The sequence below is a fragment of the Camellia sinensis genome, chromosome 6 (genome assembly GCF_055761805.1).
Source record: "Camellia sinensis isolate YWXY chromosome 6, ASM5576180v1, whole genome shotgun sequence".
Taxonomy (NCBI): Eukaryota; Viridiplantae; Streptophyta; class Magnoliopsida; order Ericales; family Theaceae; genus Camellia; species Camellia sinensis.
In genome coordinates, this window is record NC_138966.1 from 97,040,457 (window position 1) to 97,112,545 (window position 72,089).

Sequence of the window (72,089 nt, forward strand, 5' to 3'; positions counted from 1 at the left end):
AAAGTCAACCTCGAGAGGGTGAAAAATGGCCGGAAAAGCTGGAGTGTGGAAAAGGCACAGAGATCGAGGAAAACTCGAGGGAAACAAACCCCGAGTGTCGGAAATCGAGAAAAAGACACCGAAACAAAGATTTGTTCGGTTCAAAATGTTCGAAACGATGAGGGTTTCGCGAATCGAATGTTGAAACGGGCCCAAAAACCAAGGAAAGACGAGGATAGAAGATTGGGAAATAACCCAGAGAGAGAGGGAAGGATTTTTCGAACAAGAGGAAGTGAGAAATATAGGGCTAGAAGCCCTATATTTAAAGACCCATGCCGAATTGACCAAACTGCCCCGATTCAGGCATATTTGGCCGATGGCCTTGTTTTGTGGCCGGTGTATGGCCGGTGACCTCCCCCGATGGTCGGTGAACCTCCTACACCTTTGTTTGGGTCTTTGATGTGGTTTGGGGCCTCCATTACTCAACACGGTGCAAGAAAATGAATTTTCGAAGCTTAACCGGTCTCTGTGCCGTGTCTTCTGTGCGTAGCACTAGAATACGTGCGAGGTGTATCCTTTTCGTATCCTTTGATATCTTACGAGATTCAATAACTGCTTTGAATGCGTCGCATTACAATGTTTTACCTTGTTAACGATTAGCATACATAGGTTGCATCGTTATGCATGCATACACGCGTTGTAACGTGCACGACTTGCATTGTTATGATTTTAATTTTGGTCTAGGAGACCTTAAATCCTCTGCAGGTGCAAGTCCTTTGGTGTTTGTCGTGCCCGAACGACTTTTGGTAGGTTTTATCTTAAGCCGTATCGTCATGCGCACCTTACATGCATTGTCATGCATGGTCCTTGTCACGCATCATCATGCGTACCTCACATGCATTTGTCATGCATTTCAAAGAGAACATCCGTTGTCACGCATTTGAGTCCCCTTGCATCATCATGCACATTCCGGTTGCATTGTCATGCATTTTCTCTATCATGCATTGTCATGCTTATCTTACTTGCATTGTTATGCATTTTAATATCGGTCTAGGAGACCTTAAATCCTCTGAAGGTGCAAGTCCTTTGGTGTTTGTCGTGCCCAAACGACTCTTGGCGGGTTTTATCTTAGGTTGCATTGTCATGCATCCCGCACTCGCATTATTATGCACACACCTTGTGCATTGTAGCGCACGCCATACTTGCATTGTTATGCATTTTAACATCGGTCTAGGAGACCTTAAATCCTCTAAAGGTGCAAGTCCTTTGGTGTTTGTCGTGCCCGAACGACTCTTGGCGAGTTTTATCCTAGGTTACATTGTCATGCATCCCTCACTCGCATTGTTATGTGCTACCCATGTGCATTGTCATGTATTTCAAAAGACATGCGTTGTCGCGCGGTCAATTTCATCTGCATTATAATGCATTTTCAAAAAAAATCAACAAAACAAAAAAACAAACATGCATATGTCATGCATTACACTGTAAATAGTGCATGTGTCATGCATACATTGTAAATAGTGCATATGTCATGCATTACACTGTATATAGTGCATATGTCATGCATCTCACTGTAAATATTACATTTACATACATTCCATTGCATATTGTACATATTGCATTGTAGCTTGCATGCATTCATTGCATCACATCCATCTACGGCTTGCGCCTTTCCATGTTGAGCTTGGTCTGGTATGTGCCCGTACTTTTCGCGTTAAAGCACGGTTATGATATTATGTATACGCACCTAGTGTTGTGGGTGACGGCACCGTTTCCGTGTTAAACGTGGTCTGTATGTGTCCATGCCTTTCCTAGGCAAGATACGGTTCGGCCGCAGGCCTTATCCATTGTAAATATTACATTCAATTGCATATTGTATATATTGCATTGTAGCTTGCATACATTTATTGCATCACATCCATCTACGGCTTGCGCCTTTCCATGTTGAGCTTGGTCTGATATGTGCCCATATTTTTCGCGTTGAAGCACGATTATGATATATGTGTATGCACCTAGTGTTATGGGTGACGGCACCGTTTCCGTGTTAAACGTGGTCTGTATGTGTCCGTGCCTTTCCTAGGCAAGATACGGTTCGGTCGCAGGCCTTATCCATTGTAAATATTACATTCCATTGCATATTGTATATATTGCATGGTAGCTTGCATGCATTTATTGCATCACCTCCATTTACGGCTTGCGCCTTTCCATGTTGAGCTTGGTCTGGTATGTGCCCGTACTCTTCGCGTTGAAGCACGGTTATGATATTATGTGTACGCACATAATGTTGTGGGTGACAACACCATCTCCGTGTTAAACGTGGTTTGTATGTGTCCATGCCTTTCCTAGGCAAGATACAGTTTGGCCGCATGCCTTATCCACTGCATCCATTGCATTTTAGCTAGTAAATATTGCATTGTACATAGCTTGCATTGTCATGCATCTTTCCTTACATGCATTGTAGTGCATTCTTCCTTACTTTGCATTGTCATGCATTTCCCTACTGCATCATTTAGTATGTAGGTTTCATTATAAATAGTGCATTGTCATGCATTCATTGTATTGCATTGTAGTTGCATGCATTTATTGCAGCACCTCCATTTACGACTTGCGCCTTTCCATGTTGAGCTTGGTCTGGTATGTGCCCATACTTTTCGCGTTGAAGCATAGTTATGATATTATGTGTACGCACCTAGTGTTGAGGGTGACGGCATAGTTTATGTGTTAAACGTGGTTTGTTTGTGTCCATGCCTTTCCTAGGCAAGATATGTTTTGGCAGCACGCCTTATCCATTGTATATATTACATTGTAGTGTAATTCGTTGCGTCCAGCATTTAGGATCATGGTCTTCCTGAGCGGGTCATTCCCCACTTATATCATTCCACCCAATTACTTGTATTTTGTGTTCTGTCTACACACTCATAGTTTTGCATGTGTACACGCCTATTCCACTGCCGGTATTGTGGTTTGAGGGTGTCGGCACCTTTTCTATGATAAACGGACTTTGTATCTCCATCATCTTTATGATATTTGTGTGGTTTTGAACTGCTTATGGTTTGATCATGTTTCAATTGCATTGCATATCATTTGCATTGTTTATACATAGTTTTGTATATATTGCATTATCATTTTGCATCCATTCCGCATTGTTATGCGTTGTCACACATAAGTTGCATTGTCATGCACTCCTTCACTTGCGTTGTTACGCAGCTTAGATTGCATTGTTATGCATGTTGCTAACGATATCGTACCTGTTAAGTTTTCTTTCTCTTTCAGGCATGACATTGTATGTACGGTTCATTTGAAACTGGTGCAACCAGACGAGCCGCACAGGTATTGTATTCTCCGTATGAGACGTATCGAGAATTGAATAATTCTCTTACATCCTTTCTGCATTGTAATGTAGCTTGGTTCTTGCTTAAAACTGTTGCATGTTATGTTTCGTTACAGCTTTCTTTGCATGATCATGAGATATGTTCGGCTTCTTGCATTGTCAGTTGCATTTTGCCCCCGCCTTCAGGCGCATATCTTTATTGTCTTGTATGTTTGTCTAAGTCTTCGGCCTTGTCAAAAATGGGTCATCTCTGGGCTTTGACACTCACTCCCGTCATTGTTATGACTTTCGAGTTCTATCAAAAGAGGGGCAACTGTAGACACCCCATTTTTAACCGTCCTCAAGACTTGGACGTCACCGTTTGAACACTCGATGATCATCCATGTTCGTGTCCATCTTGAGTTCTCGGAGGTCTCGGCCACGTACCTTGCCTCAAGACCTCTTGACTTGCCTGTTTTGTGTTAGGTTTTGCACCAAACACTTGTGTCTTGCTTTTGAGGAGCAGGGAATGGCTTGTTGGTCATCCCCACATCTCACTGGCCATGGCTTGAGGCCACCGGCCATTGTTTTATTGCCATCAGCCAAATGTTTGGTCGGTCGGCACTTTGTTTGGTCGGTCGACCATTTATTTGGTTAATTTGGCATTTTTGGCTGGCTGACCACTGTGCATCTGCTTTTGGCAAATATTTTGTGTCAATTGTGCTAGCTGGCACCCACTTTGCCCCCCCTCCATACACGTATGGAGGGATTTCACTCTTGCTTAGCTTGTTTTGTAAGCTTTGCAAGAGTGATCCTCTATAAAGGGAGGCCTTCTCCTCCCTCCTTAAGGGTTAGAGGGTTGAGTTCTAGAGCTCTGGATTAGGGTTAGCATAGTTGTATCTATTCTATCTCTATATCTCACTCTCTTCCATATTGTGTGTGTATTAAGGTGTTTTGTTCATAGTTTTGCACACAAACACCTAGAGTTACACTTTCCTTTAGCTATTGAGGTACTAAGGAGTGATTTTCAGAGTTCTTGAGTTGATCTAAGCTTGGAGAAGGGGATGGAGTGGTCCTTGTGAAAGGGGTTTTCAAGGGTAAGAACTTTGCTCTTTATTCCCCATTTTTGCATAGGGTTTTAGCCATCCTTGCATCTATTTTTAAGCTTAACTTATAACATATAAAAGTTCTGATTTTAAGTGCTGAAATTAGTTGTTTAAGGTTGTTTTGGTGTTTGGGGTTGTTTGACCCCTCTTAGGCCTTGTTTGGACCCCATTTTGTACTCTTTTGGTGAACCCCGAGACCATCTTGTTTGGGCCTCCTCACCACTGAAATCCAGAGGGATTTCAGTGGTGGGGATAGTGCTTTAAGGTCCTAAGAAGGAATGGGCCATTCCCTCTCTTTGTTGCCTTCAAAAGTTATCATTTTAGCCTCATGTGTGAGCACCATTGTTGAGTTCATGTTGGCCATGTCTTAGCTAGTATTTGTACTTATTTTGCCATGATATAGCACTGTTTTAAGTTGGTTTAGACACACCATGCTTGCTTTGCATACTTGTCTTGTAATGCCATGAATTGCCCTAACATGCTTTGTGCTTTGAGGCTTGTTTATAGCATGTTTTTGGCCTAGCTTTGTGAAGCTTTTATGCATGTCTTAGTATGCTTAAGGTCTGTTTGGAGTTTTTTTGGCCATCCATGACATGCTTTGGATAGCCACCTTGCATTTTGGCTTGTTAGCCTTGGGTATGTGAGTGTTGAGCATGCATTACTTGGCTTGTTTCAGTGGTTTGGCACCACTTATAACATCATTTCAATCCTTGTGGTATGCTTCTATGCTTGCATTTGATGCTCCTTTAATGCTTTAAAAGGTTGGTGTTTCATGCTCCATGTTTGGACCCTTTTGCATACCTTTAGACTTAGGCCATTTAGATGCCATCTAGGTGTGCCTTTGACCTTGTTTTGGTCTGCCTTGGGGTGGTTTTGAGTCCCCATGGCCCTTTGGGACTTGCTTCATATAGCCATGGTTTAAGCCCCTTGGCTTGCCTTGAGCTTTGGACATAGTTGCATGCCTTGTTTGTCTTGTTTAGTTGGTTTGGCACCATCCTTAACATGATTTTCAGAGCTTAGTATGCTTGCCATATGCCCATGTTTGTCCCTTTTAAGTGTACTTAAAAGTTGTTTCTTTATGCTTAAGTCTTGAACCATGTATCTATGCATGCTTGTATGTACATTCGCCTTCATGTGCTTAGCATATTAGCCACTGTTTTGGGCTTAAAAGTTACTCCCTCATGCTGAAGTTTTGGACCATTGTGTGCATGAATGCTTGTGTGTATATTTGCCTTGCATATTGTCGCATACTTGGCCCATAGGCATGTTGTCACATACTTGGCCCATGGCATGTTGCATGCTTAAAGTTGTGTTGCATTTGGCATGCATTCTCCTTGTAGTTACTTAACATGTTGTCACATGTTCGCTTGATATGTTGTCACATATCATTTGCATGCTTGTTAGCTTGCATACTTGTTACATGCTTGCACCTTCATATTACTTACCCTCATGCTCATATTGCATACTTAGCTCACATGCTTAGGTTGCATTTGGCATGCATGCCTTGCCTCTTGAATCACCATGATTGAGGTTAGTTTCCTTATGTGTTTGTGTGCATTACATTTGACTTTAAAATGCATAACTTGGCCTCTTTGGCCATCACGCATTAAAATGCGCGATTGGTGGCCCGAGGGTCGATGACCATTCTCCTTTGAGTCATGAACATGATAAGGAGGGTGTCTGTGCAAACATTTGCTTGAAATGCATTGCCATGCCATGTTTGCCCTCTGCTGTTGTCAAAACAGGATTCTGCAGGCATACATGGTCGGCTGACCATGTCTATTGCCGACTGACCAAACATTTGAGGCTGAAAGCTGAATATTTGGTCGATGACCCTTCTACAATGGTCGGTGATGTTTCCCCTTGGTCGGTGATGCTCTACAGTGTTCAGAGAGTGTTCCTTGGGACTTGTGCAATTTTCAAAAGAGCAGAGCAGGGTAAACAGAGGCAGCTTGTGCATGGTGACGGATTTCCAAGCAAACCCGAGCACGCATGCATTGGACCCTCTTCCCGAGGCTGTTTAATTGCTTTCTTAGCTTAGTTAATTTTCTTAACTACTTAAGTGGTCTGTAATAATTAATTAGCTTGTAGGTTAATTAATTTGTATTATTCTTTTGGTCCCTCCGAGCGAGAGCGAAAGTGTAATAAGTGTGGGTGTGTGTGTGCATGTCTTCCAACCCCCATTTCTTTCTCCGTTTTACTTACCTGCTTTTGATGGTTAGTACTAGGGCATTTTTAATTTAGCATACCTTATGCTATGCATGCGTGCATTCATTCATCAGTATTGCATGCACTGGGCTCGGCGCATCATGCTAACTGCATAGTATTTCAAATCTAACTTGAATACATGTTACTTGTTGCATTTCACATACCATCATAGGATTAGCCGAGCCTATTCTAGATTGCATTTTGCCTGTGATGCATTAGCCATTTAACATAGACTTGGATCATACGTTTGATTACTGACATGTTCTTTGTTTTGGCTCGGAGTACGCTATAAGTATTTATGCTTTAGCATCTCGCATGAGTGTGAATGTTAACATGACAGCATGCCTACCATGTGGCTATGTGCTTATGTGATATTACTGCCTGAATGCCTGTGGGTGAAGGTTAGATTGCTTGAGTTGGAACAACTCGTTGAAATCCGTATTTTAGCCTACTTGCGAGTAGAAAATTTCAAACCATTTTCTAAACAAACGGATATGCAATGCTTTGTTCCAAATTAGGCGATCTAGTATATACTTTTGTGTTGTGCGTATCACATAGTAAGATTAGCTAATTAATCGGAATAAGAACACATAACGTTCTCAAAAGTAGATATCATGGTTAGTAGAGGCCGATCTTCGGATCGAGCGAGCGGGGGTGCTCATAGCTGACCTTCCCCAATCGTACCCAAGTTCTCGAGCCGAGACAACTTTGGTGATGACAGACACGTGGCCTTAGGCAAACGAGTCAGGGTTTCCTAAATTCCCCTATAAAAAATATTTAGGTGGCGACTCTGTATCTGGAAAAGCAGTCCATGTTTGGCACTTCTTTACAAAAAAATCTGTTTTCAAAAACGATTTGTCGGATTTGGACTTTTTGGTTCAGATTTAGAACCGTGACAATTTGAGTCCTGAACTGTAGTGAGCCCAAATGAACGATACGAGATTTCCCTCCTGGGACGTTCGGGGGAGTCTACAATTGGTTTTAATTTTTTAGGAACTGTAGATAACGGATTGGTCCTGGTTTTCTCCCAATCCTAACCAATCCGGACCATGCTCACCCCTACTCAGAACAAAAGAAGTGCCAGCAAAGAGCAGTTGGCTAAAGTTCACATTGAGCTGAAAGCCAGGGAAAGATCCAGCTTAGTAGGTCTTGAAAAGGCCTTGATGGAAAACGACAGTGAGACAGAAGGAGAAGTTGAACTAGGCCAAAGGAAACAAATGGCTGAAGATGAGATGTTTAAAGCCTTCATGGCTAAACATATATTTTTGGATGAAAAACCAACAGGAGCAGACCATTCGAAAGAAGTCACTCGTATTGAAGTACCAGAGTGCATCATGGAAGATGCTTCTGAAATAACTGAATAAGTTAGCCTGGAAAAGAAACAAGTGCAGCCAGCAATTCAGTTTGGCTCGTTTCCTCCAGTGTCAGTGAATATGGTGTATAAATTGCCACAGGAGTTCCAGGCTAAAGATGGAAACCAAGAAGGTCAGGAAATTGACCCTATTCTGGTTTCTAGTAAAGATTCACAGGTTAACATGGTTCAAGATAAGTCTGAAGTGGCCACACCAATGGAAACTGAAGATGAGAGTGAGGAAGTCAGTATTAATCTCTCATATCCCTTTGAATATCCTATAACATCCATGACACAGCACGTTAAACCCTTGTATATCAAGGCTTTTTTCGATGGGATACAAATGAATAGGGTATTGGTGGATAATGGGGCAGCAGTGAACCTGCTTCCAAAGTTCTCTTTGAAGAAACTAGGAAAAAAAAACCCTAGATTAATCCCAACTTGCACAACCATTGTTGGCTTTGCTGAGGATATGCAGATGGCTCAGGGCATCTTGCCCATCAACCTGAGTGTGGAAACTAGAGATTGCATGACAGCATTCTTTGTTATAAATAGTAATGCCAAGTATAATGCTTTACTTGGCAGGGATTGGATCCACACCAACAAATGTGTGCCTTCCTCTCTACATCAAAAGATAATGATGGCCTTATGCAATGGAGATACAGAGGAGATCAATGTAGACCCTCAACCCTTTATCATTTGTGCTGACTTTGCAGAGGCCAAGTTGTATACTAAAGGAGTGACACCACTCAGTATATTGAGAAAACCTGATGGTTCAGCCGAAGTAACAGCTAATGAAGAAGTAGCACACCTAAAGCACTTAGTGCAGGAGAGTGTTGATGAAGAATTTGTCATCAGTGATGATAATGACGCCTAGTTATAGGCAAGAAGGTGAAACCCAAGAAGCCAGACCCTTGGCTTTAGTTAAGTTTTCAATATTTGACATAAAATCGATAGTCCAGAAGTTTAAAGAACAAGATAAAGAAGCAATGGTAGTTGGCTGTAAGTATGAGCAACAATAGGTTAGGTCTTTGACCTTAGATAAATACTGTGCATTAGACATCGAAACAAAAGTCTAGGAAATACAGGAAGAAGAATCCATATGGACAGACTTTGTCTACGAGGAAGAAGGCAAAGATGTTGAACCAGAGAAAGTGGGAGCAGAACATAGCAAAGAAGTTGCTTTGAGGGCAGAAGAAATCAAAAGAGAAGTATTAGTGAGTGCTCAAGTACAAGACCCCTTGGAGGAAGTCAATTTAGGGGAAGGTTCTGCACAACAACCCATTTACATCAGTGCTTCGTTAGGTCCTTGTGATAGAAGCCAGTTATTGGTTGTCTTAAAACAATATAAGGATTGTTTTGCTTGGTCTTATAATGAACTTCTTAGATTGGACATATCATTAGTAGAACATAACCTCCCTATGAAGCCTAATTTCAAGCCATACAAGCAAAAACCAAAAAGGATGAGTCCTGAGATGGTTTAGAAGGTCAAGGAGGAAATTATTAGGGTCCTTAAGACAGGCTTTATTAGAACAGCCAGATATGTTGAATGGCTGTCCAATATTGTGCCTGTGGTTAAAAAGAATGGTAAAATGAGGGTATGCGTCGATTTTAGAAACCTGAACTTAGCAACTCCAAAAGATGAGTACCCTATGCCCATAGTAGACTTATTGGTGGATAGTTCAGTAGGGCACAAGATTTTGTCTATGATAGATGGACATTCTGGCTACAACCAAATCTGCATTGCAGATGAGGATGTCCATAAGACAGCATTCAGATGTCTTGGGAACATTGGCACCTTCGAATGGGTTAAAATGCCATTTGGTCTGAAGAATGCTAGGACTACATATCAAAGGGCAATGAACACTAGCTTTCATGATCTCATTGGAGAATATTTAGAGTGTTACGTTGATGACACTGTAGTAAAATCCCAGTCCACGGAAGAACACTTGGTTCACTTGGAAGCAGCTTTCGAAAGAATAAGAAAGCTCAAGTTGAAGGTTAATCCTCTCAAATGTTATCAGCTAAAAACTTCTTGGGCTATGTAGTATACAAGAAGGGATATAGATTGATCAGAATAAATCCAAAGCCATCATTGAGGCCAAGCCTCTATCAAGTAAGAAAGAAGTACAAAAGTTCCTTGGTCAGGTTAATTTTCTTCGAAGATTTATTTCTAACACTGTAGAGAAAACTAAAGTATTTTTTTCTTTATTAAAGTTGAAAGATAAAGAAGAGTTTGTGTGGACAATAGAACATCAAACCGCTTTCGAATGAATTAAAGCCTACTTGGCCAAACCTCCAGTGTTGATGCCACCAAAGAGCGACAAGCCTTCGAAGTTATACATTGCTGCAGCAGATAATTTATTGGGAGCTTTCCTAGCCTAGGACAATAAAGAAGGCAAGGAGCAAGTAGTTTTTTACCTTAGTAGGTTTTTAAATTCTTGTGAATGTAAAGACTCAGCTGTAGAAAAGTTGTGCCTTGCATTGTACTTTGCAGTAATGAAATTAAGATATTATATTTTGCCTAATATTGTTTCAGTAATTGTAACCACAGACTTGGTTAAGTATATGTTATCTAGACCAATATTGAGAGGAATAATTGGCAAATGGATATTAGCCTCGTCAGAGTTTCATCTAGAATATGTCTCCTAAAAGGCAGTAAAATGACAAGTTTTGGCTAACTTTTTGGTAGATCATCCATGCCAAATGGAAAGCCAGTAAATATTTGATCTTGGTATGATCAATGTTGAGCCATGGCAGCTGTGGTTCGACGGGTCAAAGGCCAATGGTTTGATTGGAATTGGTATTGTAATTAAGTCACCACAGCGGGTAGAAACCACACATGGTTTCAAAGTGGATGAAACTACTTGTTCCAATAATCAAGCTGAATGTGAAGCTTTAATAATGGGACTGGAAATGCTTATTGGATTACAAGCTCATGCAGTTGATATATTTGGAGATTCTCAATTGGTGGTCAACCAAGTGAAAAGAATTTTCAAATGTTAAAGTGCAAGCATGGTACCATACTATGTTGTTGCATTACATTTGCTTTCTCAATTTCAGATAGCAAATGTGACTTATATCCCAAGGTTCATGAATAACAAAGCCAATGATGTAGCTCAGAAGGCTTCGAATTTCAGAAGAAATGATGACACTTAATTGAACATAAGTCAAGCAACATATCAAAAATTAATACCACCCTTAGCTAAAAAGAATGTGGTGTTAGAAATCAATCATAATGACTTATAGGATCAAAATTGGAGGCATCCAATAATGCAATACCTAACTGGCCCATCTTCGAATGCCAGTAAAAAGATCAAATTACAATCTATGCAATACATAGTGTATAAGGCTCTTTACAAAAGAGGTGCAGATGGATTGTTATTGGAATGTCGAGGGCCGAAGGAAGCATTGACAGCCATGGCTGAAGTTCATGAAGGCATTTGTGGTGCCCATCAGCCTGGTGTGAAAATGAGATAATTGCTTCGAAGGCATTCCTACTATTGGCCAACCATCCTTAAAGATTGTATAGAGTATGCTAGAGGTTGCCAGGCATGCCAAAAGCATGGCATGATAAGACATGTACCAATAACTGATTTACATGCAGTGATGAAGCCTTGGCCATTAGAGGTTAGGCTATGGATATTATAGGGAAAATGCATCCACCCTCTTTGAAACACCATTGTTTCATCCTAGTGGCCACAGATTACTTCACTAAGTGGGTTGAAGCTAAACCATATAAAGTTGTGGATCAAACTAAGGTTATTGGATTTATTAAAGATTTGATCCACAAATTTGGCATCCCACAGACCATAACTGTAGATAATGGGACTATATTTGATGGAAAGATGATAAAGTCTTTCACAGCAGAATTTGGAATTAGTCTTGTTAATTCCACCCCTTACTGTGCACAAGCAAATGGTTAAGCAGAATCATCCAACAAGTCTTTAAAAAAAAGAATACAAAGAATTGTGAAAGAAAATCCTAGGGATTGGCATAATTTGTTGTTGGATGTATTATGGGCTTATAAGACTTCTCCAAGATCAAATACAGGAGTTACTCTTTATGCTTTAGTATATGGGCATGATGCAGTGTTGCCTGTGAAGATTAATATTAGGTCCTTGAGGGTGAAATGCCAGGACCAGTTAGCTTTTGAGCAGTACCATCAGAGCATGTTCTTGGAGTTAGAAAATGTGGATGAAGCTAGAATTTTGGCATTAAATAGTATTCTTTTCCAAAAGAAGAAGGGGGCCAAAAACTATAATAAGAAGGTCAGTCACATTAGCTTTGATGAAGGTGAATTGGTATGGAAGACAATACTTCTAATAGGAATTAAAAGCCATAAGTTTTGCAAATGGTCACCCAAGTGGGAAGGACTATATGAAATTCATAGAGTCTTGCCTGGGGGAGCATACCATTTGAGAAATTTGAATGGATATGTGCATCCTAAGAAAATTAACGGCAGGTACTTGAAACCTTATTATCCAACCGTGTAGGAAACACAAGGAGTGTGAGAAGTGCTAAATCAAAATAAACACAAGAAGCATCAAACACTTAAACAATAAATAAGGATTTCATTTCATATAGAGTTAAGTACATACAGCCATAACTTGGCCCAAAAATCAGTACAATGTTTTAGTTGTTCCCTTACAATTAATTCTCTACTCCTAAGGGATGGGAACAGTTGAATGGTTGTAGCCATGTCTTACCTTCGATCAGCCAGCCCTTGATTGGTGATTTGCAGCTTTGTAGCAGTTCGATCCAAGGCTAGATTAACTGCTGATAACTCTTCTTCTAATTAAGCCTTCTTCTCCAAGAGTTGGGTTTGAAACTGAGAAGTAGAAGAATGTTGTCCTTTCAATTCAGACACCTCAACATCTATATGGGAAACAAATTCCTTATCTTTTAATAGCTTCTCCTCTATAGCTTTAACAATATGGCAAATGTTAACATAAAAATCTATGGTAGCTGCTGCTTGGGACAAGTGACTTGAAATAGCCAAGATTGCTCAATGACCTTACAACATTGGAGGAAACCGTTCTTGATGATAGGTCTTTGTAAGGCTTCGAATGAAATCCTTGAGAATAATGTCAACAATTCCAAACAGGTGCCCAAGTCCAGTGGAGGTAAAGAAACCCTACTGATGGTTAAAGAGCTCTCAAAAATTTCCAAGAGAGAGTCAGCCAGAACCAATGGCTCAGCTTCATTACTAGTTGATGGAATGGTAGAAGGTATGTCAAAAAGGCTAGCCAGCCTAACTTCAAAAATGTCCATCTCCCCCATTGACATTGGAGGTGCAAAAAGGTCTCTAGTGGAAGGAAGAGATGGTTGCATAAGGATAGGAGAGGAAGATGAAGTGTCCCTAGCAGTGTCTATAGTCCTGGCCACTAGTAAGTCAAGAGAAGAAGGACTGGAGCTGGATAGTGATGGTAGACAAAGGATTGGTGAGCTACCAATGTCTTCTCTGGGGGTATCAGCTATCACTGAAGATGAAGTGATAACTAGGACCTCCTCAGGTGGGGAAGGAGCATCCAGGACTATAGGGAGAGTGAATTAGGTTGAGATGAAGGTTTGATGAGTTAGATATGGAGTTAAGCCCGGGCATAAAGAAATAGGAATGTTTGGCCTCAAAGAAGATATGGAAAGTATAGAGCTAGGAAGAGGAAATACTATTTGGATAGGCTCTACACTCATAGGCACTTTTGTGGGGCTCTTCTTTCTTCTTGGCCTTTTATCTATCAAAGGAGAGGGAGGTGGAATAACTTTTGCTGCAAATCAGAAAATAAGAAGCAATGGTAAGTTTTGTTGCTAGAACTTTGAGAAAGGAAATCATCGAAGAAACTTAAAGGAATTACCAGTCTCAGAGGTAGTGGTGCCAATGATTGGAGAACTACGAAGAGCATAGTGTTTAACAGTTTGTTGCCTCCTTGCAATTTCCTTTTGAAGGGCATCAGCAGTAGCTGCCTCATTCCTTAATGCCAGTTGCTGTTTTCTTTTCTCAGACCTTTGAAAAACTACCAATTCTTTGGACTGCTCCTTCTTTACTGCCTTGGCAGTTGCTTGATGAGCAGGGTCACCAATAAAATCAGAGGGAGTGACTGTTACTTTCTCTATCCTCTTTAGTGGGGTTTCTTGTTCCTTTTCTATAGGGATATCAAGTGCTTCCTCTTCTTCAGGATTAAGCACAAGCTTTCTTTTCTTTTGTTGTCGTTACTTGTCTTTAAGAATACTTAATGCTTAAGCCCTCTGAGGAGAGTCTACTGGTGAAGTCCCTGCATCAAATAAAAGCTATAAATAAAAGAGCTAAGCATTATAAAAAGAAGGGAAAAGAAAGATAAGGGGTGCATACCTTCTTCGAAGTAGCCCTAGTAACTCTAAGAGGAGGAGGAGAGACAGAATGAGCATTCTCTATGGTAGCAGAAGCAAGAGCTGTAGTAGCAGGAGCAGTAGAATGAGTGATGAGCCCAGTCCCCTTAGGCTGAGCTTGAGAAAGCAAGGCTAGACCCACCAATAGATCTTGAGGGGGAATGGCTAAGTGTACCTTCATATTTGCTGACCACCAGTTCTGGTACCTCTTTAGTACAGTGCTTTGTGGGATGAAGGGAATGATCTGAAATTTAATTAAGTCTTGAATTAATTTGGAGGTTACCTCCTCTAACCTTGATCTTTGCACCTTCAGCTTTCTAGTGACAAGATTAGGGTTAGTTTGACTAAAAAGAGAAACAGGGATCGCTTGGGTAAGCCTAAATTGCCTGACAAATTGAGCAAGGCAGTAGGATTCTACTATGCATTTGTAGGCTCTAGGGTTTAAAGTGCCAATGAAAAGCCCTCTTGGAGTTAAAATACAAGCCCACATATCCCTCTGCTGGGGCTGGGAATAGTTTCTATCAGCCAAGAAAGTCCTCAACCAGGCTGGGCCAATATTGGTTTCGAAGGGACAAAAAAAGGTGTGAGAAGGAGGAGAAGCTAGAAGTTGATGGAAAAAAGTAAAATAATGGACAAAAGTGGAGAGATAAAGTGAAACTTTGACATATTTTATTCCATAAGAAGTATGGTTTGATAGTAAAAATCTCAAACACCTAGAATGCAAAGCAGTGAAATAAGCAAAAAGCCAAAGCTATAATATCCAGAGTGGCCCCCCTTGATTGGCACTAAAGATTTTTCACAAAATTGGGAATAGGCTCTATACACATGGCCCAGAGTATATGGAGCTAAAGCTATTTTCTTCCCCAAAGCGAGAGCTTTAGCAAGGGGAGTGAACTCAGGCATAATCCTCTAAGAAGAAGTACAAAACAAGAATTTACAAAGCCAATACAAAAGAAATGAGAAGAACTCTCTGTCTGACACAAGGCCTTCCCTTGGGTTTTTAGAGTGTGCAAAATCACTAAAGGAGGAGTTCAAAGGAGGGATAGAAAGAGGCACCTTAAAATCGGGATAGTCAGGACCAAAAGGAGTGCCATCATACCGCATGAGAAAAGGCACCCTAAGAGATGGCATATATCCAAAATGGTAGGGGCCATCATACCGCATCAAAATTGGAAAAAATTAAAAGAAGAATTCCAAAAACATAATGCAGCAGGTATGAGGAAAGGGTCTTCAGGAATAGAAAACCTAGCCAATCGAAGGGCATCAAGGAGGCCGAGTTCCTAAAGGTCAAGTGTCCTAGCGGGGACAACTAGATCATACCATTCTTTCCATTCAGGTTTCATTGTGGGCCAACAAGGGTGGGGACAGTTCAACCTCCAGCTGCCCTAGTCAAGGTCCCCTTCGTAGAGTAAGCAATGATCCTCTAAACAAGGGTATAAGGCAAGGAGCTAAATAGGGGCCTCTTTGCAAATGGGTCCAAGTACCTACTCTCCTTAAGCATGATGGCGAGGAATAAGAATGCGTCCATCAATAGCACACCGTTCACCAGTTTTGTATTTTTCACATTCTTCATTGATAAGTCTTCTTAAAGCTACAGAGGGACTCACATGCTCAACGGCTTGCACTTTCAGAGAAGCCATTACTGAAGAGATGAAAAATGAAGGTGGATGAGAGGTGAAAAGTTGTAGACAAGATCAAAAAGGAGAGAAAAGAAATTTTGGACAAGTAGATAGGTGGAATACGAAGGAAAGGGGTTTTTAAACCTTTTTGTCCAAAAGTTACTCGAACAAGCTGTGTGGGTCAAGTGGATCCAAAATTATTATTTCATAGTTTGGGGCCATGTGAAATTAAAACCCTTATTTTAAAATATGGAGGGTTCCAAATTTAAAATGAAGAGAGTTTCTGGAGGGAAACATATGTTGAATATCTAGTTTGGCAACGTGTAGTTGGCTTGGAAGCCTCTATAGATCTCTAAAATAAGAGGTTGGCTTCAAAGCCTGATTGTCAAACGGTCAGCTAAGACTTCAGGAGCAAGCAATTGACCTCGAAACAAGTATCACGTCCCAAATTCAAGAGTAATTGGGATTAATTTGGTTCGAAAGACTTAAAAGCATGCTTTTAGGTTTTCAATGAAGGATGAAGTCCTTCGAAGGAGCCTTTTTGTAAAAACATGGTTCATGCTTGATATTTTGAACTTCGAAGTAAACAAACATTACAAAACCAGTAGTTGATCAAGTAGTGAAGAAACTCAAAAGAAATTCACTGAGTAAGCAGGGTAAGGAAAATTCTATACTTCGAACCATGTAGATTGTGTTTCAAAGCAAAGTTGGTTAATTCAGAGCTGTTAGTTAAACAAGAACAGATTATGTTAACCATATAATTGGAATGTAAAGCAAAGGTTGCCCTTCTTTAGAGAAAATTTCACACGTTGGAAGTATTTGAGTTAAGCTGCAGAGTAAAATTGGTTAATTCAAAGCTTCATTGAACATAATAAGGAGTTGAGTCACATCAACCATGCAATTAAGCATACGATTATAATATAAAATTAGAAAAGCCCAGTTTTATTGATAAGTAATATTTACATTGGAAAGACTCATTTGGCTATATTCTCAATTTCGTAAAAAAATGGGATGGACAAAGTTACAAAATCATGAAAATTAGTCCAACAAAACTCAATAAATGTATACTCTTTTATTAATCTATCTTTTATCCTATCCAAACTGGGTTTATCTAATTGATGAGCCCTTAATTGGAAGAAGAGTTGTTAGGCTTTCATTTCAAATTCTATTTGCTTAAGAGCCTTCTCTATCTCATCCATCTCCTCTTCCTTATGTGCTTCGCCTATAATGGCATCTTCTCCGTACTATAAGTCTTGGTTTTTGAAGTTCTCATATTCTTCGAGGAGATTCTCTGCCTCGTAATGAATTTGGATTTGAGCAGCAACGGTTTCATTCAGTACTTTATTGGTAATAGAAGCATTGATGTGCCAATTGAGTAGGAGGGGAAGTTGATCCAGGAAAGCATAGAGCTCTGCATGGGCTACAGGGTTGAGGAAATGGCTGCTAGAAATAATGTCACAAGCCCATAACAGCTTCTTGTAAGGGATATCATCTCGCAGGACTTCGAAGGATAAATGGGAGAAAGCGGCAAGCAGGGTTTGAGCCCTATATTGTTGGTAAGCAGTTAAAGGAACTGGAGCTTGATAAGGAGTGAAGTGTTGACTCTCGAAGAGGGTAAGCCTCAATTCATCAATCCAATTTGGATTGGAGGGCAGGAGAGGAGAAGTGGGAGCCTCCTTGAATGGGGATGGGAATTCAGGTTTGTTCACACACTCAAGCCAATCAGAGTAGTAAAGTTTTTCTTTTTTGGCTAGGAGTGCAAGACTGATTCCTAAGGCTTCATCAGGGAGTGGGGTCCTTCACACCGTTCAAGATGACAAAGTAGAAGTGTACCATACTGAAAGCAAGTTGTCCTCAAGGCTGCGTAGACGGTTGAGGGGAATGTATGGGTACACTACAGAGCTGCATATGGAAGGGTGGACTGCAAGAAGGTCATCGAATTCAGGAAATCGATGATGAATGCACTCCCTCGTCTGAGGTTGAGTAGGAGTAAGCCAAGCTCCCCAGCCAAAAGCTTTAGAATAAGAAGAAAAAGCAGCAGTCTCATCCCATGCAGAAGGTTTTGTGGCAGAAGAAGAGCTTCCAATATCCATTGTTGCAAATCTTGGTCTAAAGAATTATGAACATTAAGTTCTTGGTCCAAAAGTCGATAATTTGCAAAAACTTCCATGACTTGAATAAATAGAGGTGGATAGATGTGGCTAATAAATGCATGTAAGTTCTTTCGAGGACAAACATCATTATCTAACAACTCTTTGTATGCTTGATCTATGTAAGAAAAGGTTTGTTTGGCCATGAGAACTGTATCAGCATTTTCGAATGCTCAGATAGTGGGAGATGTTCAAGACATAGAAGAGAATTTAATGCAGTACAAATACTGCAATGATGGACAACGGTTGCATGTCTAAGAAGATGCAAAGTCCATGCATGTCCTAGAACGCGGGTAAAGTGTCTTGATCCACTAATATCACTAAGTATTGGGTATATTAATGCGGGAGGTAATGTTAGTTGTATAATTTGTAAAAGCCAATCATAATTCAACATGTGGCACGAAGAGGGAAATTTCGGAGTTGATACAAGTTGCCAATCAAAGTCAGACACGTATCAGTTCGCATTGGTAATAATGGATCTACGTAGCACTGGAATAATCGAGGAATACAAGGTGATGTGGCCTAACGGTTACTCACAAAGTTTAAATTCAAAAATCAAGAGGGAAGCCTAACTGCAAGAGTAGCGTAGTGGGACTGACTGTGAGAGAGCATGTTCAATAATCATGGAAGGACATTTCGACGGTTAGAAGCCCACTTCGACGGTTTTCATTGAAAAGTATAAATAGCAGAGAAGGCCCTAGAATGAAGGACCCAAACTCAGATAAAAAAACCATTTTATTTACTTCATATTTCTTCCCATTTTTTCCAGTTCTTTACATTTCTACATTTCAATTATTGTACTGCACTTCGTTTCCTAGGAGTAGTTTCAAATAGCTTGTTGCTGTAAAGCTTTACAAGGCAGAGTCATATTATTGTAAGTTTTTATTTTACTTAATGAAATTCAGATTTTGAAATTGTTCTTCATTTGTTATTTGTCAAATTCTCCTAAACAAGGTACCAGTAAAAATCATCTTTATTGAGGCTAAGAGAACTATAAAACAATCGTCTGATAATTGATTAGCAATTAATATTCTGTAAGGATTAATTGATCCTTACTGGCACGCTTAAAATTATATTATTAACCTTCGAAAGTTAAAAAAACCAACAGAAGTAAATTTGATTAAGCAATTGAAGATGTTCTAACATGTCTAGGTTTAGAAATCATATGCTTTGAAATCGCTGTCTCACAAGCTCTAAGTTTTAAGATTGTGTAAAAGTCTTGAGACTTGTCAAGACAATAGAGGGACATGAAAGGAAAAGATAATCTCATGAACATTTTCATGAGCCTGTCACAGCAGTTGCAGTTTTGCTCTGTTTTTGGTCTGTTGTTGCACTGATACCTTAAAAAATGGTGAACAACTTAAATCCACCGATCAAATTCATTTGTACATGACCAACAAAAATTTAACTTTATCTTCAAAATATTTTTCTGAACACTTTTTCTTGGTCTGTAATTCTTCCAAGAAAAAAAAAAAGTTCCTCTTCACTTCATTCTGTGGCTTTCTGGGTAGTGAAAGGTGATAGTAGTTGCGAGTCTTGCGGCACAATTCACTTGCTTCTATGCTGTGACAATCACTCACATTATGAATTAGATCATCAAACCCAAAATGTTAGTTGGATTTCCCATGTCAGATTCAGAATTTTCTCAATAATTTAACCCAATCTAGCAATTCACAATCCACAAGTCAAAGGCAAAACAATTGACAGTAGGCAATGTATGAATAAATAACTTGTTCTTCTATATTGAATGTCAGAAAGAACAAATGAATGAATGAATGAATGAATCTATTACAGTATTTATATCATCAGTATTTGTATATTCAATTATGACCTAGTACTATCTCTATTCTTTTAAACCAGAGTCGAACAAGACGATGTAGCAGGATCGTACAAAGCAGGAAGCAAGTACTTCCTCCCATTATCACCATGAGCGTTGTAGCTAGCACCAGTTGTGGGGTCAACCAACAAGTCCCCAGCATAGCCTGGGTATGCCCCATTCCCATAAACTCCTGGACATGCCGATGCAGCCTCTAGAGGTGCACTCGCTGGTCCCTGGTAATAGCCATTTCCAAATGGGTTTGTGGCAGTCCCAGCCAAGAGGCTAGCCAAATTGGTGACCATACCGTCCAGACCCACGTCGTTGTTGGGTGCGATCAGGGGTGGGCTCTGTGGTCCGTAGATGGGTTGATGGAATGGCCAGGCGCATTGACCCGGGCACTGAGTCTCCGAGTTACCAACCCAAATGTAGGCAAACTTGTAATTCTTGCCCTTAATTTGAGTAGCCTTGGAAGAACCGTGAGTCCCGCACCTGCTGGAGCAAAACCCATCAACGGTGACATCAGAGGCTGTCAAGACAACATTGACGGCATTCATTTGATCACCCTTTGATGCCAATTCTACGATCTGATTCTGTGTGAGCGACTTTCCAAGCGAGTAGTTGTCGTCGAGAATTTGCTTACCGGCAGAGAGTGAGAGGAAAGGTGCTTTATTTTTGGAGTTGGGAATCTGGTAATATTTTTCGGTGGTCTTCCACCAGGTGGCAACACAGGGTTGGTTGCCAGATGGGTTAGATGACAGTGATGTAATGAAATCTGAAACTATGGCACGTTGGGCGGGGTTGAAATTTCCATACCAGATGAGATTGATTGAGATTTGGCCGGTGAGGAGAGGGCCATTGTGGTATTCAAAGGGAATGGGTTGCTGGGTTTGTGATGAGGACTCGGTGAGTAGCCTCGCTTCGGAAGAGAAATGAAGGGTTGAGACAAATAGTAGGAAGATTTGTAGAAGCAAACTGATGGAAATAGAATTAGTTGCCATTGAATTGATTGATTCAGAACAATATCTATAGAGGATGGGAATTCTTTGAGGTTGTTTTGTGAGGTTGTGTAATTGATGAGGGAAAGATGTGAAGCTGCTCTATATATACACAAGTAGAGGGAAAAAGTGAGAAGGTCCCTGGAAAGTGCAAAAGAAGTGAGACGTTGACTAATGCGTAATTAGTGCAACGCCAGCTTGATATCGCGTTGCTTATTTTAATGACTTTTATTGGTGAGTTGTCCCCATTTATATCAATCCAACTGTCCAGTAATATTTTGATTGAAAAAAAGAAAAAAAAGCCAACTGTCTGCGCAGGCAATTTGGTTCGAAGGAGACGGGGGCTTCCGATTCTGTGTCTCGGGTTATTTCCCCCTAGTTGAGCCTGCCCCGTTAATTATGCATTTTATTTTGTTATTATGTGTCAGTTGTTTCAATTTTATTTATTTGTTTTGAATTATCCGATTATAATTATCGTGTTGAATATCACTCAAATTATTACGTTTGTGTCGAGTATATCTTATGTTATTTTATTGTCAAATTATAAAATTTAACTATGTTAGTTTGTGTTAAATATATTTGTATATGGAATATAATTGAGACCCCTTCAAACTTCTACTCCCACCACTCCACACACACGTGGGGGTTGGTGATTGGAAAAGAAAAAAAAAATAAAAAATAAATTTGACCAATCAAAAACAAAGGGGGTCGTGGGGTGACCCCCAAAAGGGGGTCCGAATCTTTTTCTCAATATCTGTTATATAATATTTTTTTGTATATATTTATTTTCTCTCCTATATAAAGGAGTGTGTACTTATTTATTAATCTTCAAATTGAATACAAGAGTTTTTCTTTTCTCTTCTCTTTCTATTCTCATAACATGATATCAAAGCTTAGTATAATACGACTAATTTTAGACAACAATTCACTTTTCCAGCCAACTAATTTAGATTGGACTTTTCCTTTCTCTTGCTCTATCCTACATTCTCTTCACTTTTATCTATCTAATCTAAACATGATGGTAAGAACTCATAATTATTTCATTTATTTTCTCACTTAAGTGAGAAACCACAATCATTCTTTTCTCACCTCTCACAATCCAAATGGAATGTAAATCCCAAACTATCCTCTCAACTTGACCAGCTAATGTTAGAGAATCCAAACACTATCAAAAATCTTGAGACGTTAATGAACTTAAGAAAGAGAATCCCATGAACAAGTTGGAGGTTTTGGAGATCCTATCACACTTATTCCAGTGTTGCTCTGTTTTTGGTATCTAGTTGCTCTAATACACTAATAAAATGGTGAAACACTTAAATGCACAGATTAAATTCAATTGTACGTGACCCACAAAATTGAAACCTTTATTTCTAAAACATTCTTCTCAACACATTTTTTTGGGGTCTGTTATCTTTCCAGCAAAGAAGACAAGTTCCTTTTTAACTTTGATTTGCTGCTTTCTAGGTAGTGGAAGGTGATAGTAATTGCGAGTCTTGTGACAGTTCGCTTGCTTGTGCTGTGAAGCGAAAACATTAACATTCTGAATTAGACAAAACCAAGATGTTTGTTTGATTTCTCATATCAGAATCACCATTTTCTCAATAATTTAACCCAATCTGGCTATTCACAATACACAAGTCAAAGGCGAAACAATTGGCAGAAAGCAATATATAAATTAAAAAATTGTTCTTCTATTGTTGAATGTCAAAAAGAATCAAAAGAATGAATGAATCTATTACAGTATTTGTATCTTCAATATTCATATATTTAATTATAACCTATTACTATCTCTATTCTTTTAATCCAGTGTCGAACAAGACGATGTAGCAGGATCATACAAAGAAGGAAGCAAGTACTTTCTCCCATTATCACCATGCGCATTATAGCTAGCACCGGTCGTAGGGTCCACCAACAAGTCCCCAGCATAGCCTGGGTAGGCCCCATTCCCATAAACCCCAGGGCAAGCCGATGCAGCTTCCAGGGGTGCACTCGCCGGTCCCTGGTAGTAGCCATTTCCAAATGGGTTCGTAGCAGTCCCAGCAAGGAGGCTAGCCAGGTTGGTGACCATTCCGTCCAGACCCACATCGTTGTTGGGTGCAACCAGGGGTGGGCTCTGTGGTCCGTAGATGGGTTGGTGGAATGGCCAGGCGCATTGACCCGGGCATTGAGTCTCCGAGTTGCCAACCCAAATATAGGCAAACTTGTAATTCTTGCCCTTAACTTGGGTAGCTTTGGAAGATCCGTGTGTGCCGCACCTGCTGGAGCAAAACCCATCAACGATGACATCAGACGCGGTCAAGACAACATTGACAGCATTCATTTGATCACCCTTCGATGCCAATTCTACAATCTGTTTTTGTGTGAGCGATTTTCCTAGCGAGTAATTCTCGTCAAGAATTTGCTTACCCGCAGAGATTGAGAGGAAGGGTGCTTTATTCTTGGAGTTGGGAATCTGGTAATATTTATCGGTGGTCTTCCACCAGGTGGCAACGGAGGGTTGGTTGTTGGATGGGTTAGACGAGAGTGAGGTAACGAAATCAGAGACTATGGCACGTTGGGAGGGCTTGAAATTGCCGTACCAAATGAGATTGATTGAGATTTTGCCAGTGAGGAGAGGACCATTGTGGTATTCGAAGAGAATGGGTTGCTGGGTTTGTGTTGACTCAGTGAGTCGCCTCGCTTCGGATGGGAAATGAAGGGTTGAAACTAATAGCAGGAAGATCTGTAGAAACAAATTGATGGAAATACAATTAATTGCCATTGAATTGGAAGATTCAATTCAAGACCACAGCTATGGAGGATTGGAATGAGTTGCGACTGTTTTTTGTAAGGGTGAGAGAATGATGAGTGAGACAGAAGTGAAGTGAAGGTGCAATATATATACATATTGTGGAGGTAGTAAGTGAGGAGAGAAAAGGGGCGTGGAAAGTGCGAGAGGAGTGAGATGTTGACTAATGGGCAATTAGTGCAACGCCAGCTTCATAACGCGTTGCCTATTTTAATGATTTTTAATACTACTAAGTTGTCCCCATGTATATCATTCCAACCGTCCCGTAGTATTATCTCGACCGAAAATACAAGCTGTTCCACACACAATTGGGTTCGAAAGAGACAAGAAGGGCCATGAGACGGAACCCTTTGCCTAACTGCAATGCAATGGTGTTTTCATTCGTGAGATGTCGGTTCAAAATAAAGGATTTTTTTTTCGTCCAAATTTTGATACATTTTGTGGTTATTCTTGCGGAAAAGTCTACAATGTGCACCTTCTAAAAGGGCATATGATATGCACTTATTGTGTGGTTCATATTGTGCCACGTCATAAAAAGTAACTTGCTAAACAGGTCATTTAACAGGTTACATGAAAGAATCATAACGTTTTTCAAATATCATAACAATACTACAATGAATCATAACAATGTCATAATATTCACCAAAGTATCATAACAAAGACACTATAAATCATAACAATATAATGACGACTCATAACAAATATAGTTATTTCTAATTAATTATCATAACATTTGAATCGTAACATTTTTTATTATGATTCATCATGACAAATCATAACTTTTGGTGGTACAAATCATAACTTTTACTGATGAATCATAACCATAACAAATTGAGTATAACTTTTTTTACCACAATCATAACGACATTAACAAACTATCATAACTTTTATCAATTAATCATAACATAGTATGTTGATTGTAATTTTGTCCCAAAAATCATAACAACATTAAGAAAACATCATAACTTTTAAAATTTCAAACACAATTAATTGTGTAATCAATTGGTATAGCATATTGGAGTGAATGGAAAATCATAATTGATTACAAAATCGATTGGATTGAAAGACTACAATTGATTATACAATCGATTAGTGGCCAGAGTTTTGAACTATCACAATTGATTGTACAATCCAGTAGGATATAAGGGAGATTCAAATATCACAATTGATTATACAATTGATTGGTTGGTCGGGCACCATTTATATGTAATTTTGTTGTTGTGTTTTCATTACCTCAAACATTATCACTAACAAAAACGCATGACACTTCAACTACGTTTCTCATTTTACAATTCTCTCTCTCTCTCTCTCTCTCTCTCTCTCAGAGTCATTATCGTCAATGTTAATGTTATCTGAAATGTTGTTGCTATGACTATCTCATCGACTCTCACTCTTTATTTCCTTGTCATTATTAGTGAATTAGACAACAATGTTATTGTTACCAACTTCAATTAATCATGCCCTTTGATCCACTAAAACACAACCATCATCATCGACTTAGGCCATTATAATAGCATTGTTGCCACTATTAGTGTCATGTTGTCATTATGTCCAAATGATGACGTTGGGTATAAATGACTTTGACACACTACAAGAATTTTCACTTTTGGCGAATAAATTTTTAGTCGCCAAAAGTAAATTTTTGTATACAAAAAATAAATAACTTTAGCTGTCAAAGTACATACAAACCAACTATTGTCCAAACTAAAATAATAATTCCATACAAAATATAGAATCATACAAAAAGCAAAGCCCTCCATATACAAATATTACATTTACTATCATGTGAAATGACCATTTGGCATGGTACAAATTACCATCGTAATCTGTACCACGACAAAAGGTGATGTATGTACCAAGACAAAAGTACATCTATGTACCATGACAAAAATCATATATATGTACGGCGACAAAAGGTGATCTATGTACCATGCCAGTAATTATCTGTTGGCTGCCAAAAGTTTTCTGTATCAGTAATAGTGAACTGCACAAAAGCCGGGGATGACAAAAGTATTACATTAGTTCTATACAAAAGTGAAATTTCTTCTCTATATACCAAAATATTACTTAGTCCACGCAACAAAGTCATCTATAAAAAACAAAAAACAAAAAAACGGACCCAAAAATGCCCAACTTCATGAATGCATTTGGGAACAAGTGACAAATAACATATCAAAGAAGAAACCTTCCATGATGAATCAACTATCAGTCTTTCTAAAGTCTTTTGTTATAAGGAACATTGTTAAATGCAGAACAATCATTACTAAATCTGTCATTACTAACATAAAGCTAATGTAACAATCTTCTATTTATATGCAATATGTATCCAAATTTTGTGGCTAAACCAATATCAAAACCCAATGTGAATAGAAACTATTCTTTTTAATAACTTCCTCATTAATTGTTTGCAAAAGGCACTTGAATCATTAGATTGGATATAAAACTATCCCTGCTTATTAATGTCTATCAGTGCCATTTCATTCAGGATATTACAACATGTGAGAAAAATAATAACCAAAATAAAGTTCAATTACAAAAGGAAATATGTAGAAATGTATGTTCAATCACAAAAGCAACCTTCTATGATGAATCAATTATCAATTCTGGGCATATTCGGCTCTAACTCCCAACCAACGGGTTTGAATTACATTCTTTCAGTTGTCACAAGTCCTATTTGTCATAGGAAAGCTGCCTGTGAGAGTCACATGGCGGTTCGGGGTTTGTTTTGAATTTTCGCCCCCGAAACGTCTTTTTTTGAGTAAGTTTTGGGCGTATTCGGCTCTAACTCCCAACCGACGGGTCTGAATTACATTCCATCAATTGTTACAAGTCCTATATGTCATGGGGAAGCTGCTCGTGAGAGCCACACGGCAGTTCGGGGGCTGTTTTGAATTTTCGCCCCCGAATCGCCCTTTTTCGAGTAAGTTTTGAGCGTATTCGGCTCTAACTCCCAACCTACGGGTCCGGATTACATTCTTTCAGTTGTCACACTATTTGTCATGGAAAAGCTGCCCGTGAGAGTCACACAATGGTTTGGGGGCTGTTTTGAATTTTCGCCTCCGAAATGCCCTTTTTCGAGTAAGTTTTGGGCGTATTCAGCTCTAACTCCCAACCTACGGGCCCGAATAACATTTGGTCAATTGTCACAAGTCCTATTTATCATGAGGAAGCTGTCTGTGACAGTCACACGGAGGTTCGGGGGCTGTTTTGAATTTTCGCCCCCGAAACGCCTTTTTTCGAGTAAGTTTTGGGCATATTCGGCTCTAACTCCCAACCTACGGGTCCGAATTACATTTTGTCAGTTGTCATAAGTCCTATTTGTCATGGAGAAGCTTCCAGTGAGAGCCACACAGTGGTTGTGGGGTTGTTTTGAATCTTTGCCCCGAAACGCCCTTTTTCGAGTAAGTTTTGGCCTTATTCGGCTCTAACTCCCAACCTACAGGTCCGAATTACATTCCATCAGTTGTCACAAGTCTTATTTTTCATGAGGAAGCTTCTCGTGAGAGCCACATGACAGTTCGGGGGCTGTTTTGAATTTTTACCCCCGAAACGCCCTTTTTCGACTAAGTTTTGGGCGCATTTTGGCTTTAACTCTCAACCTACGGGTCTGAATTACATTTCGTCAATTTTCACAAGTCCTATTTGTCATGAGGAAGCTGCCTGTGAGAGCCACATGGCGGTTCAGGGGCTGTTTTGAATTTTTGCCCCCCGAAACGCCCTTTTTCAAGTAAGTTTTGGGCGTATTCGGCTATAAATCCCAACCTACGCGTCCGAATTACATTCCATCAATTTTCACAAGTCCTATTTTTCATGGGGAAGCTGCCCGTTAGAGTCACACGGTCGTTCAAGGGCTGTTTTGAATTTTTGCCCCTAAAATGCCCCTTTTCGAGTAAGTTTTGGGCGTATTTGGCTCTAATTCCCAACCTATGGGTCCGAATTGCATTCCATCAGTTGTCACAAGTTCTATTTGGTATAGGGAAGCTTCCCATGAGAGCCACATGGCGGTTCAGGGGCAGTTTTGAATTTTTGCCCCCGAAACACCCTTTTTTGAGTAAGTTTTGGGCGTATTTGGCTCTAACTCCCAACCTACGGGTCCGGATTACATTCCTTCAGTTGTCACAAGTCCTATTTGTCATAGGGAAGCTGCCCGTGAGAGCCACACAGTGGTTTGGGGGCTGTTTCAAATTTTTGCCCTCGAAACGCCTTTTTTCGACTGAGTTTAAGGCGTTTTCAGAAAAAAATGATATTTTGTAAAAGTCAAATTTCAATAAAAAAAATTGTAAAAAAAAAAGTCTGTGGAAAATAGAAAATAAAAAAAAAATATTAATAAATTTGCATAATTATTTGACCTCACCAAATTTAAAAAGGTGGATTAACTCGACCCCCCATAATTTGGATTTGAGGGCACTGTTTGGGCCTGTGAGGCCCATCACATGTTCTATTTCGAATCCAAACCATACATGTTTAAAGGGGTTGTTGAATTGCTGAGAACTGTGTTTTTGTGACATCAAACAAATCAATTCTAACCTAACCCAACCCAACCCATATTCGATTAATTTTTGTAACTAAACAATTGAGCCATCATTCTGATTAGTACTATTATTACTAGCTAGCTAATACTACAGAAAAACCAGAAACAAGCCCTAGCAAAATTTTCTCAAATGCATTTCTTGAGAATCAAAATGACATTCCCATCAAAAGTCAAATGCATAATAAATCAGTGACATGGCTTAATACTCAAAATCGTAAGCATATATAAGTTACATCAGAGGAACATAGTTTGATTGGTAAATTCAAGCACTATAAGACTTGCAGAATCTATGATTGCTACTTCTCACTGAATGTAATACACTAAGTGACACGAATAAGAAGTACGACCATGATGAATATACATGTCATTACAAATATCAGAAGCCATGTAAAACACGTAGTCTTGAAACTCTTCGAGTATATATCCATAGCACACACATTGGCGTGACCTGTGCTTGCCAAGCTCTGTTCAACCGCCTGCTCTGTTGAATCAAGTATCTGCACTCAAATTACAATTGCACTATCAGGTTCGTTGACCATGTGTTAGAGTACATCTAATATGCTAGTTATTAGACATCCTAGTTATAAGAAATCTCTATAATACAAGTATTGTCAACTGTCCAAGCTACTAGGATACATTGCACTGTATACCTCAAGACAACAATCAGAATCAAAGTAAATTAAAACTGTGACATTTTGGGAACTTACTTTTTTAGTGTTTTGTAGGGATTGACTCATCATGAGACTGCTCTCTTTAAGTTGCTGTGCCAACCCAACCATTTCATCTGTCAAATCATCTTGAAGTTTTCTGATAGAGGAAGGAATAAGAATTAGCAATAATGAAGTATCTGCGGTAATAATTACAAATGATATCTAGGTCAAGTAGAATGCAATCCTAAAAAAGAATGATGAAATTTCATTTCCCCTAAAAGGAATTAAATTGTGGATAGTCTACATAAAACAAGGATATGGTAAAGGTAGGTTAGGTTACCGACTGTTCAACTGCAATGACGCAATACATATGTAATGTACATAAAATTATATACATCAATAAATAGAAAGAGACATGTCTACATCAATCATGAAACAAATAGGTATTTTCTTGCTTTCACTCTCTTATTATGCTCTAGTACTTCAACTTAGTTCAACAATGAGTTAAGACGTGGAAAATACCTATGCTTGTCAATATGAGTCTGTGCTGCAGCATCCAATTTGACAGGCGCTGAATAATCAGTCACAACACTCTCATGAGGTCTATCTTCAATGTTTGATGGAGCGCTGTTTAATCAAAAAATGAAACAAAGTAAGACCAAACACATATCACCAAAAAAGCCATAGTATAGAAACCATAGCTCCTTACACAAATCTCCTCCTCAATCCTGGAGAAGTGGGAATAGAACTTTCTCTTACTGCTTTGGAAGGGCTTTCTTTGACAGAAGTAACAAAAATAGACTGTAGAGTTTATGGAAAAACTGACTCTAACTGGAAGTTTTCAAAGAGAAAAGTTAGATGGAAATGAAATACCCATATAAGATGCATGAATATGTAATTCAAAATCAGAGAAATGGAACAGTTTCATAATGCTGGGGATCTGAACTAAAACCCATGTTCATTCAAGTGTACTTTACTAAAACTTAGAAAAACCTTAATATTATTTGTCCAACATGCAAAATTGCCAATACAGAACAAAACTGAAGTATACATGCACCACAAGGGCAGCCAATTTGGCAGTAAGGGCTTCAATCTTCTCTGAATAATCATTCACCTGAGCTTTTGAAACTCTATATAAACAGTCACAGAAAAAAAAAAAGAAAAAAAGAAAGAAAAAGAGATTCACAATGTTAATAAATTAAGTAACTTAGAACAATTCCTCCACATGAACATCACTAGCAGATCATGTATAGAAAAATATGAAATTATGCACATTATGAGTCTAATATCTATTTATCAAGAAAAATATATTTATACATCAACACTTCGTGAAGTTTAAAAAAAAATGACGACTTAGAATATTCAGGTACCAATATCAATTTTGTTATATCTATCAAGATATCTACAATCTTTGAAGACTAAGATATCCATTTTTTACAAATATTTTACCCCTTGATCGGACCTGCCTACATTAGTATTATTATTATTTTTTTTTGTCATTGCATTGATGTCTTTATATTGAATTTTTTTAGATTTCTTCTATGGCTTTAGTTTCTTGAAATGGTTCTAGCTTTCAGTTCTTCAAATGAATTACATGTATGATGCTATAAAAGGCCAGCACAATAATCTGAAGGAGCTATATCTACCTAAGAAGGCCTCAAATGAAGAAATCAATACACAATAATTCCTCCTAAAATGGCTTTAGACGACCTTCACCTATTATCTCCAGTGCTTATAATGCATTATTTATAATTTCCCTTCAATCTTAGGCTCTATTTGGTTCATTGAAATGAAAGGGAATGGAATGGAAATGTGATTCATTAAATTTTCCTATGGAATGATAATTCCCTTAAAATGGTGTAACATGAATCCATTTATAATGCATTTATTATTATTATTTTAGTCTAACCAACTATGAGAATGAATATTTTGATGGAATGATCATTCTATTCCACTCTATTGCAGTGAACCAAACACTACCATAATACTACACAATTCATGATTGAAATTGCAACATCAAAGATCATCATTTTGAAAAAGATACACAAAGAAAAACTTTTTGAATTTACCAAGAGAGTGAAACATCGGGTCCCACTAGAAGGATATGTAAAAAGCAATTCAAAATGTTCACAACAATTATATGACGGACATGACAGTGTGCACTATGCAGCGCCTCTCTAATAATCCAATAGTACAAAGAAAAAATAAATAAAACTTCGAAAGAAAAGAGTACTGACCTTGGTAATCCATCTGAGGTTCTCTCTTTAGCTAGTTGTTCTAATTGTTCTCTTAGTGTAGCAACATACTGGAACGATGCAAAGATATAACAAGTATGGCATGAATTCATAAACAAAAAAACAACAAACCAAATTCTTTTTCCAGATCAATAACAAAATATCTATATATATATATAACAACCAATGCACAATGCCAATCAATTAAGGCATTTTAACATGCTCTAAAACCATTTAAAAAATAATAATAACAGAAACATCCCCCAAGAAGGGAGCGTTGTAACTGAGTAAAAATCTATATATACATAAACATGCGCGCACATATATAGAGAAGATAGAGCACACAAACCATTCCCAAATCAATAGTTTGAGTTGAAAGATCCGTAGACGTACATGTATAAGCTTTGCTTGATTTTGTTGATGAGATGCAGCAGCAAGCAACCTCCTCAAGTTTATTTCTATTTTAATGATCCCCATTTTCAAAATCCTAAAACATTGGATTAAAGCTCATATCACTATTGACAACCAAATGGCACCCAAGTAGTTGATCTCTATCATATATGTTTAAAGGGGTTGTTTTTCTTAATGGTTGTTTAATTGTAGATGCACATAAAACACAGTGTTCAAAGCGTTGTTCTTGGAAAAGATACGTTTGTGGTGACTGTGTATCCAAACGTGGACTACGCCTTCATAGTTGCTCTTGTGGTTGTTCTTGAAGAGATCAATGAGGACAGAGAAGATTGAAATCACCTCCAGTGAAGTAACTCCTGTTTACGTTACTAGAATCATTCCTGTTTACATTACTAGAATCACTAAATGTGGTTTACTAATGTGCCACTCATTATAATGATTCCTAGAATTTCTGGAGTGCTTACATAAATAAAAGTGACAATTTTGTGTGTGAACATGTTTTGATCCGTACATACTCATTGCTCAAATGCAGTTTAGTTTGAGATTATTTTGAAATGATTTTGTCTTGTATTGTTGGGTACAATTAAAATTTCAAAATTATTCACTTTTGCAGAGATTGATGATTTAATTTTGAGATTTGGGTGCAATAGTTGAAACAGGGAAGTTTGAGTTCAGTTTCTGATGAGGGAGGGTAGTTCTGAGTTCACCAGCTTGGCCAAGATGAAGGGGCATTGTGGGCTTGTTCATGACATTGGTGTTTTGAGTCCTGACAACCTTTTCCCCCTCTCTACCATGTTCAAAAAGAACAAGAACAATATGGAAGAAAGTTTCCTTCAACTCTTAGTGCTTACGGATGATTTTTTGAGTGTTGGAGATTCTTAGTACTAAAAAGATGATTTGAATGTTAATAAGAACCTACTCAATCTGATAGAATTCCAAACAAATATAAAATTACTATTAAAAGAATAGGTGCTTAGATAATGCACCAACAACATCCAATCATGAGAAAAATTGTATATCAATCAATAAAAATCCTGAAATGTATAGGTAAAATATGCAACTACTAATCCATAAGGGGAATATTACATTCAATGATAACCCAAAAGCACCATTACCAGAAGTATAACATAAGAAGAAACGAAGAATTAGAAACATAAACAGATTTCAATAAATAAATAATTGCAATCTCGTATCAGTTACATGAGTACAAAATTCAATTGCCCACACATCAGATTTCACAAACTCAACCAAAATTTCAAGATATATATCTATATATATGAAGTCAAAACAACTACCAAATCAAACAAACATTACAAACAGAAGCTATTCATATAATCTTTTCCTAAATTTAGAATCCAACCACTCCAAGTGAGTTCACAAACGTGAAAGGGGTATTTTGAACAATGGGAAACAAGAATCGATACAGGGATTTCGAAGAATGGAATCAAAGCAACTACCAAAGCAAACAAACATAAAAAATCTAAACCTAATATTTTCCTAATTTTATCAACCAACCCAGTGAGTTCACAAACGTGAAAGGGGCAGTTTCAAAGAAGGGGATTCCGGTCTAGGGTTGCATAGAATGGAGATGGAGAAAGGGGGAGAGAAAAAAGTTGCAGAGAGAGAGAGAGAGACATACCTTGAGGCGAAGTTGAGGGTAGGTTGTGTTCGGGGAGATGGTCTTGGAGGGATGGTCTTTGAGGGCGAAGAAGAGTGTTAGAGTGGTGTCTCAAAAACAGAGGGGGCTTTGGGAAAACAACGTGAAGATCTCAGCTGGAAAGAGAACAATCGGTGAAAAAATTTGTAAAAATGGTAACTGGTTGAAGAGGTAGTCAAGATTTCTAATCAAATTATTAAGTGGTTGAGATTAATTTACAAAAATTTAATGGCTTAAAATAAATGTGTATATGATGTGCACATATTATTGAGGTGCACATCTTAACAACTCCCTATTCTTGCTATTACTTAACAATTAACATCTAATTCCATACAAATGTAGACTGTGTGACCAAAAAAAAAATATACACTCTATCATTAATTCTTGTCATTTTGGTCTTTGCCCGGTTTTTATTATGGATTGTTTTGAGAAATTGGTTAAAATTTGATTTTTTAATTTTTTTGAGTAATTGGTTAAATTTTGATTTTTTTTAAATAAGGAGGTAATGTGACTCAAAATATGTTTAAAGTCAAAATTTGATTTTTAATCAAGTTCCCAAATTAAGCTTATATTATCGGGTGTTATTATTGTATTCCTACTCACTTTGTATAATGATTAATTTTAACTTGTGTAAAATAAATTGATGTATATTATTGATTGATGTTGTACAAGATTGTTGTGTTGATATATTGTATTACAAATCAGAGTGGCATTATATAGGAGAGGGTTTGGGTAGTAGGTGTAGTGTAGTGGAGGTGGTAGGTGAAGTGGGTGCTAGTGGAGATGGTAGGTGGAGGAGTAAATTGGTAAATTCTAACAGCCCCCCGCAAACTCAAGGAGGATAGAAACTAACCAACTTGAGTTTGAAGAGAGGAACAAAACAAGAAAATACATAAAAATAAACAAGAAAATACATAAAAATAAGAATAAAAAAAAAAGATAGGAGACACTGTATGGTCGTGTCAAACCGTTGGTGAAGACTCTGAAAGGTGGGGCCATAACGTGGTAGAGGACACTGGATGGGTGTGCCATAACGGTGTAGAGGACACTGGATGGTGGTGTCATAACGATGTAGAGGACACGGGATGGGGGTGTCATAACGTTGTAGAGGACACTGTAAGGGGGTGTCATAACGTTGTAGAGGACACTGTATGGTGGTGTCATAACGTTGTAGAGGACACTGTATGCTAACCGGAATCAATGTCGGGACAGTTTATGGGGTCATGTCGGACCGTTGAAAAAGGCTAACCGGAATCAAATGTCGGGACAGTTTATGGGGTCATGTCGGACCGTTGAAAAAAGGCTAACCGGAATCAAATGTCGGGACAGTTTATGGGGTCATGTCGGACCGTTGGAGATGCTAACCGGAATCAAATGTCGGGACAGTTTATAGGGTCATGTCGGACCGTTGAAAAAAGGCTAACGGGAATCAAATGTCGGGACAGTTTATAGGGTCATGTCGGACCGTTGAAAAAAGTTGCACCCTCAAAAGGTGTGCCCAATTTTTCAAAAGGCGTGCCATCAAAAGGCGTGCCCACTTTATCAAAAGATGTGCCATGAAAAGGCGTGCCAGTTTGTCGAGCGGCAAGAGGCGCGCGATGCGCGTGGCTGGCCCTGGCTATTTAAAACAAGGTTGAGGCGAAGGCTGTGCATACGAGTCTGAAACCTCTGAACGCTCGGAGAGCTTGTCTCTGCAAATCTTGAAACACCCGGAAACCAACCCTTCTCTGAAACACTTAGCAACTCAAAAACATGGCCTCTTCTTCCCGTCCAGTTACCCAGAACCTGCTCACGCTCTTTCCAGAACTGAACGAGCCCACAAGAGAAATAACTGGTGCGGTGGCCAGTGAACCGCAACCAAACACCTCTGGTTTTGCTCCATTGAACTTTCCGATGCGGTCGGTGGAGCAAAAAATGGCGATGCAAACTGATATTGAGGCTAATCAGTATACTCTGAAGTCATGCGTGGAAACCATGACGGCGGTCACAAATTTGTCGAACCGGCTGCAGAGTAGGACAAATGAGGTGCAGCATTTAAACTCCCAGCTGGCTCTGCTCCAACGCATGTATAAGGATGCGCGAGCAGAGATAAGCGTGCTAAGGGCAGAAAACAAGGAGCTGAAGCGGAAGGCCACCGTGATGTTCCGATTTGGAGGGCCGCCATATGCTGCAGTGGAGGAGCAGGGACTAAATGTGCTCGGTGGCGTGGGAAGCACGGAGGCAACACCGTCAAGGGTCGGCTAAGACGGAGGCAAGAAGAAGAGACCTGCTGCAGAATAGAGAAGGGATGTGGTTGTTGTTTGTGTGTTTTTTTTTTTTTTTTTTTTTTTTTTTTTTTTTTTTTTTGTAAAATGGTGATCGGGGTGAGCCCCGATATGAATAAAATGATTTTGGTGTGCAAGCTTCTGCGTCTTTGGTTTTTTTTTTTTTGTTTTTTTTTTTTTATGAACAGAAAATATAAAAGAGAATAAAATAAAAAAAATAAAAAATAAAAAAAGAGAGAAGGCATGACAACTGTCTCTCGGGCAAGTATGTGATAAAATAAAATAAAAAAGGTGGGGGTGGTGGAAAAGTATGTTGGTTTTCAGGAAAAGAAAATGTAAAAGATAATAAAATAAAAAGAAAGTAAAAAGAGAGAAGGCAGCTTTAAAAAAGAAAACAAGAAAGCACAGGTCACTCACTCACTCTCTTTTCCAGACTCTTGCGCGTGCTCTCTCCCCTCTTGTTTTCCAAATTAAAACAGAGGACTGTGCTCTGCGCTCTACAGTACTGACCCATGAAATCTCTCGTCTTGCTCTTCCGACGAGGTGATCAGTAAGAGAGACCCAAAGCCAAAATCAAGATCGCCTACGATCACAAACTGTGTCAACTTCTCGAGGAGTACTCTCAGATCTTGATCGTGGCGGCCGATAATGTCGGATCAAACCAGTTGCAGAACATGTGGCGATTCGGTGGTTTTGATGGGTAAGAACACTATGATGAAGAGGTCTATCAGGATTCATACTGAGAAGACTGGCAACACAGCTTTCCTCAGTTGAAGACGAGAGTGCCTTCGACGGAGAGGTCGAAGCTGGGAGAGTGGGACTATGTAGCAGTTCTTCTTGCCGGAGGAGATTGGGAAGAACCGAAGGGTCTTCTCTTGGATGCTTCTGAACCGGAGTGGTTCGGAGACTAGACCGGAGGAGCCGGAGGTGAAGAAGCGGTCAGATAGCCAGGTGGTGTTGAAAAGATAGGAGAGGATGAAGATGGTGTTGGAGCTGACAACGGTAGGACAGAATTTGTGTTGTTGGAATGATGAACAAATATTTGGTGTGATGATATATATATATATATATATAAGATTGGATGGTGATGAATCAAAGAAGAAGAAGGAAGGGTTTAGTAGCAGCGGAGTCAAGGTATGTGTAGAGGTCCGGCGGGCGGCCAAGGCGAGGCTGCCGCCCGCCGGTGAAACAGAATTATTAGCTTCTCAACCTTGCTCTGATACCATGTAAAATAAATTGATGTATATTATTGATTGATGTTGTACAAGATTGTTGTGTTGATATATTGTATTACAAATCAGAGTGGCATTATATAGGAGAGGGTTTGGGTAGTAGGTGTAGTGTAGTGGAGGTGGTAGGTGAAGTGGGTGCTAGTGGAGATGGTAGGTGGAGGAGTAAATTGGTAAATTCTAACAACTTGTTAATTTTGTTTACAATTCAAATCGTATTATTGTGTTGTGTGAGAGTTTCTTACAAGTGTTTTCAACTATGGCGAATTATACTAATAGTTCCTATAGTTTGAGACTTGTATCACTTTGGTCTTTGACTTTTCAATTGTGATACATTTGATCCCGAATTTTGAATATTGTGATACATTTGATCCTAAATTTTGAATCTTGTTTCAAATGAAGACAATTGAAAATATTGTTGCTCCGTTTGAAAGGTAAAATTGTCATATAACTTATTTTGTATTAGTTAACTTATATATTGTTTGAAATATAATGTATTTTTTTAATGAATAATGTTGAAACTTTTTTTATTATGAAGTTCTGTTTGGTTTGGTTTTCGAAATATATTTTCAGAAAATTTTTCTAAGAAACTAAAAATTAAATTAGTGAAAAAATTAAAAACACATCATTTTTATATAATTTTATCTTTTGGGAGGGTAGAAATAATTTTTTTTGATATTTATTTTCATTAAATTAGTTTTTATTTTTTTTAAAATTCAAATATGGCGATAATTTTGATATCATTATTAAACAAATCCATTAAATCAAAAAAATCCACAACTAAAAACATTACATATATTAAACATATCAATTATACATCAAAACCCTAATAACCATTCATTACATGATAACCATTTAAAAATATCTGTTAACAACAAATACAGTCATCTACTACATGATAACCATAAAAAAATATTAACAAAACCAACCACTCATTACATGATTATCATCCAAATACATACAAAAATTAATTTGGTAAAAAATAAAAAAATAAAAATTATAATTTTTATATAATTTTATCTTTGGTGCGTAAAATAATTTTTTCACATTTATTTTTGTCAAACTAATTTATATTTTATCAAATTAACAACTTTACTCTTGAAATAGAGCAACAATTTATTCAATTGTTCTTATTTGGAACGATATTCAAAATTTAAGGTCAAATATATTATAATTGAAAAATCATAGATCAAAGTGACACAAATCCGAAACTAGAAGAACTGTTAATGTAATTCACCATTTCAACTATCTATCCCACCTTTTTAGAATTGTACTGTCATAAAACTTAAAGGTTAATGCTGCAAGCCTCGAGAGCTTCTGGCACGAATAACGCGAATTTGTAGTCACCGTTCGACAGACCGGACAACCACTCGATCGACCGGGTGAAACACCTGTCTATCGCGGTTGTTATCTTGTTGACCAAGGCTGTCAGTCTCTCTGCTGGATGACCGGCCAGACGACCGGCCGCACGACCGGTTAAACAAATTCGAGGTAAATTCGCGCCTCAATATTCGAGGCCTATAGCACGACTCAAATTTAAATTGAAATACAATTTTTGAAAGCTTTTTCAATGGAAGATTAATTACATGAACAATTGCTCTGATTTACGAAATTACAAGGACTTAGCTCACTTTAATTAGCAATATATATTGACTTGTTCTTCATTAAACTTGTCAATAGAATATTAAAAATTCTAATATCAACAATTTTTAAAATTTAATGCTAAATTGTACCTTATAACCAAACACCTTCCAAAGCTAAACAACTCGATCCATTCTAATTACCCAATTATGTTTGTTTGGATGAACATGTGCCTGAGATTGGACTAATAGTCTAATAAAATTATTAATCCGATATTTGGTTAAAAAATTGAAGTACAGACTAAAAATCCATCCGAATATAATATCTCACATATGATGGACTATTCAATCTCATATAGGATGTGGGATATAAATTGGGAAATTAAGTTAAAGTCTGGACTAACTTATCAAATGACCATAATAGAGGTATTATAGTTAATATATTAGATGTCCCATATCCTATCCATTCCAATCCCCCTTAAACAAACATTGGATTGAATAATATTTTTTTAATCACTCTTTATAATCTTAACTCAATCTAAACGTAAAATAGAATACACAATTCAAAAGATTCGTAGTCCTAAGATTATTAATCACGAAAATGCTAATATAACTTAATCTAGTCCGCCCAAACAAATATAGGCAAAAATTCCATCCATTCTTTTACAATCCTCACAACCAAGCACGATCCTCCCTTTTTGTAGCCTCCATATAAAATTGGGAAAAATATCATTCAACTGCAATGTAGAAAAAATAATAACATATTAATGAAAAACTTTGAAACGTTAAAAAAATAATTTTATAAATTTTTCTATGAAGTTGTTTTTATTTTTGAAAGAAAGCACTGACATGTTATTTCCCCTATAAGATTTACCACCACACCCATCATCCATGGTCACTGATCACCATCGCAACAATCAGTATCGTCGCAAACTAAATCACCATCACGGCAGTACCACAACGATCTATCAACGAATTTTGCGGCCCCACTATTATGCCGATCATAAGCCATCACAATTAATTTGGCATTTAGTAAACCATTAATAATTTTCAAAACTTGATAAGATATGTAAATTTACTCTATTTGAAATTGCGATATTACTTTTAATTTTAATATGGTTGACATTTTTTCTTACTGAGACACACACTAGCACCATTGTAACTAACATGGATCATATGATTGGGGAAATAAAATAGCAATGTTATGCAATACAAAAATAGTGCTTAAAAAATGATTCAATAACAAATAGAAAGACTATGACTCACAAAAAGTGTTTATTATTATTATTATTATTATTATTATTATTATTATTATTATTGTTATTCACATCTTTTATGGAACTGTAATTTTTTGGGAAAGAAAACCTCATCCCTCTCCCGTTAATTTCTTGCAACGAGAAAAAATATGTGAATAAAAAAATTCTTCTAACACTACAAGGAATTATATTTTTGTCAAATAAAAATTTAGTCGGTAAAAATCTATTTTTAGTCAGCAAAAGTCTTTTATGACTAAATTTTTTAGTTGTCACTCTGGTCGTAAATACATGGTCGGCAAAAGTAATTTGCACTAAAAAATTCATTAGTTGGAAAAAAGAATATATTTACCGACTTAAATTTTAGTCGTTGAATATATAACTATCGCGACTAAACCATTTTGTAACTAAAAAAAATTAGTCGCCAAAACTACTATTTTTCCGACCAAATATGTTAATCGCCAATTGTACCATTCTCCGACCAAGAACGTTAGTCACCAAAAGTAATGTTTACACGATTAAAATTTTAGTCGACAATAGACCTATTAGCAACTAAACACTTTGGTTGTCGAAATTAATGATTTTACCTACTAATTATATAGTCGCCAAATGTACCCTTTTGCTAGAGTGTAAATTTGGCCAGGCCTAGCCTACCCGAGCCCATGTTGAGCCACGCGGATTCCTGCCAAAATTCAAGTCGGCCTAGCCCATGGGTTAGAAAATGAGACCCAAGCCCATAGAGTATTCGGGCCTTGAGCCAGGTATGGGCAGGTCTGAATATTTTTTTTATCAAAATTTTAATCTTTTCCACTAAAAATAACACTAGGCCTTGGGTGGGTCGTGCCTCAAGCCAGGCTTTGAGTAAACCTTGAACGGGCCAATGGACCGAGCCACGGGCTGAGCTGGACTTCAAAACGATAGCCTAGGTCGATTGTCCAAGGTCCCGGGCTAGGCTTAATCGGGCCGCACCCACCCCTGGCCGCCCACGAGTCGTGGGCCATTTTTACACCCCTACCTCTCTCCTACCAACATTTGGTCGCCAAATGTGAGTGGTGAAATATCGACTAACAACTCTAGTCGACAAAAGTATTAGCTATTTTTCCCAACCAATCACTTAATCGCCAAAAGAAGAAAAACCAAACCAAATTTTGTTCATCAATTCAATTCTTTTTGTTTATCAAAATAGAAATAAAATAAGGTAAATTACACTGACGCCCTCTGACGTTTTGTTTAATACAGATCCCCTCTCACGTTTGAAAAATTCCCCTCCCTGGATTGCTGATGTCATGCTCCAAATTTTTTAAATGACTATTTTGCCCTTTTCCTACCGTTTCTTCTTTCCATCATCATGACTATATTCTACAATTTTTCATCATTAAATTCTACCTGAGCATATTCTTATTGAGTAATGATATACAAACATAAATTTTATATGAAATTTTCAAACACAATGATATAGCTTAATGATGACCTTTCACTTTAAAACAAAACACTCATAAACATGATTTATATTTACAATAATATCACTATCACAATATTTTTATGATATTTTTTGTATAATTTTTTATATAAGAGTAGCATTTTTCATTTTTATTTACACCGTCATTTTCCTTTCTCATCTATGCACCAACATTTATTACAGTATTACCTAACACCGTCATTCACATGTATTACAATATTACTGAATTTTTGCATTTATATATATTGTATTTGGTGAATTTAAAAAAAAAATCACACAATGTTATACTTCTTAAGTATATCTAAATCAGGTGTATATAAAAAATAAAAAATAAAAATTCTTAGAATATTAAAAAAATCAATAAAAAAAAATATGAAAAAAAAAAAAAAAAAAAAAAACACTCAAATTTTTGGATGAGCTAAACCAAAGAAGATGATTGTTATTTCTTTTGAAATAACATAAACAAAATTTCAATATTATTTTATTATTTTATATGTATAAAGGTTAAGAGGCAAATATGTCATTTTAATCTGACAGAGGGGTAAGTGAAATTTTTCAGACGTTAGGGGGATGATTAAGGCTGAAATGTACATCATTGAAGCCGTTAATTAGAATCTCTTAACTTCACTTGTTGGTCAAACTGTATATTTTATGTGTGTTGAGTGTCAATCAGGTTATACATCGTCGGAGCATAAAATGAGCAAAAAGTCAGAATTTGGGCAGAGTTGACTTTTCCGCACGTGCGTTGACTTTTCTCGCACGTGCGTTGACTTTTCCCGCACGTGCGTTGACTTTCCCGCACGTGTGTTGACTTTCCCGCACGTGCGTTGACTTTTTCTGGGAAAGTCAAACCGACGTTTTAAACCTGTTTGGACGAAATTGGAAGCATAAAAAAGACAAGAAAAAGGCTGGATGAGGGTTCTGAAATTGTTTTGACCTAAAGAGGGAGGCTAGGGTTTGCAAAAGGAGAAAGAAACAAGAAGCTTCAAAGATGTCTCCCATGGTTGTTCCTTCTCCTTCTACCTCCTTCCACTCCTCCATGAGTGGCTAGTCTTCTTTTCTAGGGTTTTGATGAAACCCTAGCCATGTAATTATGTAGTTTTTCTTTTTGATTTTATATTATGTAAAGGTTTGAACCATTGTATGGTGTTTTAGAAATTCCTTATATATAATTTTCATTATCTTTTCAAATATTTAACTTTCTGTGATTGTTGAATATTATCCATACATGAGTTTTCTATTCCTTCACATTCAAGGTATGGGACGAACCATGCTACGAGGAACGAGTCGTATCACTACCCTAGTTTAGAGTGAACGATTCGTATTATTTGAGATGGTTCGTGCTCGTACATTGAATGTGATGATGTTCTTGTTAAATGCTTTGAGCTTGTAGTTGTGAAGCATTAATTCGTTCAAACTATAGCATAATTAATTTCAATTGGAAACCCTAATTATGTGGTTAGTGGTGAATTCTCTACCCTAGGATTTTTCCCCAATTTAGTAAATCCAATTTCATTTATTATTGATAATTTAATTCCTTAGTTTAATTTATTTGTTATTAAATTAGGTTATGATCATTCAATCTTTTTATCAAAATTAATTTAGGAATTTAACAATTAAATTAGTTTAATTTCACAATAGTCCCTGTGGATCGATACCTGGACTTGCCATTATTCTGATAGAATTTGGTATAGTTTAGTATTTAATTTTGGTGTGTTCAACGACCCATCAAATTTTGGCGCCGTTGCCGGGGACTTCTAGCGAAATTAGTTAATTTAAAGTTACATTCTTATTTTAATTTTTAGTTTAGGATTTTATGCTTTTGGTGTTGCTAAGTGTGCAGAGCGTTTGAAATTGGAGCTATCACTGAAGTGCAAGCGGAGCGCAGCCGAGCTTTAAAAAAAAAAAAAAAAAAAACCGCAGCACTAAAGTGAGTAAACAGAAGCAAACACTCACAAGCAAAGCACCAAAGTGCTAAAACAGAAGTCAAAGCTCAAACAGAGGTTGGGGACAACGTCTACGCGTCAACCATCCGTAAGACGAGTAAAGCGTTTTCGTTAAACCGCTGTGAGTATTTCTTCCTTTGGTATTTTGATTTCATACTTAGTGCACAGAGTCGGAACTTGTTGTGTGTGTTTGGGTAGTGTATGCACGGGCGTCGTTCTTGTCGCCCTGAATTGTGGAGTTTGGACCTTGAACTAGAAAGGACCCTTAGGAGACTTAGGACCTCTACCCGTATTCCTAGGCTTGAATATTCATACATTGAGCCATTAGAGATGGCAGATCCTAATATCCCGAATGAGCCTAACCGGACACTTAAGGATTATTTTACACCCACTGCATATACATCACCATCATGCATCCAATTGCCCAACACCACTGCTGCTCATTATGAGATCAAGTCTAGCACTATACAAATGCTCCCATCATTCCATGGACTAACTCATGATGACCCTTATAAGCATTTGAATGAATTTCTGGAAATTTGCTCGACAGTAAGGATCCAGAATTTCACAAATGAGGCCTTAATGTTGAGATTGTTTCCATTCTCGTTAAAGGATAAAGCCAAACACTGGCTAAATTCTTTACCTGCCAATTCAATCACAACTTGGGACCAATTACAGCAACGGTTCTTGGAGAAGTATTTTTCCATAGGTAAAACCAACCAACTTAGGCGAGCCATCACAAACTTTGCTCAAATGGATGGCGAGCAATTCCATGAGACTTGGGAAAGACTTCGAGACCTTCTCCAACAGTGTCCCCACCACCAAGTGCCTAATTGGCAACTTGTTCAAACATTTTATTATGGCTTAACTGAGCCACACCGCCAAATGGTGGATTCGTCCTGTGGTGGGACATTTATGTCTAAAAATGATGCCGAGGCATGGCAATTGTTTGAGAACTTAAGTGATAATTCCCTTCACCATGTCTTCGCAGCCCGGCAAGTCCGGCAACCCGTAGTTTGAGCCCCAAAAAGAGGGGGCATTTATGAAGTCGGGCAAAACCTATAGTTAGCCCAACAAGTAGAGGCACTGTCCCGCAAGATAGACCATTTATTAGCTACGGGACATGCCCCTACCCAGCAAGATCAGCCTCAATTCCGTGAGGCATGTGTTATATGTGCGAGCCCTGCTCATGACTTGAGTGAGTGCCCTTCGGCATCACAATTTCCGGAGTTAGTCCAAGAGCATGTGAATATGGCTCAAGGATTCTCCAACCCGGGTAATGACCCATACTCCAACACATATAATCCGGGATGGAGAAATCACCCTAACTTCTCATGGAGACCCCCTTCACAAGGCACTTCTTATAATCCTCCACCACCAAGGCAGAATTTGAATAATTTTGCCAACCAATCATCCTACCAACCACCGCAACCTTATCGACCCCCACAACTGTACCGGCAACCACAACCCCTGCCTGTTCCTCAAGGCAACTCTGCCTTTGAGACTCAGGTGTTGGAAGTTCTTTCAGAACTTAAGGGGTTAGCACCGATAGTTCACTCCCACACTCACTCTATTGCCAAGATAGAGACCCAATTGGGTCAAATAGCTAACTACATGAATCGAATAGAGGAGGGAAAATTACCAAGTCAAACTGTGACCAACCCTAAGAGACAATATAGGGCAGAGAGTTCGGGTGGGAATGGTAAGCAACATAAGCAAGTGCAGGCGGTGGTTGCTTTAAGAAGTGGTAGGGAGTTAGAGCCTCAGTCAGTTGCGTCTGATGCAACTAGAGTTAAGAATGGTGACTATGGCGGTACACCTAATGAGAGCAAGGGTGAGGGGGAAACACTTAAGAGGGATAAGTTAGTCCCTAGCACTCCATATGTGCCTAAGGCACCCTTTCCCCAATGCCTCGATGCACCGTCCCCTTTTAATAAGAAGGCGGCATCTATGGAGGCAATGATGGATGTCTTTAAACAAGTAAAAATCAACCTCCCCCTGTTGGAGGCGATTAAGCAAGTACCATCATATGCCAAATTTCTGAAGGACCTTTGTACGCAAAAGCGTAAATCTAGGACACATGTGTCCCAAAAGGTCCTACTCACGGAGCAAGTAAGCTCCATCTTGTTGAATGACACACCTCCTAAGCTTAAGGACCCGGGTGCCCCAACCATTGCATGCATTATAGGGGACCATTTCATTGATAGGGCCTTATTAGATTTAGGGGCTAGTGTCAATTTATTGCCGTACTCTGTGTACGAGGAATTTGGGCTTGGCGAGTTGAAGCCCACTACTGTCACTCTTCAATTGGCTGACCGGTCCCTCAGAGTGCCACGTGGCATGATTGAGGATGTGCTAGTTAAGGTTGATAGGTTCTACTTCCCTGTTGACTTTTTGGTGTTAGATATGGAACCGGTAACCAGTTCTAAGAAACAAATCCCGGTGATCTTAGGTCGACCTTTCTTGGCTACGGCCAATGCATGCATAAATTGTCGGACTGGGGTTATGGAAGTTTCATTTGGCAACATGCAAGTGAAACTTAATGTTTTCCAAGCATCCCAACAACCTCATGAGAGAGAGGAGTGCTTATTAGTGGATGTTGTGGATGAGATTGTGGAGGAGGCTTTGCCCTCCATTCTTGTAGAGGACCCTTTAGAGGCTTGTTTAGGTCATTTTGGGTTTGAAAATTTTGATATTGATGGGTCAGTTAAGGAGGTTTTGAAATTGTTGGATGCGGGTATCATATACCCCATCTCAGATAGCAAGTGGGTGAGTCCCACACAAGTAGTGCCCAAGAAATCGGGCATCACTGTTGTTGAGAATGAGGGAGGAGAGTTAGTCCCCACACGAACCACTACTGGGTGGCGAGGCTGCATTGATTATAGGAGATTAAATTCCTCGACTAGGAAGGATCATTTTCCTTTACCCAGGGGTTTGATGGACCCATTTTATTATGATTGATAGATTGATTCCTTAGTCTCTTTTCTTTCCCTTCTATGTTATTTTGTTTTTCTTTGTTCTCGTCATGCTTTATTTGCGTCTAGGAGACTTTAAATCCTCTAAAGGTGTAATTCCTTTGGTGTTAGCCATGCCCGAACGGCATCTGACGGTCTGGTATAGCCACCTAACCGTATTTGTAGTGAGTTCCTAGGAGACCAACTGAGACGGTGGAAACTAGAGTTCGAATGGCAAAGCCTAGAACACAAAGGTTTGAGATTTCCGAGACTAGAGTCTGGTTTAAATACCCAGGGGTGTGGAGATTGCTTCAAAACTACCTCGGCTTGAACTCTGTATGGCAGTCCCATAGGTTGAGGTAGCTTTATGCGCCTCGATTCTGGATACCGAATCAACCTAGTCTGTCACCCTGTTGGAGAATAGGGAAAGTTACAAACACAGTTAGGGAGAAAAGTAGTACCCGTGGTTTTCGCGTGAAGATTATACCTTTAGTGGGCATTCCGTTATTTTCTTATGTACTTTATTTATTTCGGATGTCAATTGAAGGTAGAAATGCTTAGTTTTGATTTTTTTTATTAAAAAAAAAAAAAAAAAGTTGTTTTATTTGTTAATTGTTGTTTAAAATAAAATTAAAAAAAAAAAAGGGAGTGCTATACTTGTTCAATTTTACAAAAAATATATACATATATATATAAATAAAAACAAAATCTGTCTTGTACTACAAAAAAAAAAAAAAAAAAAAAAAATCCCGCATGTGCGGCACTGTGCACGCACATGCGGCACCAAATCTTACAAAACATAGTTGCCCTCTGCTTAATAAGCAGGTGCGGAGGGCAGCTGCGTTGACCACGCCGCACGTGCGGCTTGGGCCCCGCACGTGCGGGACGCAAGATTCTTAAAAAAAAAAAAAAAAAAAAATTCGCGCGAGGTGCAAATTGCCGCACGTGCGGAAATTGGGCAATTTGTAAGTGGGACGTTGCACTCTGCTATTAAAGCAGGTGCGCCGCCAAGTGCGGCCAAATCTTTAAAAAAAAAAAAAAAAAATGTTAGGTTTTGTTTTATTTTTGTTTTATTTTAATTTATTTAAGTAAATAAATACATATATAAATTTTAAAACTAAATAAATAAATATACAATTATTCTATTTATAATTTTTTATTAAAAAAAATTTTCGAATTTTATTTATTTTATTTTTAATTTTCTATTTTGAAAAAAAAAAAAAAAAAAAAACCTTTAGAAATAGTGGTACTAACACTAATCCTAATTTAGTTTTTTTTGTTTGTTCTATTTGTTTAGTGTAAATTGCTTCGTAGTGATTCTGGTTAGTTTAATTAGTTAGTAACATTTGGTTTTATTCTTATTTTCCTTATACTTGTGTAGTTCGTGATTTTATTTTTATCTTAGTCTATGATGTCATTGTTCATATAATTACTAAGTAGTTTAGTTGTTATTTTATTTTATTTTCTGCAGTTTTATTTCATTTTCTTCTCTTCAATTAAAAAAAAAAAAAAAAACTTTAAAAAAATAATAAAAAAAAAAATGTTTATTTCTGGTTGTTTTATTCTATACTTTAGTCTATTTTGTAGTTTAGTTATTTTATAATTTAGTTTAATTTAGTTTCTTTTATCGCTTAGTTAATTTAATCTACTGACATTTTACTTCACTTATTTAATTAATTTCGTTTTTACACAAAAAAAAAAAAAAACAAAAAATGAATTGTGTATATGTTACTCTCTGCCTACCTGGATGTGCACCTACAATTCTGGTAATTTTCTCTCATTTCTCTTTACTTTTCCATTGAGGACAATGTCATATTCAAGTTGGGGGATGAGGGTTATATTTTATTTTGTGCATTCCTATTTGGCTCATAATTCATGCTTATACCTGTTTCACTTGACTTCATTACTTCACCTGATGTGACTTTTTGCTAGTAGGGTGATGATATTTACATATGTTATTCGGAGATCATAGTAGACTTGTATGAAAAGGATTTATTGGGTGGATACTTGCATGCCATGTTTGAACGAGGAGAGTTGTCTATGTTTGCGGTATTAGTACACTTGTCATGAATATGCCTTAATTCACATGAGCACACTATCATAGCAGTGATCTTTTTATTATAATCCCTGGTGTACATCATTGATAATAGCTAGAGTTGCAGAAAAGAATAAATGAGGAGCCAAGATTCTTTAAAAAAAAAAAAAAAAAAAAACACTTGACTAGTTTGGGTCCGTAGCCTTTTTAACTCGAGTTATTAAGCCCGTAGGGGTGTCTCTACACCTAGTGCCCTAAAACCGTTTGGGAGTCATTGGCCCAAAACTTGCTACATGGGTTAATTAGAAAGCTTAAGGGACTTGGACATTGCACAGTTAAGGAAAAATAAGAAGAATGACTTGTTCGAATTCGTAGCCTTTTCAACTCGAGTTATTAAGCCCGTAGGGGTGTCTTTACACCTAGTGCCCTAAAACCATCTGGTTTGGGAGTCATTGGCCCAATGCTCGTTACATGAGTTGATTAGAAAGCTTAAGGGATCAAGACATTGCACAGTCATTTAAAAAAAAAACAAAAAAAAAAAAAACAAAAAAACTTTTGAAAATCTTGGCTGCAACAGGTTAGTTTTTCTGTATATGATGGGTGTTATTATGAGTTACACTGGGCTATTATAGTGGATAGTTAACTAATATGGAGATTGCACTTTACACCGAGGGTACTCATGACTTGTCTACTAGCATGCACAAGTATAGTGAACTTTACTTTTGTATTAACTGAATTGTGGTTTTGACTCAATAAGTTCCTTCATGCTTGTCCACTGTGTCTTTAATGACTCATGATGTCTAAATATCACACTGTAGTGGCACATTAGTTGATGGTTAGGTGGAGTAATGTGGTCATTTGTTATTGAATATATATATGAATATGTTAATGTTTGTGGGTATCATTTCTGGAAACCCTCACGAGACTTTACTCGTCCACTTGGGGTAACCTTGTGGTTTAAAGGCTTGTTGCATATGCTAAATGCAACCGTTTTCCCACGAAAGAGGACATAGATAGATTTTGTTTTATTTTATTTTATTTTACTTGCTTGAGGACTAGCAAGTAGTAAGTTGGGGGATGTGATTAAGGCTGAAATGTACATCATTGAGGCCGTTAATTAGAATCTCTTAACTTTACTTGTTGGTCAAACTGTATATTTTATGTGTGTTGAGTGTCAATCAGGTTATACATCGTCGGAGCATAAAATGAGCAAAAAGTCAGAATTTGGGCAGAGTTGACTTTCTCGCACGTGCGTTGACTTTTCCCGCACGTGCGTTGACTTTTTCTGGGAAAGTCAAACCGATGTTTTAAACCTGTTTGGACGAAATTGGAAGCATAAAAAAGACAAGAAAAAGGCTGGATGAGGGTTCTGAAATTGTTTTGACCTAAAGAGGGAGGCTAGGGTTTGCAAAAGGAGAAAGAAACAAGAAGCTTCAAAGATGTCTCCTATGGTTGTTCTTTCTCCTTCTACCCCCTTCCACTCCTCCATGAGTGGCTAGTCTTCTTTTCTAGGGTTTTGATGAAACCCTAGCCATGTAATTATGTAGTTTTTCTTTTTGATTTTATATTATGTAAAGGTTTGAACCATTGTATGGTGTTTTAGAAATTCCTTATATATAATTTTCATTATCTTTTCAAATATTTAACTTTCTGTGATTGTTGAATATTATCCATACATGAGTTTTCTATTCCTTCACATTCAAGGTATGGGACGAACCATGCTACGAGGAACGAGTCGTATCACTACCCTAGTTTAGAGTGAACGATTCGTATTATTTGAGATGGTTCGTGCTCGTACATTGAATGTGATGATGTTCTTGTTAAATGCTTTGAGCTTGTAGTTGTGAAGCATTAATTCGTTCAAACTATAGCATAATTAATTTCAATTGGAAACCCTAATTATGTGGTTAGTGGTGAATTCTCTACCCTAGGATTTTTCCCCAATTTAGTAAATCCAATTTCATTTATTATTGATAATTTAATTCCTTAGTTTAATTTATTTGTTATTAAATTAGGTTATGATCATTCAATCTTTTTATCAAAATTAATTTAGGAATTTAACAATTAAATTAGTTTAATTTCACAATAGTCCCTGTGGATCGATACCTGGACTTGCCATTATTCTGATAGAATTTGGTATAGTTTAGTATTTAATTTTGGTGTGTTCAACGACCCATCAGGGGATCTGTAAATATTAAAAGAATTTCATTTGACCTATATGATATAATAATCTATCCAATCCATAACCTGAAATTTGTAAGAATCATTCAAACTAACAAAATCAACTGAATCATGAACATCCAACAAAATACATAAATCATCTAATTTTTAATTTGTTTAATTAAAATCATCAACTATTTAGAGTCTTCATACAGAAGTAATTCAAAATTACATAATTGTTCAATCCAAAATATCATGTAATCTATATAATCATCATCCAATTCACTTGCCTTATGCTTCTTCTTTTTCTTTTCTCATTTCATTTTTTTTGTTTTTTTTTTTTTTTCCTGAACCATAGTGCTCATACTCTGAATTAGATTAAACCAAAATGTCTGTTGGATTTCTTCGTGAACAGTAGAATTCTGTGGATAGAATTTATCCAGAAAAATTACACTGACACCCCCTGAGGTTTATATTTATTGCAGTTGTCCCCCTCACTTTTTGAAAATTACATCTCCCCCTGTAGTTTAAAGTTTCATTATAGATTCCCCCTTCAGCAATTTAATTTTTTTAAATACCAATTTTGCCCTCACTAGGTAAATTACATTGACACCCCTCATATTTTAGAAATTACAATCCACTCCCTAAGGTTTAAAGTAACATTACCAATTGCCCCCTCGGTTAGTATTAGTTGGAAAAAAATTTAATTGGAAAAAAAATTTGAAAAAAAAATTAATTGAAAAAATATTAATTGAAAAAAAATTTTGTTAGTAAAATTTTTAAATTTCTGTTTAAAAATCAACATAAACTCATTTTTTGAATTTATATTTTTTCTTCAAATTTACAAACTAAGACAACAATTTATAAACCAAAAAAATTATCAAACAAGTTTTTATGACAGTTTTTCAAATTTTTGTAAATATAAATTGAAAACTGGGGTGCCGTTTGGTAACATTTACGTTTTCAGTTTTCTGTTTATATTTACAAAAATTTAAAAAACTCAAATAAAAACTTGTTTGGTAAAATTTTTGATTTATAAATCCGTGGTCTCAGTTTATAAATTTGGCCAAAAAATAAAAACACAAAAAATGTGTTTTCGTTTTGAGTTTTTTTTTTTTTTTTACCATCCAACACTAGCCATCACCCGCCACCATTTTCCACCACTGTCTTCCGCCACCACCACCTGCTACCTACCTGCCACCACCACCTGCCACCTACCTGCCACCACCAGCCACCTGCCACCCACTCGCCACCACCACTCACCCCTCGCCACCACCACCACCACCACTACCCACCACCCACCACCCATTTGCCATCCACCTGCCACCACCCACCACCCGCCATTACTATACACCGCCCGCCACCTACTTGCCGCCACCACTCGCCACCCATCTGCCACCACTATCCACCACCTGCCACCACTATCCACCACCTGCCACCACCACCACCCACCACCACCCGCCACCACCACCCACTACTCACCATCACCACCACCACTACCACCACCACCACCACCATCACCCACCTGCCATCACCACCCACCCGCCACCTACTTGTCACCACCATCCACCACTCACCACCCGCCACCGTCACCCACCCATCCACCACCACCACCACCACCACCACCACCCGCCACTTACCCGCCATCACCCACCACTACCGGCCATCCGCCACCACCACCCACCATCACCACTCGCTACCACCCACCACTCGTCACCGTCACCCATCCACCCACCATCATCACCCACCACCCACTCGCCACCACCTACTACCACCCGCCATCCGCCACCCACTACCCACTCGCTACCATCCACCACGGTCACCCATCCACCTACCACCACCACCCGCCACCCGCCACCCACCTGCCACCACCACCCCCTACTCGCTATCACTCACCACCCGCTACCGTCACCCAGCCACCCACCACTACCCACCAACCCACCACCACCCGCTACCACCACCCACCGTCACCACTTTTCACCACCGTCTTCCGCCGCCACTTGCCACCACTTGCCATTTTTCACTATTTTTTATATTTTTAAATTTTTTTAAATATTTTGTCAATTACCAAACGCGTTTGTAGTTTATGTTTTTTTTAAAAATAAACAAAAATCAGTTTATAAAATTTTTATAAATATAAACTGAAAACGTAAACGTTACCAAACACACTACCAAACAGATTTTAGATGATAAAAATGTCATAAAATTAACAAATAATTAAATAAGTTACCAACTTAAGAAATTACCAACTTAAGCTATGCATGGTTTGATTTTTAGAATTTTTTTTAAAAAATTTAAAATTAATTTGGTTAAGAAATAAAAAATAAAAAATAAAAAATAAAAAATAATTATCATTTTTATATAATTTTTTACCCTTAAATGATAATTATTTTTTATTTCTTATTTCTTAACCAAATTAATTTTTAATTTTTTAAAAAAATTTCTAAAAATCAAACCATACATAGCTTAAGAATCTTTTAATTAGTCATTTCTTACGTTGGTAACTTATTTAATTATTTGTTAATTTTACGACATTTTTACCATCTGAAATCTGCTTGGTAACCATTTCGTTTTTAGTTTTCAATATATATTTTCAAAAATTTTAAAAACTGTCATAAAAACTTATTTGATAATTTTTTTGGTTTATAAATTGTTGTCTTAGTTTGTAAATTGGAGGAAAAAACATAAATTCAAAAAATGAGTTTTCGTTCGCTCTTAAACCGAAATTTAAAAATTTTACTAACAAATTTTTTTTCAATTAATTTTTTTGTTAAAATAATTTTTTTTCCAATTAATTTTTTTTTCAATGAATTTTTTCCAACTAATACTAACCGAGGGCGCAATTGGTAATGCTACTTTAAACCTTAGGGAGGGGATTGTAATTTCTAAAATGTGAGGGGTGTCAATGTAATTTACCTAGTGAGGAAAAATTGGTAAAATTAAATTACTGAGGGGAACCTGTAATGAAATTTTAAACCTTTGGGATGGAAATGTAATTTCCAAAAGGTGAGGGGAAAAACTATAATAAACATAAACCTCAGGGGGTGTCAATGTAATTTACCCTCTTTTTTTTGTGAACCATAATACTCATACTCTGAATTAGATTAAACCAAAATGTCTGTTGGATTTCTTCGTGAACAGTAGAATTCTGTGGATAGAATTTACCCAGAAAAATTTATTGAGGAAAAAAATGTTCAAATTCAATTATTAAAGTGAGGAATTCACTTTTTGAATGAATTTAGATCAGATACTAACGTGTTTTTAATATTTTAGCATTACCACCCATAGAAAAGGCATTTCTTAATAATTTAACCCGTTCAATTATTCAATTTCCATTTGGTACAAAGTTACTGACTTATTTGTATTTTATAATGGAAAATTGTATAAAAATGATTGACATAACTTGTCTATAATATACGAGGCATAAATAACTAAAATAAATTTAGAGGTTTGCATTTAGCTTCTTTATTTTAAATTATTAACTTTCAACTTAAAAAAACATCTAGTCTAAAACTGAAATTGAAATAATTGTCAATAGACAATATATGAATTAATAACTTGCTCTTCTATTGTTGAATGTCGAAAAGAATCAAAGAATGAATGAATCAATTACATTATCTGTAAATAAAACTAGTACTATCTGTTCTCTTAAACCAGTGTCGAACAAGACGATGTAGCAGGATCATACAAAGCTGGAAGCAAGTACTTCCTCCCATTATCACCATGAGCGTTGTAGCTAGCACCAGTTGTGGGGTCAACCAACAAGTCCCCAGCATAGCCTGGGTAGGCCCCATTCCCATAAACCCCGGGGCAAGCCGATGCAGCTTCCAGGGGTGCACTCGCCGGTCCCTGGTAGTAGCCATTTCCAAATGTGTTCGTGGCAGTCCCAGCAAGGAGGCTAGCCAGGTTGGTGACCATTCCGTCCAGACCCACATCGTTGTTGGGTGCAACCAGGGGTGGGCTCTGTGGTCCGTAGATAGGTTGGTGGAATGGCCAGGCGCATTGCCCCGGGCACTGGGTCTCCGAGTTGCCAACCCAGATGTAGGCAAACTTGTAATTCTTGCCCTTAATTTGAGTAGCTTTCGAAGATCCGTGAGTTCCGCACCGGCTGGAGCAAAACCCATCAACGGTGACATCAGAGGCTGTCAAGACGACATTGACAGCGTTCATTTGATCACCCTTTGATGCCAATTCTACAACTTGATTCTGTGTGAGCGACTTTCCAAGCGAGTAGTTCTCGTCGAGAATTTGCTTACCCGCAGAGAGTGAGAGGTAGGATGCTTTATTCTTGGAGTTGGGCATTTGGTAATATTTATCGGTGGTCTTCCACCAGGTGGCGACGGAGGGTTGGTTGTTAGATGGGTTAGACGAGAGTGAGGTAACGAAATCAGAGACTATGGCACGTTGGGAGGGCTTGAAATTGCCGTACCAAATGAGATTGATTGAGATTTTGCCAGTGAGGAGAGGACCATTGTGGTATTCGAAGAGAATGGGTTGCTGGGTTTGTGTTGACTCAGTGAGTCGCCTCGCTTCGGATGGGAAATGAAGGGTTGAAACTAATAGCAGGAAGATCTGTAGAAACAAATTGATGGAAATATAATTAGTTGCCATTGAATTGGTAGATTCAATACAAAAACTATAGAGGATTGAAATGAGTTGAGGTTGTTTTGTGAAGTTGAGAGATTGATTGATGATGGGAAAAAGATGTGAAGGTGCTACATATATATATACATAGTTGAGGGAGAAAGTGAGAAGGGAGAGAAGGTCCCTGGAAAGAGAAAAAAGTGAGATGTTGACTAAAGAGTAATGAATGAAACGCCAGCTAGAGAACGCGTTGCTTGTTTTAATGTTTTTAGTTTAAGTTTGCTAAGTTGTCCAATTTATGTGTATCCAACTGTCAAGTGGCATCCACCGAAAAAAAAGGCTGTCCCAAAAAAACAATTTAGTTCGGAAGGAGACAAGAAGGAGCTTGATGAAGGCTCACTGTCTCGGCATCATGTTTAGTTCAGCCTCCCATGTTCATTATGATCCTACTTTATTAATGTGAGTCATTTATTTTTGGCTTATTTTCACTGTTATTCTCTAAATTATCACCTTTTTATTTTATTCATAAATTATTAATATTATTTATTTGGTCCTTAAAATTCTAAACTATGTTCATGTCTTCCAATTAAAAATAATTGTATAAATCAGTTACAATTGAAGTTTGATTTGATGGAGAGAAAAAAAAAAGTAATTTGAACAATTTGAATGGTATAACAAAGCACAAATTTTCTTACTTTTTAAAACAAACTACATTTCACAACCATGGGATGTTTGGTTGTATGGTTAAATTAAAAAAAAAAAAAACATTGTCTAATTAATAGTTACTAATTTGTATAAAATGAAATTGATAATTTATTGATGAAATAAAAAATTGTGATAGTTTTGGGAATAAACATGAAATTAACCTTTTATTTTATAGGTATTTATATGGTAGATTACGTGTGAAAAAAATTAAATTGATCTGATAATTATAGACACATAATTTTATTAGATTTATCTTAAAAAAAATTAATGACAAATATGATTTTTAAAACAAATTGCGCAATAAAAAAAAAACAACATTTAACAAAATTTTATGATTAAAATTATTGGATCAATTTATTTACTTTCTAAATAAATTACACATGAGTTTGTAAAATAAACAATTCATATCATTGAAATTAAACCCATGATGGTACAACTATAAATTTTTATTTATTTGTTACGAAATCGACCATAGATCAATTCCCTTTTTTATTTGGGAGTATTGAATACACCCGTAATTTTGAGTTTCATGTTAAGATGTAAATCAGATATTGGGCATTCTAGAAAAGCATTTTGCAATAGATTTATTGAAAAATAAGTTTACATGAAATGCACCAAAACCAAAGCAAGCCACCCCTGGGAGAAATAAATGAATTCCAAAGATCTTGGGCAAATCCAAAGAAGGTATGACCCACTTCTCTCCAATTAGACAACTGTAAATCCCAATTTAATAGTTGTTAATGTTTTAAAATAAGAATTTTGAGATATATGTTTGAAATAGAAAGTTAAAAGTTTTCAATTTAAAAATAGACAATTTTAACTTTCTATTCCAAACATAGAGCCCTCATTCGGCATGTTGGTTCTTGGGGCTATCAGGTTAAAATAATCACAAAAAGATAATAGTTAAAAAGTCAATAAGACAAAATATTATATTCAAACCATAAACATTTTATTTTTTCTCTCACAAAAGTCAAAAAAATAAAAAAAACAACTCAATTCAAACGAGATTTTTTAGCCTCAAGCTAAAATAGTCAAAAAGTCAAAAAAAAACTAAGGGGTTGTTTGGGGTGTCCTAAATAAGTGTACTTTTTGTCTTTTTGAACTAAAAAATTAAGGAAGAAAATATAGAAGTTTGGGTTAACTTTTTGACTTTTTACGGAAAATTGTGTAATAAAAAATTGTAAAAATTAGTTTGTAAGAGAAAATTAGAATTGGGAGTTGTGCAGCCGTAATTGTTGACTTTTGGTGAATAGTGTTAACTTTTTAACTTTTTGAGTAACTTTTTGACTTTTTAACTTATTCTGGACTTGCCAAACTTGACCTAACTCACTTCCCAAATGAAGCCAAATCTTCGCGTGCTTGGTATTGTCCTAATTCTATGGATTCTTAATCTTAATCCTAATCACATAGAACACAAACTAACTATGTGGCTTTGTCCCATTGCAAGTCAACTCAAATTGAATATGGGTTGGTTTGGCAAGGGCTCATTGGGCTTTTTTGGCTCAATGAGCCATAAAAGACAGAATAGGCTCATGAACTACAACAGACAAAACATCCCATCCAACCCCATAATCATTATACTCTTCTCTCACAAAAAAATCAAAAAAGCCAAAAAGCCAAAAGCCCTTCCCAAACTAAGCTTTTGAGTCCAGGCTCATATAGTCAAAAAAATCAAAAAGCCAAAAAGTCAACCCACTTCCCAAACGGAGGCTATGAATGACTGCTCAAAAGGTGATTTAAGACAATTAGACTATGGAGGATTGCTGAGGGATGAAAATGGCACATAGGTATGGCACTACATGGATATTTGGGCAATTGTACAAGTCTGAAATCGAAGCTTTGAGGCATAAACAGGGGCCTCACTATCATCATGCAAAAGAGGATGTTAGAAATTGGGCGCCCACGTGGCATGACCCTTAGAACCTTTTGAACCTCATCCAAATGGGTTTTGAATTTGAATTCAAGCCTATTTGGATAGCCACTCAGGATATATATCTATCATATCATGATATGGATAGATGATATAGATATCAGATATTATCTCATTTAACAAATGGATAAATGAGATAAATAGATTATATATCTGATATATGGGATATGGGTGATTAAGTGGAAAAACAACGTATGTTTGTTTTTTTTCATGATACTGACTCTCTCCCAAAATAACGATCAAAAGCCATTTGCACTGTGGTTTGTGTGGGTGATATTCACCATTGTAATATCACCCCACTGCTGGGATTGATTGATTAGATTCTGGAAGCACGTGATTTATCCACGAGGTTTTAGATCAAAAAAGGTATGATCTAAACATTTTATTCCGCTGCATGTTTTGTGTTTTGATTTACATTGGTATCAGAGCCATTGATGGATATTTTCGTGTTTCCTTTAATCATGTGTATATTTTTACATGTGTATATTTACATTATATATGTAACAACCCTCATACTGTTTACTGACTTATGACTGATTGATTACCGATAACCATCGATTACCGTTAAACTGAATTGATTATTACTGATAATTGAACTGATTATAAGTACTGAACTGACTGACTGAAATTGAAAACCGAATTGACTGAGTACATGTTAGTTAATTGCATTCTATCTGTTTGACTGTATGATTATCTGTTCATACTTATATGTTTAAACTGCTAATTGAAGGCCTTATCGGCTGCCGAATCTGAAACCGATTAGCGTTCTATGATCCTTAGAATTAATGTGATTTTATAGTATAATTATCTGAAAATTGATTAGGTATGATTAAAGTAGATTAAATATCGATTAATCGCATAGTTTGATTTAATTACCGTTCCGCCACTTAGTGGACCACTATCTCTTGAACCTTGTATACACTCCACGTATTGATCAAACAAACATTTTCTTCTCCTCTTCTTGCCTCAACCGACCCAAGTTAGAGAGTGAGAGAGAGTTGAGTTGTTCTTGAGAGATTTGCTTGATCTTGCTTGGAATTGAAGTGTTGATTGCTACTTTGAGCTCCTAGACCTTGAACACAAGACTAAGGTAGGACATTCATCTTCTTGTTGTTGTCTTAGAATCCATTCTTGCACAATTCATGCTTTAATTGTAGAGTTAAGCCATGTTTTGGTGCATACATGTTGAATTGAAGCTTAATTGTTGCATGCATGTACATATATTGAAGTTTTGAGGTTGTAAGTCCATGTTTCCTCACATGTATGTCCATCTTTTGGTCATACTCCATGAATTCATCATGTTCTTGAAGAAATGAGCCCATTTGAACAAGCTTTGAAGGTTGAATTTGGTTTGAATCCATGCATGTTTGCATGTTCTTCATATTCTTGAAAATGGGTTTGAATATGGTTTTAATTGACTCACCTTTGGGGCTTGAATTCATAAATTGAGCTTTAAAACTTGTTATACATTGAATTTAGTTATGTTTTCCAGAATTTGGGCCCAAGAGGTCGAGTTTGGAGTGGTAGAATGCTTGGTTTGAGCTTGGGAGGCAGATCTGGAAATTCCAGATTTGGCTTCCTCGCTCAAGCGAAGGATTCCCCGCTCGAGCGAGTACCTTTGTCCAGGGCTCCGCTCGAGCGACCATCGAGCGACCATCGAGCGAAAAATCACAGCATCCAGTATTTTTACTGTTTTGCAGACCGCTCGAGCGAAGGATTCCTCGCTCGAGCGAAGCCTTTGATTTTGGAAGCCCGCTCGAGCGAAGAAAGTCTCGCTCGAGCGAGGCTCCTATTTTCAGCAAACTTTGCGAAATGTTTTCTAAGTGTATTTTGCATCCTCATCCCATCCTAGGCATTCTTAGGCCTAGTTTAAGACATCTTGATGAGGATATCGATGTAGAACACACCAAGGCAAATTAGGGATTAAGTTATGTTATTTCCCAACTGTGTAGCTTAGTGTGTTCAATCTGTTAACTGTGTAGGGTTGGCGACTGGAGAGACACGCTCTAGCATACTGTAGCCCGAACTCTGTGAGTAACAATTGTGTAAAGATATGTTCAACTGATATCTTTTGAATACTGAACTGAACTGTTTACTGAACTGGTATTACTGAATGAATGTATGTCCTTTATTTCTGAACTGTACTGTGGCATCCTTAGCACCTACTGTTTACTGTTACTGTTACTGTTACAGAGATCTCTGTCGGTTCCCTCGTGGAGCCACTACTGTTTACTGACTGATGGCCATCATTACTGTTCGATCTTTTAAGACCTACTGTTACTGTTATGCTAATGGATGTACCACATATGACTGTTTACTGTACTGAACAACTGAAATACTGATTGAATTGAACTGTTTTCATTACCGTAAGGACATTCATTCTAAACCCCTTTACGCTTTATGTTATTCACTGGGCTTTAGCTCACTGCTCATATATATATGTAGGTGTACAGGCACCAGATCGGAGCTAGGAGCGTCAGGGTAACTCCAGTTTTGTCAAGCCAGCCTTTGTGCCTCACTGCGAGGTTCCGAGTTGCCATGCTATGGCTTGGGGGTGTTTTGTTTGTTTTCCCCCGCCTGTCTTCATACTGTCTAACTGTTCTGTATAGACTGAATGTTTACCATACTGTTATCAAGGGATTAGGTCCCTGTACTGTGTGACTGTAAGTTTTGTATAGACTGTACTGTTTGTGTATGTATGAATGCATGAAAAATCTTTTTGGCATACAGACTGTCACAGCTCATTGGACATTGTTTAATTATTGTAATGGCTTCCGCCAGGCCCTGTACTCTGTTTTACTGTATTACTGTTAAGCAGGCCTTCGGTAATCTCGGATTACTGGCCGGTTACGGTGCTAAACCCATAGGGCCGGGTTTGGGTCGTGACAATATACATGAATGTTTGTAAAGGAGAAAAAAAATCTACTTTGATTAGATTAAGAGCATAAATATTTTTTTATGTTCATTAATGTCTTTTTTTTCATACCATAAACGGTTTTATTTTGAAAAAAGGAGTCCGGCAGTACAAAAATCGGACCAGAAAACACTCGGGAAGGCGGCGCGTGTGATTCACGCGCTGTATGACGCCTCCCAGCAGCGCCACGTGCCACCACGCGCTCCCACGCGCCGGATGCCCTGCTGACGCGCCTGTACGCGCCATCACGCGCGCGTCGGCGGCGCTGTCCACGCACGCGCGCCGTCCGTGCCTCGCACGCGCGCCGCGTGCTGGAGCCGAGCGCCGAGCCGCGGCTGAGCCGCGCGCCGAACCGCTCCTTGAGCCGACTCGCGCCGAGTTGCGCTGAACGGCGGCGAGCCGAGCCGAGCCGTTTTTCCCGCCTGGCTTGGCTCTAAGGCTCTGTTTGTTTGTTTTTAATTCTGAATTGCGTTAATTGGCCATAATTTATTCGTTATAGCTTTGTTTTAAGCATGGTTGGTACCGTTACACTCAGAATTAAATTTTATATCTTCTGTAAAATTTTGAAAATTTTACGAAAATAAAAAATATTTTTTGTGTTAATAATTCATTTTTTATGCTTTAAAATAATTCTGGTATTGCATAAATAATTTTCTGGGGTTGAAATTTTTATTGTGGACTTCTGAAATGTTTTACTATCTACTGTTAATATTGTCTCAGTTTATCAGTTTCTGGATTTTTTATTTCTAATTTTATGTGTGTTTATTAGTTATTTAAAATTCCAGAATATTTCAGAAAAATTCCAGAAAATTCCAAAATGATGTACACTTTAATTATGGCATAATCTGAATATTGAATACAACATATTTTTTTTGGATTTGTAATATGTTGTAATTAGAAGAGCATGATTATTTATTTATTTATTAGAATTCCATTATTAAATAAATATAGCATGAGTTATTTGTAGATTTACATTAAAATGCTATTGTATGAAATTTATCATGCTTTGTATATGCCATAGTCAGTAGGAGGTTATTCGGTTGAGAGAAATCTTTGTAGATTAACTCCCGAAAACCAATATTTTGCGCATAAATTAAACTAAATTTTGGATAATTGTCACTTGTGGCGCAAGAGATGATTACGAGCATAGCGGATTTTCGATCTTGCGACTTGTGTAATATTGTCACTATTTAATTTAGATTTTTGCGGCAAAATTATATTATGCTAATCAAATTAATCCCAATGCGAATTTCTCTCTAAATTGATTTAGCTTATGGAAGTTAATTTGGTTGACCTAGACTTAGTAGAGATGTTCAAATGTGAACAAACTAATCCCATTCTTTAGATGAGCAAAAGTCTTGGAGACTTTAGGTCAAACCTTAATTGAGCCAAAGTAAGGAAACATGACTCAAAGTCGCCGTGGTTTTATTGCCTTGTTTGGCACAATAAAAACTAATGTGTGCGCTATGGTTAGCGGCATACTACGTAGTTTTTTGGTTGGCGAGTTTTGGAGTTATGAAATTAGTAAGCCCTCAATAGATCAGTACATGATCTTGACTAATGAGCTGCGCGGATTGACTTTGTAATTTGATTTGTAAATAATGTTACATCATTGGATGAAGTAACATTCAAGAGTCACGTCATCCAAGAAATGCGAGCTTAAATAAATTAGTCATTAAGTGTAAGACGAGTAGCCAGTATGAGCAGTGTTTTGCTCTCTACCCAATTATTGGGAGTGGATTGAGCGAAATTTCATGCACTATAATAGTGTGCGTAGAAATATCACGTGAAGTGAAAAGATCAGCGCTTAGAAGCTGCAAAATCTATTAACACTAAGTGAAAAGATTAACGCTTAGTGGCTGCAAAATCTATTAGCATTGCCAACTTGTCTAAGTTTGGACACTTACTGTTTCCACACTTGAGTGTGAGACATGGATGAGGTGCTTCTTTGTGTGATTCCTTTACTAGGCTAATGTTTTAACATTTACCACTAAGCGCAAACGTTGCAGCATAGTAATGAAAAGGTCAAGGCCGACAAGGTTGTAATGACTCTAAGAATTTGACGCATCGCTTGTGAGAGCATTGTGTTGAAATTAGACTCTTTAGCCTCTTTCGCGCTTAAGTTACTTCAGGAGCTGCCATAGGTGATAGCTTATTCTCTCCTTCTTGTGGATAGTAGAATTAATTGCAAGTAACTATGAAGCGAGAAATAGATATGGCAAGAGGAGTATCGTCAACTAGATGTATTAAAGTGTATGGAGAATAAAATTGACTTGAAGGTGCAGGGGATTAGCACTTAGTAGTTAAATTTGCGACTTAGGCGCAGTTGATATCTCCATGACATCCTTTTATGATCTAGTGAATATGAATTAGTCCTGAGTCATTACCTAGTTGGGCCTAAACCTTTTAAACTTATCTTCGAGAACTCACACATTAAGATGATTGGAATTAGTTTATGACATTGGTCATGAACCAGTGGCTTATTATACTTAATCACATTAATGAGATGATGACATGATGGTTTGAGTAGGCCTTCTCGGGCCCACTCGCTTATGACATCCTGCTCTCATGTAAATGTGTAACTTTGTTCGCAATGGGTGCGCACAAGTAAGTAGGAAAGCCGTAGAAGGTCATTTGTTTTGGCCAATTTAGTCCACTATGATATTTGTGACTAAATATGTGTAAGGGTATGATAGCTAAGTCTCAATCTCGACATATTTATAGATCACGATACGCATCTGAGTCAAGACTATTTGATCTCCCATAAGTCAAAAGTTTTGAGATGATTTTTGACATTGCACATATGAGGTTGAGATCAATTAGATAAGAGCTTTTGTGCTTTTAGTTTTGACCAAGGTGGCGAGTATCTATTTGAGTTATTTTTAGAAAACTCTGTGAAGAGAGATGGATGCTTAGAAAATTGATTATTCCTAGTACTCAACAACACAATGGTGTAGTAGAGAATAAGGAATTAAATATTGTTAATGTTAGGTGGATAATGGCGCAAAATGTTTCCCAATTGGAAATTGCACTAGTTTGTTGCCTATATCCCTAACTAAGAGCCCTCCATATCAGATTTTACACTCCAATTTTGAGTCATAGGTTAGTGGAGAGCCATTTATGGGCGATCTATAACCGTTAAGCAGCTTATCTTTATGTTATTTCTCATAAGATTGTGAAGTTAAGACCTAGGGTTCTATAGCGCATCATTGTATGCTGTCTTGTAAACACAAAGGGTTGTGTGGCGCATTATTGTATGCGGTCATGCAAACCCTCTGGGTCATGTGCATATAGGTAAGCAGCTTTGTGGTAGTGTAACTAAGTGACATAAAGTTTTATTAGTAAAGGTGACGTGAATAGAGTTTTCGGAACTCTATAAGATGGAGAATTCCAAGCATAGCGCTCTATGTAGCTTAGTAGAGAATGGAAAGAAATTTTCAATATCCTAGGGACAGTGGGAGCGATATGCCTACTAATGGATTACTCCATTAGAGAAGAATACTCTACATTCTTAGTTGCGTGGTAGCGAATGTGAAAATTTTCCACGTCATCACTGGGTGATTGAGAGGGAAACATTCATGATTGCTCCGCAAGATGATAAAGAGCCTAGGATAATGCTTAAGGCTCTAGTCCCCTATTTTTAGAAAGTGGATCCATGTTGCGCAGTTTAAGACAAAGTTTTTGAGGATTAACCATTTTTTATAATTTGGTTGACTTTCCATTATGACGCATAACCTGTTATAAAGTTATGCGTAATTTGTATAGTCATTGTTGAGGCATAAGGCTCGCTAGATACCGAAAAGTCGCACCATTGAGGAAAGTATAGACCATGAGAAGACTTCCTCCTGGGGAGTGAGGTTATTTTGACTTAGGCTGTGATTGACATAAGTTCGGAACATTGATTTGTGGACATTGTGACCCAACATTCTCGTTAGAGAATTGGATAAGTAGATCCGTAGGGATTTATCTTCTGCTTTTATGGTGAAAAGTTAGGAGCGCAAAAAGGTTGCTAGCTCTAATAAATCTTTTACAGCCTAAAACAGTTATCCAAATAGTGGTTCTTAGATTTCGTCAAGCCATGATAGGCCAACGATGATCGATGAAGACCACTGAGGCATGATCAATGGTCCAAAAGAAGTTTTTCCTTACTTAGTCATTATGAGCCAGGAATTTATAAGGTTGTCACCACCTAGGGTGGGCAGTCCTCTATTTTAGATATGATGGACATGGGTGATGTAATTTATATGCTCGGATGTACGATCCTTAGGGATTGCTTTGGGAGAATTCATGTTTTGTCTTCGATGACTTACATAAGGAATATCCTAGAACGATTCTAGATGCAAAATTACAAACCCATTGACTTACCTATCGGTAAAAGCCAGAGCCTTAGCTATTAAGTGAATCCTCGGATTGTCTTTGGGAGAAACAGATGACCTATATTCCTCGATCTTTTCTTTGTTGTGGGAGCCTAAAGTACGCTATGTGGGCGTATTCGACATGATAAGCGTTATCTTTGGTAAATGATCAACTGAGTTGTTTAGACATTGACCTTGCTCATTAGACTGTGGATAAAATGCTTTACTAGTAGTATATTAATTTGCTCATTGTAAGATTCAATGCGCTAGTTGGGCAAATCTGTGCTAGTTGGGAGCACTAAGAATGAACGCAAATTGGTCACCAAAATATCATTAGAGAGGTTATTGCGCAAGAGGTAGTGATCTTAAATCATTTCATGTGAGGCGCACATGGTGGATTCCGTTGTATATACTTATCGCAAGAGGTGCTGATAAGGCTTATGTTTGGAATCTATAATTGCGCAAGCTGTGGTCATTTTTTTTAAAATCGATCACTTATTTTGAGATGATGAGATGTTGACACTATTACGGTTTGTGTCATAATGATTAGCAACTGATGATGTCAGCAGGCAAGATTGGCTCACTCACACGAGCAATCGCCCTTGGCGCTTGGGAGCGAGCAAGGATGAGACTGGTGGTTTATTTTTATTTGGAGCCAAGAGAGGCTTAAATCATTCACTATGTATGTCGCCTTGGTTATAACCAAGATGAGGTCATGTTAAGGACCAAACATGGATGTTAGTACCCACTTTCCATGTTGTGCCTGTTATGATTAGCCAGATACGAGATCTCATTTGGCGTCTAGAAGGCGAGCAAATAGAGAATTCGGGTTAAGCGCTAGAAAGCGACTAGACTAATATCTGTACGGTGTATCGAGTATGACGTCACTCTTTATGGAAGAGTTACTCCACCGTAGCATGTATTCATACTATATGTGCTTGGCGACCGAGTAATGAGGTGAGAGAATGGATCCCTGCTTCCTCACCGTGTGAGTCTTACGTGTCATTATTGATATGACTTTCATTTATGTACCCTTTTGTGACTTTTGACTATGTCATAAGGTAAGGGGTTGATGTTCTGCTACTTTGGTATGTTGCCTGCGGTCATGCATGATTCGGCCTTAAGGGACATCACTGGGAAATCGGTCAATCCTAAACAAAATGGCATGAGTGCAAAGGGAAGATCATCTAGTATTGCACCACTGTTGTATATTCACTGCCGGCAACTCACATCGCTCTGTATGAGAGGCGAATTGAGTGTGAATATATTGTAAGAATTGAGAGGGTCAAACATGCTCTTTTTGAGGGATTAGAGATGTTTTTTGGACCGGTGTAATTAGATGGGTCTGGGGTATATGAGACACTATTTCTTTTCTTTTTGGGTTGATGTCTCTATGCTGGCTCATTTTGAGTTTCTAGTATAGAGCTCCCACATGCAGGTGTTCTCAGCAGTCGCACGGTGCAGTGGCTAGTATGAGATTGTTTATTTTTGGGGAGATTGAGATTGAGACGTGGCAGTGTCATGCCAACTCATGTCCGAGTGGGAGATGTTAGAAATTGGGCGCCCATGTGGCATGACCCTTAGAACCTTTTGAACCTCATCCAAATGGGTTTTGAATTTGAATTCAAGCCTATTTGGATAACCACTCAGGATATATATCTATCATATCATGATATGGATTGATGATATAGATATCAGATATTATCTCATTTAACAAATGGATAAATGAGATAAATAGATTATATATCTGATATATGGGATATGGGTGATTAAGTGGAAAAACAACGTATGTTTGTTTTTTTTCATGATACTGACTCTCTCCCAAAATAACGATCAAAAGCCATTTGTACTGTGGTTTGTGTGGGTGATATTCACCATTGTAATATCACCCCACTGCTGGGATTGATTGATTAGATTCTGGAAGCACGTGATTTATCCACGAGGTTTTAGATCAAAAAAGGTATGATCTAAACATTTTACAGAGGATGACTAAACACAGCACGTGATTTATCCACGTGCTGTGTTTTGTGTTTTGATTTACAGAGGATGACTAACATCGAAATTGAAACAGACTCCCAAACTATCATGAAGCTAATCCAAGATGGAGCTGAAAGCAATTCCTCCAACAAAACCTTAATAGAAGATGAAAATTTCATCCGAAGAAGATGCAAATGCTCAATCAAACACAAACCTAGAGAAGCAAACAAATTACAAATGCATTGGCCAACATGGGAGTTAACCATCAAGATCACTTGGTGGTTTTGGATGACCTACGGAGTTCTATACTATCTATGTTAGTTGCTGATATGATCAATGCCAGCTCAAGAAGTGGTTGATATCCCCAGTTATGTTTCTATAAACAACACTTTATGTATTTTGTAATTTCGGAGAATCGAAAAAAAAAAAAAAAAAATTATGTGTCCTCCTCTTAGTTTTGCCATAGTGTCAAATTTTAAATTTTAAATTAAATTTAACACTCAATTCAAATTTTAGTAATATTATGAACCCAAGCTTAACTATCCAAAATTATTTAGAATTGTCATCTTATAGTTCAAATTTATTCTGCATATGAACTTACACTACATAAATTTAATTTTCACCATACAATCACTCACACTTAGAAAAATCTGAGTAGTTTTGTCTGATTCCAGACTTCTTCAAATTGTGTTGATGTAACAATTTTTAAAATGTGACAAAAAATGAAAAGATATGAGAAGAAGCCAGTGAGTTTGACTATGTAGGAGTTCACCTTAAAGTGTTAAATTTGTTTTATTATTAATTTGTGACATCATATGTTGATATTGATGTAGCAGTATGTGTCGATGACGAGTATCACTGTTATATTATGGCAAATTGGCTATGAAAACATGTAGCATTTACACATACAAATGGCCCTCAGTGGCCTTGCTATGCGATGGAAAAATATTAACAGTAACGCTAACAAAAATTATTATTCAAAATTAGGTTGACGTACAATGTATCACAAATTGAAAATTATCAAATTAATGTATAGATCGTATGACATTTGAAATTTAATTATAAAATTTAAATTATTAATTGAATGACAAGTGTATATCATTTTTAGTTGTTAAAATGCAAAATCAAAGTGCTAATACTATGTCTAGATATTGAATTTATAAATAATAATAATAATAATAATAATAATAATAATATATGTTTGAAAAAATCATCCATGAATGATTTTTTGATAATTATTTATTGATTGATATATTTTGTTTTTATTTTTCCAATTCAACCAAACAAAAAGGGAAAAAATAACTTCTTTTTCAATTCTTTATATATATATATATATATATTGAGAGGGGAATTTATATGTAAATTGGGCCGAGTTGGGCCGTTGTGGGCCTCAGTGCGAAGGGTTGAGTAAAAATGTCATAAAGTTACTCCGGTCTCAAAGAGGTTAGCTTGGTCACCATACTAAAACTTGTATCGGTTGTCGCGGTATGATTAGTTCGGTCGCTACAGTTAGTTCGATCATGGCATAGGGAACGGAAGTATACTGAGCCCTCTTCAGGACTTGGTTTTGGGTTAGTTCGGCTTAAACTCTTCTATGGATAGCTCGGTCTTGACATGTGAAGCCGAGGTTGGAGAAAAGCAAGGAAGAACCGAACTAACAGTTCGATCGGTCACTTTAGTTAGTCTAGCATGGCAATGTTATTTCGGTTGTATGGTAGTCCGGCCATGGTAAAACCATCTCACTTGGTTTAAGCAGTGAGGGGGGTGTTGAAGGATAAGCATTATCCTTCGGGAGTATGAATCCTATGAGGACTCTGCATGGAGAAGTAAAAGTCCTACTTGGATTATGCCACATGAAACCTATAAAAGCTCACAAATATCACATTTGGAGAGGTAACACACAACTTTGATTCCTGAATATACGGAGCTTTTGTCTACTTGTCTATTTTTCTGACTTAGGCATCGGAGGGGTTTTCGGCAGACACCCGCCGGCTAACTCACGTTTGTATTTTCAGGGAGTAAGGCGATGACGTTTAGAGGAATGCGGACTTGATCAACAGGATTATACGAGAAGGTTTATTTCTTTCCCGTACAATTGGCGCCGTCTGTGGGAATTCAGACAAGAACAAAACCTCTTGATCAAGCTTCTCCTCTTTAGAAGCAATGGCGCACAACGAAGATTTGCCCCAGTTCGCCATCGACGAACAAACACCGGAGGGGGTTGCAAGACGCGAAGGCCTACCTTCTATCCCTCCCATGGCGGACTTAGAGCCACAGCGACAAAATCCCAGGAGGGATACAAGGGGGAGGAGGCGGACTAACAGCCCCCGTTACTATCGTTCACGACGTCCTGACAGACAAAGGAGGAGGATTGATCCTCAAGTTCTGGAGGACCGCGTGAAGGAGCAAGATGAATTAATAAGGAAGATGGCGGCGGACATGGAGGCCATGAAGCGCCAGATGAAGGGAAAATAAGTGGCGATAGGAGAGAGGCGCAAAAGAAAGACGCCCCCTCGCCGTTTAGAAAACCGTGGAAGGCATTCCGCACCATCACAAGCAGAGAGTAGAAGTCTTAGGACAGGCGATACTCAATCCAGAACCTCCAGAACTCGTTTCTCCAGGTCTGAGAGAACGAGATCATTGAGGTCTTACACGGAGGGAAGTACCTATCGACCCTCGCACTCGCACCAAACTTCATCCAAGCAGATAGAGTTATCAAGATCATTCGATTTGCGGAACATGTTGGAAGAAAAGGCACGATGGAAGGAGGATACTAGGGCACGCAACACTCGCAGGGTATCTGCCCTTCAGCGGTTGGCTTCTCGGACGCATGAAAGCGTCGAGGTCGGAATGCCGTTACCACGCCGTGCCTACGAACCAACGGACAAAGCATTAGCAAGGCTGCAGACCTCGCCGTTCGTTCCGGCAATTGAAAACGCGCCCCTACCTTCAGGCTTCCTTCAGCCCAAATTCACCACGTACGAGGGGAAGACGGACCCCTACATACAACTAAGCCACTTCCGCCAGGTTATGGCGGTATATCGGCAAAACGAGGCTTTGATGTGCATCCTCTTCCCATCAAGCCTTAGTGACCTAGGCTTGACTTGGTTCGAAAAACTTCCAGAAGCCAGCATAGCCCCCTGGGCGCAATTGGCAGAGGCATTCGTCACAAGGTTCAGAACGAACACCAAAACCCCGGTAGAGATTGACCAGTTACTCTCCATCGACATGGGCGAAAATGAGACACTAAGATCCTACAATAGTCGCTACTGGGAGACATTCAACCAGATTGAGGACTGTCCCACCAATCTCGCCATCGCACAGTACAAAAGAGGCCTTCCAGTCGGAAACAGACTAAGGGACTCAATCACCATGACACCGCCCCTCACCATGGAGGCCTTGATGGAAAGAGTGCATCAGCACATCAGGGTGGAAGAGGATGGTGCCCGTGCCAAAACAAAATCTGGCACAACCGCAATACTAGATAAAAAGACCGCAGCAAAGATCAACATGGTAGAGCATCCGAACAAAAACGATCGAGGCAGGCGAGACAACGGAGAAGACCAGGATAAAAGATGGTTAAGAATCTGTACTGCCATAACCACGGTATTCAAGAAACCTATCTATCGGATTCTAAGTAAAATACACGATGAGCCTTTCGTCAGATGGCCAGCTAAGCTAGGAGAAGCACAGAAAGACTATGACGAAAGATCGCGATGCACCTTTCACAAAGAAAAGGGGCACCGCACTGAAAATTGCATGCCATTGAGATAGCATCTGGAGGAGTTGGTGGCAGCCGGTCACCTGGATAAATACATTGAAGGAGGGACGCAACCAGCCCCCCAGGACCACGATAAACCTAATGGAATACCAATTGACGCCCCACCTCAAGGAGTGATCAATGTGATACATGGAGTATTCGAACCTGAGCGTGTATGCGAGCTCAGGGGGTCGATCAAGAAGGCTGAGCACTTAAGGGAGATACTAAGTGCCCAACCTACCATCAAAAAGGGGAGAACAGAGGCCAAGAATGTCATGTCTTTTTTAGACAAAGACTTTGAAAGAATATATTGCCCTCACAACGATGCACTGGTCGTCACCCTTCGCATCAAGGATTACGACGTCAAACGAATTCTGATAGACCAAGGCAGCTCGTGTGAGATAATGTACTACGACACCTTCAAACAACTGAAATTGGAAGACAAAGACCTGGCACCAGCAGTATCCCCCCTGATCAGATTCAACTCAATGCCAGAATGGCCAGTCGGCAAAATCATCCTGCCAGTCAGAGCAGGAAGCGTGACAAAACAAGTAGAATTTTGGGTGTTGAAGGTCCCTTCCACTTACAACATAATCTTGGGAAGAACATGGCTCCATGCCATGAAATCAGTAGCATCATCCTACCATCAAGTAATGCGGTTCCCCAACGGAACCGGAGTAATTGAAGAGGTCTTTGGAGACCAGATTATGTCCAAGCAATGTTTTGTCACGGCTAATGGCAGCCGCGCTGCCAAAGGATATGTTCATTTAGTGGAAGAACCTGAGAGTAATGAACTGTTTGTAGATGTCGGCAGAGCAGCTGATCAAAAAGCGGTGGAAGATTTGGTAGAGATAAGAATAGATGAAAAGAACCCGGATAAGTTCTTTTTGCTCGGTTCATCGTTATCCAGCACTGAGAGATTAGAGGTCTTGGAATTCTTGACCTCTAACATCGAAGTGTTCGCCTGGACACCCTACGACATGCCAAGCATTGATCCAAACTTCATCTGTCACCAACTCAATGTCCACCCATCTGTCAGACCAATCATTCAGCGCACTCGCAGATCAGAACTCCACCACGCCGAGATAGTGGCGGAAGAGGTGGGAAATCTGCTAGAGGCAGGAGCTATCAGAGAGGTGCACTACCCCAGATGGATTTCCAACACAGTCGTGGTACCAAAAAAGAATGGCAAATGGCGTGTCTGCGTCGACTATAAGACAGTCAACAAAGCATGCCCAAAGGACAGCTTCCCCCTACCACGGATAGATCAATTGGTAAACCTAACGGCAGGGCACAACCGACTTAGCTTTCTTCATGCATACAGAGGCTACCATCAGATTGCCATGTACGAACCAGACCAGGAGGTCATGTCCTTTACCACTCCAAGAGGACTATATTGCTATAAGGTCATGCCCTTTGGCCTAAAGAACGCAGGGGCAACATTCTAGAGAATGGTCACCAAGATGTTTGAGCCGTTGTTAGGCAGAACAATGGAGGCTTACATCAATGACATGGTGGTCAAAAGCAAGGATAAGAATGACCATCTAAGGGACCTAGGAGAGATGTTCCAGATTCTGAGGAGGCACAAGTTGCGCCTTAATGCATCCAAGTGCGCGTTCGGTGTAGGATCTGGCAAATTCCTGGGCTTCCTGGTGACCAACCGGGGTATAGAAGCAGACCTTCCCAAATCAAAGCTATTCAGGATCTGAAGAGGCCTAACTCAGTAAAAGAAGTACAGCATCTCATCGGCATGGCAGCTGCACTCAACAGATTTCATTAGCCGGTCGTCAGACAGACTACGACCATTTTT

General features: G+C 38.2%; 4 protein-coding genes across 9 annotated transcripts; all 4 read right to left on the reverse strand.

Annotated features, from left to right (window-relative positions):
• Positions 1-19,807: 19,807 nt before the first annotated feature.
• On the reverse strand, positions 19,808-22,146 carry LOC114273637 (protein PHOSPHATE-INDUCED 1). The gene has a single exon (XM_028215439.2). It carries the CDS (start codon positions 20,904-20,906, stop codon positions 19,941-19,943), a length of 966 nt encoding a protein of 321 aa, XP_028071240.2. The 5' UTR covers positions 20,907-22,146; the 3' UTR covers positions 19,808-19,940.
• Positions 22,147-22,576: 430 nt separating this feature from the next.
• On the reverse strand, positions 22,577-23,664 carry LOC114273636 (protein PHOSPHATE-INDUCED 1). Its single transcript, XM_082874286.1, has one exon. It carries the CDS (start codon positions 23,662-23,664, stop codon positions 22,702-22,704), a length of 963 nt encoding a protein of 320 aa, XP_082730412.1. The 3' UTR covers positions 22,577-22,701.
• A 4,737-nt stretch (positions 23,665-28,401) lies between these two features.
• On the reverse strand, positions 28,402-33,288 carry LOC145792782 (uncharacterized). 6 transcript variants are annotated; one of them, XM_082874287.1, is made up of 6 exons: positions 33,157-33,288; positions 31,110-31,177; positions 29,930-30,002; positions 29,395-29,499; positions 28,930-29,029; positions 28,402-28,719 (listed from the first exon to the last, which is right to left on the reverse strand). In XM_082874287.1, the coding sequence occupies exons 3-6, from the start codon at positions 29,980-29,982 to the stop codon at positions 28,543-28,545; spliced, it is 435 nt and encodes a 144-aa protein (XP_082730413.1). In that variant the 5' UTR covers positions 29,983-30,002; positions 31,110-31,177; positions 33,157-33,288; the 3' UTR covers positions 28,402-28,542. The 6 variants fall into 6 exon arrangements, 5 of the variants coding, with proteins under 5 accessions (XP_082730413.1, XP_082730415.1, XP_082730414.1 ...); XM_082874289.1 differs by lacking the exon at positions 33,157-33,288 and adding an exon at positions 31,500-31,870; XM_082874288.1 differs by lacking the exon at positions 33,157-33,288 and adding an exon at positions 31,456-31,870.
• Positions 33,289-53,600: 20,312 nt separating this feature from the next.
• On the reverse strand, positions 53,601-54,826 carry LOC114300637 (protein PHOSPHATE-INDUCED 1). Its single transcript, XM_028245495.2, has one exon. The coding sequence runs from the start codon at positions 54,663-54,665 to the stop codon at positions 53,703-53,705; it is 963 nt and encodes a 320-aa protein (XP_028101296.2). The 5' UTR covers positions 54,666-54,826; the 3' UTR covers positions 53,601-53,702.
• Positions 54,827-72,089: the final 17,263 nt, after the last annotated feature.

Coding starts and splice junctions, on each gene's coding strand:
- LOC114273637 (XM_028215439.2), bottom strand. CDS start 20,906: ATGGCAACTAATTCTATTTCCATCAGTTTGCTTCTACAAATCTTCCTA.
- LOC114273636 (XM_082874286.1), bottom strand. CDS start 23,664: ATGGCAATTAATTGTATTTCCATCAATTTGTTTCTACAGATCTTCCTG.
- LOC145792782 (XM_082874287.1), bottom strand. CDS start 29,982: ATGATTATTCAGAGAAGATTGAAGCCCTTACTGCCAAATTGGCTGCCC. Junction 29,030..29,394: donor ACTCATATTGACAAGCATAG/GTATTTTCCACG, acceptor TTCCTCTATCAG/AAAACTTCAAGATGATTTGA. Junction 28,720..28,929: donor CCCTACAAAACACTAAAAAA/GTAAGTTCCCAA, acceptor ATTTGAGTGCAG/ATACTTGATTCAACAGAGCA.
- LOC114300637 (XM_028245495.2), bottom strand. CDS start 54,665: ATGGCAACTAATTATATTTCCATCAATTTGTTTCTACAGATCTTCCTG.